Source organism: Quercus suber, unplaced genomic scaffold (assembly GCF_002906115.3).
Source record: "Quercus suber isolate HL8 unplaced genomic scaffold, Cork oak 2.0 scaffold_649, whole genome shotgun sequence".
Lineage (NCBI taxonomy): Eukaryota > Viridiplantae > Streptophyta > Magnoliopsida > Fagales > Fagaceae > Quercus > Quercus suber.
In genome coordinates, this window is record NW_027070090.1 from 276,961 (window position 1) to 349,049 (window position 72,089).

General features: G+C 33.3%; 7 protein-coding genes across 9 annotated transcripts in view; 2 read left to right on the plus strand and 5 right to left on the minus strand.

The window, feature by feature from the left end:
- Window positions 1-3,205, minus strand: part of LOC112033163 (receptor-like protein EIX1) — a 3,364-nt gene extending 159 nt beyond the window's left edge. The window contains exons 1-3 of the mRNA XM_065765719.1: window positions 1,392-3,205; window positions 554-797; window positions 1-303 (exon numbers count right to left, since the gene is read on the minus strand). The exon at window positions 1-303 is cut by the window's left edge and continues 159 nt beyond it. Coding sequence (XP_065621791.1) covers window positions 1-303; window positions 554-797; window positions 1,392-3,205 — 2,361 coding nt within the window. The remainder of the gene's footprint in view (window positions 304-553; window positions 798-1,391) is intronic.
- Window positions 3,206-12,428: 9,223 nt separating this feature from the next.
- Window positions 12,429-17,962, plus strand: LOC112033170 (18S rRNA (guanine-N(7))-methyltransferase RID2). The gene is made up of 9 exons (XM_065765740.1): window positions 12,429-12,613; window positions 12,712-12,788; window positions 12,873-12,955; window positions 13,128-13,183; window positions 13,985-14,041; window positions 15,809-15,858; window positions 16,038-16,190; window positions 17,021-17,156; window positions 17,493-17,962. The coding sequence occupies exons 1-9, from the start codon at window positions 12,515-12,517 to the stop codon at window positions 17,655-17,657; spliced, it is 876 nt and encodes a 291-aa protein (XP_065621812.1). The 5' UTR covers window positions 12,429-12,514; the 3' UTR covers window positions 17,658-17,962.
- A 1,330-nt stretch (window positions 17,963-19,292) lies between these two features.
- On the minus strand, window positions 19,293-34,719 carry LOC112033157 (pumilio homolog 6, chloroplastic). Of its 2 annotated transcripts, none has more exons than XM_024065938.2 (10): window positions 34,398-34,719; window positions 32,861-33,548; window positions 31,087-32,450; window positions 30,853-30,994; window positions 30,645-30,752; window positions 25,369-25,581; window positions 25,157-25,267; window positions 24,011-24,205; window positions 20,359-20,530; window positions 19,293-19,738 (listed from the first exon to the last, which is right to left on the minus strand). In XM_024065938.2, exons 2-10 carry the CDS (start codon window positions 33,482-33,484, stop codon window positions 19,716-19,718), a joined length of 2,952 nt encoding a protein of 983 aa, XP_023921706.1. In that variant the 5' UTR covers window positions 33,485-33,548; window positions 34,398-34,719; the 3' UTR covers window positions 19,293-19,715. The 2 variants fall into 2 exon arrangements, with proteins under 2 accessions (XP_023921706.1, XP_023921707.1); XM_024065939.2 differs by having other exon boundaries at window positions 32,861-33,588.
- A 4,453-nt stretch (window positions 34,720-39,172) lies between these two features.
- Window positions 39,173-46,648, minus strand: LOC112033171 (protein ALTERED PHOSPHATE STARVATION RESPONSE 1). The gene is given in 7 exon segments (XM_065765739.1): window positions 39,173-39,618; window positions 39,621-39,697; window positions 39,700-40,106; window positions 40,967-41,199; window positions 42,593-42,804; window positions 43,537-44,785; window positions 46,500-46,648. Coding segments are annotated over 6 exon segments (2,289 nt in total). The 5' UTR covers window positions 44,669-44,785; window positions 46,500-46,648; the 3' UTR covers window positions 39,173-39,390.
- Window positions 46,649-56,876: 10,228 nt separating this feature from the next.
- LOC136061142 (pentatricopeptide repeat-containing protein At2g34400-like) lies at window positions 56,877-58,128 on the minus strand. Its single transcript, XM_065765720.1, has 2 exons — window positions 57,079-58,128; window positions 56,877-56,937 (listed from the first exon to the last, which is right to left on the minus strand). The coding sequence occupies exons 1-2, from the start codon at window positions 57,993-57,995 to the stop codon at window positions 56,877-56,879; spliced, it is 978 nt and encodes a 325-aa protein (XP_065621792.1). The 5' UTR covers window positions 57,996-58,128.
- Window positions 58,129-67,573: 9,445 nt separating this feature from the next.
- On the minus strand, window positions 67,574-68,743 carry LOC136064231 (cadmium/zinc-transporting ATPase HMA2-like). The gene has a single exon (XM_065765744.1). The coding sequence runs from the start codon at window positions 68,485-68,487 to the stop codon at window positions 67,624-67,626; it is 864 nt and encodes a 287-aa protein (XP_065621816.1). The 5' UTR covers window positions 68,488-68,743; the 3' UTR covers window positions 67,574-67,623.
- Window positions 68,744-71,650: 2,907 nt separating this feature from the next.
- LOC112033168 (cadmium/zinc-transporting ATPase HMA2) overlaps window positions 71,651-72,089 on the plus strand; it is a 1,773-nt gene continuing 1,334 nt past the window's right edge. For both annotated transcript variants that reach the window (XM_065765742.1, XM_065765743.1), the window contains exons 1-2: window positions 71,651-71,916; window positions 72,023-72,089. The exon at window positions 72,023-72,089 is cut by the window's right edge and continues 71 nt beyond it. In XM_065765742.1, coding sequence (XP_065621814.1) covers window positions 71,664-71,916; window positions 72,023-72,089 — 320 coding nt within the window. In that variant the 5' untranslated portion in view covers window positions 71,651-71,663. The remainder of the gene's footprint in view (window positions 71,917-72,022) is intronic.

Below are 72,089 nucleotides of genomic sequence, written 5' to 3' on the forward strand. Positions count from 1 at the left end.
AAACGCCTTGGCCTCTACCTCCAGCGCACCCATTCGTACTGGGATTTTCTTACTTAGCGCAACTTCAAGCCTCCCTTCATCATCTCGAATTACCACCCGAATACCTACTGCCTTCTGCTTCGAAAATACAGCCCCATCCACGTCGATTTTGAAATGACCACCGGCTTGGAGGACACCACGTTGCATCAAGTCTAGCCAAGAACGAAGTTGGGGTACTTTGTGCAATCGCCACCCTGTACTCCATAAGGTAGTCCGATGCCCATCTGAACAATACTTGCCCCGACTTTCTTGCACCACCACATCCTATCTCATTTCGGTTATGCCAAAGGGCCCATGCAACAGTGGTTGTCTGCGCTACGTGGTCCTCCCCTATACCCTCATCCATCAACAACTTCCACATAATATCTTGGAATGACAGGATGGCCCCATCGACTTTCGGTAGCACCAGTTTAGAACACTCTCAAGCCTCCCTAGCTTTCGGACACCACAAAAGAACATGACCCACAGATTCTGGCGCCTCCTTGCAACTGTCACGTAAATCGTCCTGAATTACCTTCCGCCTCATCAAGTTGGTTTTCGTTGGCAAGGCATCACGGCACGCTCTCCATACAAAATGCTGTATTTTATGCGGTACCTGCATGCTCCAAACTCTACTCCAAAAACGCCTTAAGTTGCTTGCATCTGAGATGGATGCCCTATTGGATGAGAGTAACTGGTTCACAACCAGTTTATAAGCACTACGCACCGTAAAGAGCCCATTTCTTGTCTCAGTCCAAATAAGTTTATCAGGAGGCAGCCTACAGCTAATGGGTATACTTTTTAGGCGTAAATGTAATTTTAGTCTCTACATTTTTTTTTTTTTTTTATTTTAGTCCCTACATTTTAATTTTACCACTTTTAGTCCCTAAATCAATTAACGCGTTCCATTTTGGTCTTTTCCGTTAGCCCACTATTAAAAATTGCTTAAGTGGCAGGCGGAACTATTAAAATAATAAAAAAAAATTATTTTACTATTAAAAATGCCATGTCAGCTTATAAATTAAAAAAAATTATTTATTAATTTTAACTAAATAAAAAATGTAGGGACTGGGTTTGAGCACTTCTACTATTGAGTAAGTGGACTTAAGCCCAGCTAGTCCAATACAATGAATTTGTAGAGAGCGGTTTAAGAACTAGGCCCTAGCAAGCGGACAACGCCCATCGCAGTGTTTTCTACCGTCAAACGCCGGTGAACCAAAACCATTCTAAAAAATCTGTCCTTGGCCCGGTCTGAGGAGCTTGGTAGTCGTCCTTCTTCCTTGGGAATCCATCCCCCCCTTAGTAATCTGTTTCTTCCCCTTATATAGTCCTCTTTCAATGATCTCTTTCCTCCACTTGTTGATCATCCATGCCTTCTCCTGACAACCCGTCCTATCAACCACTTTACCAAACCTCCTGTGAGTTGCAGTAACTGAGGCAGTCCTTCCGGCATAGTTCCAGAAAACATATTATCACGGAGAAGCACAAATTCCATCTTTTTACTAGGAAAAAGTGGGACTTGACCATCAAAATTGTTGGAACTCAGATCTAAGTTATATAAAAGATGATAAGATTGAAAGTGTGGTACCTGTCCTCGAATTTTGTTTTTGGAAAGAGAAATATATTTAATCCTTGAGAAGGAATTCCAAAAGCCTTGCGGAATGGTATCAGAAATGCCAGCATTCCTAAGCTGAAGAAACAAAAGCTCAGTTTGAGTTTGAACCCACGCCGGAAAGTTTGGGCCTATCAACATGCTATCAAATTCGGCTATTGACAAGTTAAAAGGAGGAACCCAGTCATGTTTCACATCTAAAACCAACGACCATGTTGCAGAATCTACAGACAAGTATAAAGAACTTAATCGTGTGAGATTCTGAAAATGAGCTTCAGTTAAGACTCCTTTCCAATAATTATAGCCAAGATTCAAAACAGTAAGCATCGATAGTTTTCCCACACTTGTCGAAATAGTTCCATTGAACATATTTCCATTGAGAGAAAGTTTTTGTAGAGACGACAAGTTTCCTATAGAATCTGGAATTGAACCCCAAAAGGAATTATAATCAAGGGCTAAAGTTTTCAACATCTTGAGTGCTCCCAAAGAGTACGGCAATTTACCCCCAAGCAATCTATTAGAATTCAAAAGTAGCGATTCTAGTTTGCTGTTGGAACATTGCGACAATCCATCTACAAACTCAGTTATCTCCCCACTTATACCACTGTGCACCAGAACAAATTTTTGCAGGTTGCAAAGTTTGCCAAATGAGAATGGTATCTTACCAGTAATGATGTCTCCAAATAAATCCAAACTGCTCAAGTTGGTTAGATGTCCCAGACCAACTAGTAACTGACTTTCAATATAATTATATGAAAGATCAAGCTCTCGCAAAGAAACCAAATTAGCAAATACATAAGGAAAGGCACCTCGAAGGTAATTGGATCCAATATTAAGTGTTGAAAGGCCAGTCAAATTTGACAACCATAGAGGTATTGATGAGTTAAAAAAGTTGTCAGAGATATCAAGGAATGTAAGAGATGTGAAGTTGATGGAGGAAATAGACTGTGGAAGAGTAACAAGTCTACAACCACTTAGGTCTAACTCCAACAAAGAAGGAAGCATATTAGCTGCATATAGCCAATTTGGTTTAACTTCCCCAATATTTACAAAGCTCATATCAAGGTACTTTAGAGAAGGGAGACCAACAAGCCACTGTAGACTTTTGACTTCCAATCTTCTAACGAGAGAGTCCTCTAAAAAGGGGAATGAATTGGAATTAAGGACAAGATATTGCAACTTTGACAGATTCCCAAGATGGGGAGGAATAACACCAGTGAATAGTGAGTAAGAGAGATTAAGATAATTCAAACTTTCAAGAGAACCCAAGAAGTTTGGAATATTGATGCCTTCAAAATTGTTCTGGCTTAGGTCCAGATAACTCAGATACTTTAAATTGAGTAAAGAAGGACTTATCTTACCCCCCAAGCACGACTTGTTGTACTTTTGCATGCCCTCGTCACTATAGTCGCTAAACTGAAATCGGTTTCTGAGGTCAAGCTTGACTACATGTGATGTAGTGTTGTCACATCCAACGCCTATCCAGCTACAGCAATCTTCGCCAACCCAAGAAGAGAGGTGACCTGCTAGATCTGTGAGACCTTCTTTGAAGCGAAGAAGAGCATTCTTCTCCATCTGTGAGCAATTGCTCTTAGGATGTATTTAATGCTTCATTAAATAATGTTTTTATACATTTTCAAAAGAGTAATGCTACAAGCACAAACTATTTTACAACATTTTTACAAACTGCTAGTGTGGCAAATTCTTACTATTTCTAATATGGGTCCTTCACTAACATTTTGTTTTTACTTACAATAACTATTTGGAAAATACTAAAACCACATCAACAGTTTGTAAAATTGTTGTAAAATAGTTTGTGTCTGTAGCATTATTCTTTTCAAAATCCTTTGACCAGTTTAAGTTGGACTTGCATGACATATGAGTAATGCTATAACCACAAACTATTTTACAAACTGTGGCAAATTCTTATTAGTTCTAATATGGGTACACTACTAACATCATATTTATGTTTACCAATAATTATTTGAAAATTACTAAAGCCACATCAGTAGTTTGTAAAAATGTTATAAAATAGTTTGTGTCTGTAGCATTACTCCATGTTATATTGTTTTAACTTTTATGCCATTTATTACTATAGTTATTATTTCATTTCCATTTATGGAAAATTAAAAGGCAAATTTACTCTCCCATAAATTCTTGGTGTTGACTGTGGACTAGTAAATCATAAATGTGCCACCCTAATTTTGCCTTTATATATATATATATATGTGTGTGTGTGTGTGTATGTATCTATGTATATAAATGCATAGCAATCACCATGAACACATTGAAAAAACGTAAATTTGAAACCTTGTGAATATGGGCAAGCTCTCGCCAGCTTATTGCATTCTTACCCTTCTTGCCTTTGCAACAGGTACTGTTCTATTTTATACTCTCTGTCTTTGTTAGTCTTGCACATCAAGTATCATTTGGTTTTCACTTGGTTTTCCAAAGAAAAATAAAATGTACAAGAATTCATATAAAACAGAATGGACTTTGATTAGGTTTAACAATTGATTGTTTTCAAAAATAAAATCACTTCCCAAGCATAATTCAAACTTCAAAGCACTGTTTTTATATCTAGTTATAAAAAACATAATAAAGTGCCTTAGTTTCCATTTTATACTACTTAAATAAATTTACATGTTTATCAATGGCAACGATTAGTGGCTAATACTTCTTGATTTCTTGTCAATATCTAGTATGTGAACTTTTTCCAATGGCGGATTGCAAGCTATGCTTTGAAGATTTTTGGATTCACTTTTCAATTGAAAAGTGAATCCAAAAATCTTCAGAGCATAGCTTGCAATCTTGGTGGTCAAGGGTCTTTCGAAGCCCCCCCACCCCCCCCCCCCCCCCACAAGATAGTTCTAAAACATGCTTTAAGAACACAGGATATTGCAATGGCTTCTTTGATAAGATTTGATGTGATGACAAGTGTCAAAAATTATATAGTTCACTTCTAGGAGTTTGAGGAGATTGTGTCAATAATGGAAATGCAGGTCCTGTTAATAATTTTGTTTGTCGTTGCAGTTATAATTGCTAGGCATGTAAAATGGCATATATTATATGATGAAAAATAATAAAATTAGATCTAAAAAATTATGGTTTTCTCAAGTGATTATCCGCATTACCGCAAATTGATATACAAGTAGATCTCAAAAATTATGGTTGCCTCAAGTGGTTATCTTCATTTATTGTAAATATATAATCTTTTAGATTTAGTTGACCGTGATTCTCACCAAAAAAAAAAAAAAAAAGTTATGTAGACACCTCATTTTGTACCAGTTAATAACCTTTAGTCTCCGACTCTAATAATGAGCTTGACATACATCAACCAAGGGTAATTAAAGTGTTGTCAATAGTTTGGAGATAATCACAACTCAAAAGTGCTCAACTTATTTTGAAAACGATGTTGGAAAATGATATTTGCTCACTATTTTGACCATACCTTTTGATCTACAAAGAATTTTTGAGTGGGATTTTTTTCATTAGAAAGTGGACATCTTGGGCTTTAATTTGAAGACAAATCTTTTCTAATTTTTATTTTTTCATTAAAATTGGTTGAGAATTAAAAGCTCGAATTTGTGTGAAAACACAAGAGCTTGTTTAGACCCCCAATTAAAGATTACGACTCTCTTGATTTTACTCTTACTTACCTAAGTGCGAAAATAAAAGTAAATGAAGCGCAATTAACCGAAACTACTCTAGTGCATAAACATGAACAACAAACAGTAAAAGTAAAGTACAAGAATAAGGGAAGAAAGATGCAAACACAAGATAACATGGTGATGTGTTATCGAAGAGGAAACCGAAAAACTCGGCGAAAAACCTCTTCGCCGCCCTCTAAGCGGTAAATCAATCCACTAGACAATAAGTTGGGATATACGAATAGCAAGAGACCCTCCAAGCCTAATCTACCCAATGTACCTAAACCCTCCAAACTTCTACTCCAACAAGGCTTCTCTGAACCGTGTCTTGTCTAGCTTTCCGGATCCTGCAATACACCCGATTGCATCCACCAAACCTCACCGGCTTCTTTTAGCAAATCCACAAAGCTTCTCAAGCTCCAAAACACTCTCTACACTCTGAATAAGTGGGTTGTGTTTGGGTACAAATCTCCTCTCATGGTATGACAATGGGAGAGGGAAGGAGAAGAGGTTAGAATGATTTCTCACTAAGGATGAGTAGCGCTCTCTCTAAAAGATGGGTGTGTATTGTAAAAAACCTATCTAGGGTTTTTATCTCTGAATGGCCTCCTCCACATTTGTGGGTAATGAGGGTATATATAGTATGGGTGAAGAGTAATAAAGTCACACATAAAAATCCTCTAGGTAGAATGTTTCGCGACTACCTTGTGGGAAGGCCTTACCTGCGAGACACTCACGAAATTGACAACCTGGCACAACTCTTCAGCTTCCAGTCATGTGCTTCTCACGTGGCTACTTCGCGGGTTAGCTTCTCGCAAGCTTCTTGCGAAATCCACTTAATCTTCAATTAAGCTTGAGTCTTCACCAACTTAATACTAAACCCAATACAATAAAATCCCACAAAATACAATGAGCAAAATTAAAGCAATTACAACACTTTTTGTCATGGAATAAAGCCAACATAAAACATAGTTGTAAATCACAACTTTACAATAATGAAGTAATTGAAGGACATGGTTACTGAACAAACAACCTGAGTGATTGATAATAAATTAATTGAAGGACAAGGTTACCGAACAACCCTAGAAAGAATGGATTGATAGTGAATTAATTGAAGGACAGGGTTACTGAACAACCCTAGAAAGAATTGTTTATCCTGTATCTGTTTTGAATTTTTTGGAATTGTTTTTGTTGTCATGTTTTAAAAGTATTAAATTGAAGGAATATTAAAGATTATTCTAGAAAAAATGTTTTTCCAAGAGGTAGATGAAGATAGCAAAGGTGGGAAGTGTAGAAGACATCTATAGATGCATTACAAAAGAAGATCCTCAATTGACTATATCAAGTCGCTAAAAACAGTAAATATCAAACTATAATTAACTTGATAATATAAGGTAGTGAAAAATGATAAAGTATTCTTAATGGAATCTTTAGAGAATAAATGCTTGAACTAGCTAGAAAGGTTAAAATGAGAAAGTTTGATCTTTTCTAGAATGATAAAACAAAGGAAATTGAAGATGCAAATGTACTTTGTTCCTCTTTCAACATAGTGTTTACAAAGTTCTCGAGGAAATATCAATGCTCAATATTCATTAGCATCCGGTGTACTGATAGGTCCACGTACAATCATCATTCATGCTAAAAAAAATCATCATTTGTCTCAAAAATATCAATTGTGGCCTTTGGTATAAAATTGTATGTCTATATATATATATATATATGTGTGTGTGTGTGTATTTATATAAATAATTATGGTGTCCAATTGATATGATTATCTTTATAACCTTAGGGCTAGCCATATAAACCAAACCAACTTATAACCCGTGCTTACGCATAAAAACACTCAACAATAGTGATTATTGATTATTATCTTATCTAAGTGAGTGAGGTAATTTTTTTGGCTTTCACAGTCACACTGAGTAATATAAATTGATCATTATCGTAGTGGTCTTCTTGCCACAATGATATATATATATATATATATATATATTGTGCACTATTAAAAAACTTGGTATTAACATGTGTAATGACCAAAAAATGTTAAAACAACAGTTAAAAAATAGTAAAAAAGTTAAATATGAAATAGGTAATTTTTGTGAACAATATGGTCTACCGCCCATTGCCCCTTCTAGGCAAAAAGGGAATAAGAAACAAGATAAGGCCCACAAAGATTATAAATATAAAAGATGTTTTGCTAAAACTAGTAAATTTTATGATAAAAAGAAAAATGTCCATAAGAAACATGATAAGCAGAAATTTGGTAAAGGAATCTGTTTCAATTGCAGGAAATTTGGTCACTTTAGTAAAAACTGCAAACAAAAACCTAGTAATTGAAGAATAAGCTCAATATGTTAAAAATCAATGACAGTGATAAAGAAGATCTGTTTCGAATACTTGAATCAAGGTCTTCTACTTCATCTGATTCATCGGAAAATAATTTTCTCTCCTCAATTGATTCTGGCTATCACTCAACAGTTAGCCTTCTGATACCCCTAATATTAAAATTGGTTGTAGAGACTTGTTGCAATACTATTAATGTTCTCTCCAAATGGCACAAAACAATTAATGTTTTGACCAAATGAGAAGAAGAAGAAAATTTGCTCATAAATTTAATAAGCCAAATTGATAATCCTGAACTAAAAAAAGAGTATCTTAAAAAGCTCAAGAAAACCCTAATTAAAGATGAAAATGATAAGAAAATGAAAGCAAAAATAGGTCTTGATGAAACTTTGGAAAGATTTAATAAGAAGAAATCCAAGGAGATAACTATTAATGATTCACAACATGAAATTACTATTATTAAGAAAGAAATCATTGAGCTAAAAAATGATTTTAAAATGTTACAAATGATAACTTTGACCTAAAACAAGAAATGTTACTTTTAAAAATTGATAAACAACTTGATAATGAACAATCTGATAGCGAGCTTGATGAGCAGAAAGATGAAGACGACCCTAGCCATGAAGCTCCTCTTTCTAATACTGCCTCTACTAATAATAGAGTCAGTCTTATCAACAAATTGATCCCTCCAAAATGGTTTTCAAAAGTTAAAATTGTTGTCTGCCATGAATTTGAATTCAATGTTGTTGCTATGATTGACTCTGGTGTTGATATGAATTGCATTCGGGAAGGAATAGTTCCTTCCAAATATTATGAAAAATCCACTGAGAAACTGTTTTCTTCTAATGGCACCCAAATGAAGATTAAATATGAAATAAATACTGCTCATGTATGCCATGACAATGTTTGTTTTAAAATTCCTTTTTTTCTTGTTAAAAATATGACTGATAAAGTGATTCTCGGCATTCCCTTCGTAAATACTTTATATCCTTTTCTTATTGAACATGATGGTATAACCACTGACCCTTTTGGGCAAAAAGTCAAATTCAAATTTGCTTCAAAACCACTGACCCCTTTGAACTTGATTCATGCTAAAACCAAACACCTAAATTTTCTTAAGGAAGAGATTAGATATTTGAAGATTGCTGAACAACTTTCTGATAAAATATTACAATCCAAAATTAATAACTTTCATAAGACACTCGTCAATGATGTTTGTTCTGATATCCCTAATGCTTTATGGCATAAAAAAAGGCATATTGTTAATTTGCCTTATGTTAAAGATTTTAATGAAAAAAAAAAATCCTACTAAAAGGCTCAACCCATCCAAATGAATGCTGAAACTGTTGAATTTTTTAAAAAAGAAACTCAAGATTTACTTGAGAAAAAGCTGATTAGGAATAGTAAGTCCCCCTGGTCTTGTAATGCTTTCTATGTTCAAAAAAATGCTGAAATTGAAAGAGGGACTCCTCACTTAGTTATTAATTACAAGCCTCTAAACTAAGTATTAGAATGGATTAGGTATCCTATCCCTAACAAGAATGACCTAGTGCAGAGGCTAAGTGAGGCTGTCATATTTTCTAAATTCGATATGAAATCTGGGTTTTGGCAAGTCCAAATTAGCGACGCTGATAAGTACAAGACTGCTTTCACCACCCCTTTTGGACATTATGAGTGGAATGTTATGCCTTTTGGCCTTAAGAATGCCCTTAGTGAATTCCAAAACATTATGAATGATATCTTCAATTCCTTTAGTTATTTCACAATTGTTTACATTGATGATGTTCTTGTCTATTCCAAATCCCTTGATGAACATTGGAAACATCTGTATTCATTCCTTGATACCATCAAACGCAATGGTCTTGTTGTCTCTGCTAAGAAAAGCAAACTATTTCAAACAAAAGTCGGTTTCCTTGGCTATGACATTTCTGAAGGACAAATCCATCCCATCGACTGAGCCATTCAGTTTGCTGATAAGTTTCCTGATGTCATTATTGATAAAACTCACCTACAAAGATTCCTTGGGTCCCTAAACTACATTGCTGACTTCTATAAGGACTTGAGAAAGCAATGTAAGCCTCTATTTGATCATTTACAGAATAATCCTCTGATTGGATTGATATTCATACTTCTCTTGTCAAACAAATCAAGTCCCATGTTAAAACTCTACCTTGTCTTGGTATCCCTACTGTTAATACTTTCAAAATTGTTGAAACTGATGCCTCTGACATTATGGAGGTATTCTAAAACAACGTGTTTCACCAGACTCACCTAAACAAATTGTTCGTTTCCATTCAGGAGTCTGGAATAATGCACAAATAAATTATAGTACTATTAAAAAAGAAATTTTATCTGTAGTATTATGTATTTCCAAATTTCAAAGTGATTTGCTGAACCAAACATTTTTATTACGAATTGATTGCAAAAGTGCTAAATATGTTATAGAAAAGGATGTTTAAAATATTGCTTCAAAACATATTTTTGCCAGATGGCAAGCTATTTTAAGTGTTTTTTATTTTGATATTGAATTTTTTAAAGGCTCTCAAAATGCTATCCCTAATTTCCCTATCCATGAATTCCTGCAGTGCCACAATGGCAAGTAGAAAGTCGAAAGACAAACACCTTGCTACAGATTCTCCTAAACCACTTGCTAAACAAGAACATGCTTCCCTTGTTGACATTACTAACCATTTTACTGCCTTAGGTACCATCCCTAAACAAAACTACTCTACTGTGTTAGCATCCTTTTATGACCCATATGCTATAGTCCCTGTTAACCAACCTGTTAAAACCACCTTCTCCAAAAACACCAATGCTTCCCAATATGTTTCAAAACAATATCGCCAAAAAATGTTCTCTATTGAGCCCAATAGGGCCATGATCAAAGATCCCCTCAAACTTGCTACAAGTTATTTTCCTCGGAACTTCCACTGGATTCCTAAACACATTGGTAAAGATTTAAGATATTATTCTGCTATCTTGTTCCATGAAAAGTCAATATTTATCAAACCTATATCTGATAAAGTTGAAACATCCAAAATTATTTACCATAGTGTTATCCTACTTCATATTGTCACTAAAGAAAAATAGGGACTCAGTCCTACTTCTACAAAGCCTCTACTTGGCTCGACTACCCCTTATTCTTACCATGACTACATCCATGCTTGGTTCAAGTTCATGCTACACCAAGACGAAAATATGACTCATTCCTGGTTTGTTAATTTTGATAAAAGTTTCAGGCCCCACCTACCCCTTTGGTTCGCTTGCTGGTGGACACAATTTGGCCCCATTATTGATATATTTCCAGGACCTCTAACTGGCTCCTTCAAGTATTTTACAAGTGTTTACAAAACAGATTCACATGGTGCTAACTTTCCCGCGACACTTCACTTTGTTAAAAAATATAAGGTCCCCTGGATCTTGAAATGGATGTATGTAAAGGAATGTGATGTTCTTACTCGGCAATGGTTTGTTAAATAGTGGGATAAGTTTTTCCACACTCAAGATGTTATTGATAATGTAACCTGGGAATCCCCTACTGTTAACACCACTATTCATGATAAAGCCCAAGTCCCAGTTTATCCCCTTGTGCAAACAGTTGTGCCTCAACCCATGGCAAATACACATGCTACCACATCCACTGCTAAGTCTGCTAAGCCTTCTGCCAAGACCAAAAAGAAGAAGTCTGCTTTTGATGGTCTCAGAAAAACGGCCCTAATTACCCTATTAAAACAGCAGTGGAAGGATGAAGAAGAAGCTGATACAAATGCTAACTCGAAAGAGGAAGAAGAAGGTCAAAACTCAGAGGCATCCTCAAAAGCCTCTGTTGCTAATACTAATCCTTATTACCCCTACAATCAAGAGTTATTTGGCCATGATGAAGCCTCCACACCAGATTTAGGGGAGAATTAACACTGTTGGCACAAGTAGCCAAAATTACCAAAATAATGCTCCTGCTAAAACTGCACTAAGGTTTCAGATTCCCTGCTAAAGTTGCTAAAGCTGTGTTTGATTCCCTGTTGAAGGTATGGTTCTTGCTCTAGCTGTTCCCCATGGGGAATAAATTCCCTCCAAATAGCACATGATGACAATCTTGCTGACCTTCGATGAATAGTAAAAAAGTCAATTTTACTGTTTACTATTCACTATTCATTGATTAAATAGTATTTTATTTTGCCTATAAAATGGGAGATGTCCCTTTCAGTCTTTCACAAGGATCATCAGTAAATTTTTCTAGTTTTAAATCCCTTTTAGTTTCCAGATTGCTATCCAAGCTTATAACCTTTCCTTTTCTAGTTCCAAATGTTGTGACTATTATTATCCTTTTCAAGCATTGTAACTACTATTATCATGTAAGTGTTTTAATCTGTTATCAAAGCTATATTTTGTTAAAATCTCAATTGCTTTTACTTTTAAGTTTTTATCTTTAGTTTATATTTTTACACTTTACATTACGTATTATACTGTTTTAACTTAATATATATATATATATATATTAGTCAGATTTTATGTTTTTTAATAAATTTTAAAAAATAAATAAAAACAACCAAGAAAACTAGTTTTTTATTTTATTTTATTTTTTTTTTTTTAATGAATGAAAAATAGGCGGGGCCAACTTGAGTTGGAGTCAACTGCCAAAAAAAAAACTAGCTGGATTGTCAAAAGCCAAAAATTCTATAATAAATAATAATAGTAATAAATAAATAAAAATTTATCGACCGGTTCTGTGAGGGGTGCCGAACGCTGTAGTTTTGAAGTCGTATCCTCAGACAAAACGAGGTCGTTTTTGTAACTGCCAAGTCCCCCAAGACCCGGCCCATTTCATATCCAAACTCCTAAACCCTACTCGTTCGTCTCTTCCCTCTCTCTCTCTCTCTCTCTCTCTCTCTCTAAAATGTCGTCGAGACCTGAGCTTCAAGCACCACCGGAAATATTCTACGACGATGTCGAGGCTCGCAAATACACTTCCTCCTCTCGCATCATCGAAATTCAGGTCAGCTTCCACACACACCTTCAATGCTTTTCTTTGAATTTTGTTTAGGTTTCATACATATCTTTCTGACAATTTTTTTTATTGTTGGTTTTTTTAAGGCAAATCTGTCAGTGAGAGCTTTAGAGCTTCTTGCTCTACCTGATGATGGAGTGCCCAGATTGCTCCTTGACATTGGTTTGTGTCTGTGTTTGTGTTTTGTGTTTTTGTGTTTGTGAGGTCAGCTTTAATGGAAAAGGTTGTGCATTTTTTTGTTGTAGGTTTGTGGGTCAGGGCTTAGTGGTGAGACTCTATCAGAGAATGGACACCAGTGGGTTGGGTTAGACATTTCACAGTCAATGCTTGGTACGTTCCAATGATTTGATTGTTATTGTTATCCTAATTTTTTGAGAAGTGTCAATGTCGTGTCACCGTGTCTGGTGTCATGTTGTGTGTCTATGCTTTTATTTTTTTCTTAGTTCTTCATTTGTGTTTTCTTTTCTCAAATTTGAATTTTGATGTGTTTTGTTGAATTTAGATATTGCATTGGAGCGAGAGGTAGAGGGTGACCTTTTACTTGGTGACATGGGTCAGGTATTTTGAGCTTTGTACACTTGTCAATTCAACTCTAATGTAAACAAGTTAATTTATGTAAGGGTCCATTTGGGAGAAGTTTATTTAACTGAAATTAAAAACTTTTTGTTGAAAGTACTTTAGATAAAGGTAAAAGCTAGTTAAAGGTAAAAGTTAGTTGAAATAGTATAGTGAGACTCATAAATAGTCCCAAAAAGTGAATAATAGCAAAAATAAGCTGAATAGTAGTAAAAATAAACTTTATAAACTCTAATCCCAAACGCAACCTAAGTAAAAGAAGAGAAATGTGAATTAATTTTGTCTTGAATTTCACGTGTAATTCAATTTTGGCCAAAAAACCATTCTAGTTGTTGAAAGGCATTCTTCACATCAAGTTGAAATAAGGGCCACTTTTTTTATTGTATTTTTTGTGAAAAGACTTAGATGAAATATATATATATATATATATATATATATATATTTTTTTTTTATATTTTCTCTCATTTGCATTTTCTTTTGTGAAACCAATTATGGTGATATTCTTCAGACCATTACTGCAATTTTTTGATGCCCTGTATTGTTTTGTATGTGAAATTGCCACACTACCGTGGTTTGGGATTACCTTCTCTGTAATGCTAGTTCTGTTGGCTACTGGTTCTTGTTACCACACTATTTGCATAGGTGCTTGATTCTATGTCCTACTGATGATACAGGCTATTTAACTTAATTATCCAAAGAAGGTGTGTGCAAGTCAACTTGCACTATTGTTTTTCATTGCCTCAACTAAATTTATCATGGGGTATGTTTCTGGTTTTGTTACAGGGCTTAGGACTTCGTCCTGGGGTCATAGATGGGGCCATCAGTATCTCTGCTGTTCAGGTTTGACTTCTTGTTTCTATTAATATTTATTGAGGTGAATTTTTTTGCTTTCTATGTTCTTAAAGATGTGGTGTGTGTTAGCACTTGCTGTGTGTCATGAACTCTTTACTGTAACCTGCAGAATCATACATTTTAGCTTTGCTTCGTTTTTCTCATATTTCTTAACTTTGTGTTAATCATGTGCCTAAATTCTCTTTGGGAAGTTTTACTTGATTTATGTACTAGGGAGGATTCATTGATGAGGGACCACACAAAAAAAAAAAGGGTGAAAATATGAGCCAAAACAAAATTATGTGAAGTGATGAGTTTAAATGTTAACCTTTGTATTGGATGTTACCTGAGTGTGAAAATTGGTTGCACATGATTTTAGATGGCAGGAAAGATATGTAGACTCTTCTAAATGTGTCAAGTACCCATGACAAACACGCATGACATGGGTTTGGGAATTGAATATTTATCTATTGCACATGTTGTGACTGAAAAATATACTCTATGGGCCATTATGATGAGGGAAATGCTTCCTAGGGTTGCTTTGAGTCGAGAAGCGTTTGAAAAGAATATTGGGAAGGGAATAGAAGGCGTTTTCAAGTAAAGATGTCTCTTTGATGTGAGATTGTTTCTAAAACAGTTTGGACTTGATACATTTATTTAGTCCACTGAATGTTATGGTTGCATTGCTTTGGGATAAGAAACAGACGCAATGTAATTAATAAGAGAGTTCTAATTCAATAAAGATTTGATGTAAAACCCCATTATATACGTCCTCCAATGCCAGTGAGCCACTCCAAAATTTTACAAATAAGTGAATAGGAGCTACCACCCACAATCATATCTCATGAATACACAAAATTGAAAAACTCAAACTCATCGTTCAACCAAAGAGCTGCCGAGCTGGGAAGTCACTAGAGACACCACTGTGTGAGAAGTTGTCAAGACTGCCAGAGTTTGGAAAAAGATGCTGGAATTGCCGTGTTTCATTTATTCACTTGATTTGATGTGGGTTTTGTTAACCTCCACCTTTAGTCTCCAGTATTCTAGCCGCATCAAACAGATGTAGAAAAGTTAAATATTTTGGCATGGGTTTTTCTATTAATCTCCCGACTTGTTGGTATCTTTACAGACACATTGACCTGTAGACCATTTGATGTTAAAGCATTAGTTATGTTGAATTTTTTCAAATAACTTAGAATTTTTCAACTAACAAATTTAACATGTATAAACCATTATTATCCTGTAATGGATCAACACTTCATTGAGCTTTAACATTTGAAATCAGGGGTACCAAAATATTTCTCATCTACATCTGTTTGATGCGGCTAGTGTAGTGGAGATTTACAACAAAGGGTGGCTCTGGTATCTTTTCCAGATTCCAGCAGCTGGTCTCAGAGGCTCTTCAATAACAATGAGTTTGGGTTTTTCAATTGGTCAGATCATGAGGTGTAATTACGTGTGGTAGTCTGTATTCACTGATTTGTAAAATTCTGATGTGGCACACTAGTATTGGAGGGTGTATATGTGGGGTTTTACACCTGGTCCTTATTGAATTTAAACTCTTAATAAGATTATGCTTTGCTAGTCATACTTTTCTCATATTCTTAATTTGGCCTGGTCATTTTATAACCTTGTCCTTGATCTTTGCTGCTTACTTAATTGTTTTGAGATGTTTTCTCTATGGATTACTTATCCTCCATGAAATACAATTTGTTCTTGAAAACCACTGGATGTATGCCCTGCTAATTTTCCCTTTGTTTTGATTTGGCAATGCAGTGGTTATGCAATGCTGACAAGTCCTCTCATGTTCCAAAATTAAGATTGAAGTATGTTCCCTTTCTTATCTTTCACCCTTCCAGTAAAATAATAGTCAAGAATTGAACTTTTTTTGGTTTCATTTTATTTTTATTTTTTTAAATATCTCATCTTTACGAGACTAGCAAGCTTAATTCTATGTTGTTTCTTTTACTGCTATATTGACATGTTTGGCTCAATCCCTTTTTAGGGCTTTCTTTGGGTCATTATACAGATGCTTAGCCAGGGGAGGAAGGGCAGTGTTACAAGTGTATCCTGAAAATATACAACAGCGTGAATTGATTTTGCGTTCTGCAATGCACGTTGGATTTTCTGGTGGTGTGGTGGTGGATTACCCACACAGGTATGCAAAGGATCTATTAGGGCAATCTTGTGATAGAATATTCTTCTTGCATGTGAAAATGGTTGCTGTTAAGAATAATATTTTTTGTTTACTTGCAGACACTATTAAGGGCTGTTTTTCAAACCTTTATTATTCTTATCTATCTATGACAATGAATTTGAGATTTTCCCATGTTTAGTCTACATATACTTAGTTTAAGGTATATGCTTGGATGTTATAAATATATTTCTAATTGACTTGTTTTGTTAAATTTGTTAATAATATGTGCATGAGTGATGTTAAAATAAATTGGTAATCATATATATCTCAAGTTTGTTTAAAAAAAAATGCATATGTATATTTTTATAATTAATTTTATAATGTTGCATGTATCAATTCACAATATGACTGCATTTTAACAACTATGCTTCTCATGCTGAGACATGACATGCCCTGGTTGAGAAAATATTATGTAGCTAATCGGGTCTATTTTGCTTCTTCTTTTGGTCATCTTTACTCCATTTTTCATGTCTATTTGGCACTTGAACAAGTAGAGTGTACCAAATGATATTATAACCATCAAGCATATCCTATTTTATGGGACCAACTCAAATGCATAATAATTCAAAACATATCAACTACTGAACCAGTGGATTTGCCACTTATTGGTGACAGGATATGAAGAGCAAGCCATCTTTTTACTTTAATAGTGTTCTACAGGTCAAAATATTTTAGTCTGCTAAATTCAATTGAAATATGAAAAAAAATATATATCTCAAGTTAATCCTGTATCATTTTCCTACTGGATTCCTCTATGTTTCTCTAACTTCAGCTTGGTTGTCTTATTACAGTTCTAAGAAAAGAAAAGAATACCTTGTCCTTACATGTGGTCCTCCATCTGTAAGCACATCTGTTCCAACGGGAAAGGGTGAAGATGGGGAGAGTTCCTCTGACAATGAGAGTAGTGGTGATGAAGAAAATCAAACAGTGAGTTTTCAGGGCATGCTTTTTCTTATTTCCGAAATTTTCTGTTTCAGCGCTTTCCCTGGGTATTATAAATTTAGAGATAAATACAACTCACTTGCATGTATGGAAGGTGACCTATGACCTCATCCTTGGGCCTTATTTTAGGGGAGAGGAATTCCATTTAGTCCATAGACATATGGCTTCTTTGGGAATTTATAAATCTGAATCTCTCTCTTCTAGTATTCATTTGTTTTTTTCTTTTCCTTTATTACAAGGCTGAGATACTAATTTGTAGCGGTATTTTTTTTGGTTGTATTGAATTTTTATACTCATTATCTATTTATTTTTGTCATGTAGGTCTGCATCTCTGATAGACACAGACCCAAGAAAAAGCAGAAAATAACCAAGAAAGGAAGGGGAAGAGATTGGGTATTGAAGAAGAAGGAACAGAGGAGAAGAAGAGGAGATGATGTGCCTCCAGATACAAAATATACGGCTCGAAAAAGAAAGGCTCGCTTCTGATCTGTTACACCAAGCTAAAGTGTGTTTGTTATGGGGTGTATTGAGTGCTTGCATATGTAAGTCGATATATTGTGGTTACTGAGGCATTGTCTGTTCCTATCCATGCTCTTTTAAACCCTCATTAATTGTCAGTTGTATCTCGCGGTCTCTATTAGTGAAGAAATTTTTTGTTTGCATTAGAATGAAATCTGATGGTAAATGTGGCTCTTATAGTCATCAGGAGCTGTGTAGAACAGTGGAAAATTTTGGATTTTGAGACGAGTTTTCTTGTCGGATTTTGATATATTTTTCATTTTTGAGGATCATCAGGAGCTTTATAGAATAATGGGAAAAAAAAAATTTGGGGGGGTGTTATTCAATTTGTCATATTCTGTTAGTTAAAAAATTTATTTCAAGCCATGATTTTTTGAACAGACCACGCTCTCACTACATTTTTTTTAATGCAATAAATCTGTAGGGCAAATAAATAAATAGGAGTGACATCCTGATACGGTTTCGTTTCTAATGAATCTCTTGTTTATAGAGAGTCACAAACCAGCGTGGTTATGCATGGTTAACCATGCCAAGCATGTTCGCTTATTACATCACCTTGGTTTGGAAACCGTTCATGACTTTTGAGAAATGGTAGAAAAGAGCGAGAGAGAGAGGCAACTTAAGTTTTAGTTAGGACAAAGCTAGTTTGTAGTCTTTCACTCAATATCTATTTCACTCAATATCTATTTAATATGTGTGAATTTTGACAAATTCACATTTGAATTATATTTTCCTCATATTTTTTATGCATTTTCAGAAGATCAAAAATTTATAGTTATATAATTAATTAAATATTTAAATTTTAAGTTTTTGTAGTCTAAAATTTTGTATAAAAAATAAGTTTATGAATCGAATAGTAAATAATATTCGATTGGTAAGAAATTTGATATGAATGTTAAGACCATAAAATCTACCAGTTAAATTCTTAAAATATGTAATCATGTTAATTTTTTAAGTAGAAATTATAGTCATTAGCTACAATTAAGTTTGTAGTCAAATTTTGTCATTTTTTTTAGTAAATGAATTTAAAAAAAAAAAAAAAAACTTAATTCAAAATATATTGAAGGATACAATAACCTCACCACAGTTTGAAAGAGGGTCTAGCGTGTCTTCTTGCTTCGTGAGCCATCAAGCAGTTGCTGAGGCTCCATGGGAATTTGGCTTAGGGTTTTAGGATTAGAACCACAAAACATGGCACACCAAACATGAAATATGCCGACTTTACCATATACCCACATCGATAAAACCCCAGACATATTTTATTCATTGCAAGAAGAATTCCTAGTACCGAGCTGTTAGTAATGCTAACTTGTCACCAAGAAGTGGGACATTAAAGATATTGAATGTGTTACTTGCTTTTAATGCGAGTTAAAAATCCCCCTCTGCCATAATTAAGATTCAAATAAAGGCTCGGGCATAACATTTTCACATCGTTGTCTAGGCAACAAGTTAATGGTAGATAAATAAATAATTTCAGATGTGGGCTCATATGAAGACCGATAAAAACTTGCCATTTAGCATTGTACCATAGCATTATTCTTGAGATTCAGGATAGCATGCCACCTAGGCTGAATGGAAAGATGAAACTGGACACCATTCACAATAGAAAATCCTGAGTTACCATTTCTGTAGTTATTCTTGTAAAATGTGAAAAAACAAACTACATAGTAATTTACCTTGAAAACCACACACGCAAAGCAAATCCAGTAAATAATAAAATTACAACCAAGGAAGGGTTTCCTTCCAAATAATTACCCTTGGATTGCAATCTAAACCAATAATTACCCTACCATAATACAGGAACGTACTGTCTGAAAAATATACATATATTTAATCACTTTACAACCCCCCATTTTTACTAATTGGCTGAACTAGTTGAAGCTTCCTAAGGTGAAAGTTACCATATTGCATAAGAGCAACCACAGGACGGCTTTCTTGAGAAGCATAAACCTGTCTCAGGTCAGATTGACGTGCCATAGCAGCAGCACACCAACAAGAGACCTTGATGAATCCCTAGTTCCGGCATCACGATCCAGCTACTGGATTTTCTGTGTGAGAAGACGAACAATACGCAATGTGAGATAAAATTCGGATAAAAAGGTGATCTAGACCTGTGCCTCAAAGTGTTTCAGAAGCTTTGTCCTAACCAAAGTGGAAATGAGAGATTTTGACAAAATGAAAAACAATAAAGCTGACTTTTGAGGGGGGAAACAACTTGATAGAGCATAAATGACAACTAAGGTGTACTGATTAAAAAAAAAAAAAATTGACAATAAAGGTGATAAAACGAAAGAGGTCACAATCAAAGCTTTTTCCCAGTGGTTTTACACAAATATATGGGATTGTTTATTGAAGGACCTTCCCACCACCACAAAAAGATGAAGCCCATTGTAGTTTTCTTCTTTAAACAATATATAAATAAATCTCCAGAACTCAACCAGAGATGCCATTTTAGTTTATATTAAATGATGCTTCAATCAAAGAACTGTATGGAAAAGCAAGTCAATAAAATGGCACTACGTAATTTCAAGCTGGATAGAATAAAGAATGCCAACTAAATAACTCTTTTATGATCTAAAAAGCACTCTGGATGCCTAATATGAAAAAAAAAAATTGCACAGCATCATTTGGGTACATGCCATGTGAATAAAAATCTAAAATTATGTACCTTCTCCAAATAGCTGTTCAAATCGAGCAACAATGTGTTTCCCGTAAGTGTATTTCTTCAAAGCATGAGCATGAACTCTTACGCGAGCAAGCAATACAGCCCGCTGATTATCAGAACATATTTCAAGAATCTTCTGGACCACATAATTTGCAAATTGGTCCTTCATCATTGTCTACAAGAAAGAAGTCAAATATAGTAAATTGAGCAAGCAGAATACATTCTTCATATTGCACAGTATCATATTAAATGCAAAGTAGTCCAATAATACAGTATACATAACAAAATGTCAACCATTATGGATTATGCAACAAATAATTACAGCAATGACAAGGAGAGGCAACATTATCATGTAAGAAGCACAGAGATGACACGACACAGCACACAGTGACATGGGAATTCATGACAAACTAAGACATGACACAGCAGCGACACAACAATTAATTAATTAATTGATGTGTACAAATAAATAAATAAATATATAAGCATATTTTATATTTTTAAGCATATTTTATGTTTATTTTAGGTTGGTAATGATTTTAAAATTAGGGATTTTGAAGTTCCCTTTTCCCCTTCTTTTCCTCTATAATTGTGTAAAAACTACGCATCCATGTGGCACACACAATATGGCATTGCTTACAGCTTGCAACGGAGTGATCAACTTTACTTTTCCATTTAAACTTGTTCCCGCCCCCACCTTCTCTCTCTCTTCCCCCCTCAAACTTGTTGACTGCTACCATGGTGATTTTGTTTCATTCTCATCAAAAAGTTTGAAATGTAGGCTGAAGGGTTAAGGAGTTTTTGGTCTGAATGGCATTGCTCGCATACTTCAAATTCATAGGAAAAATGGAGAGAAAAAAACTCTTCCTTTCGCCTTAATTTAAAAACATGGTCCCCATTTCTTCTTCTTTTCCCATAAAACCTTATTCTCACCCGCAATGGATCCCAATGCCACTAATCCAATTCAANCATATTTCAAGAATCTTCTGGACCACATAATTTGCAAATTGGTCCTTCATCATTGTCTACAAGAAAGAAGTCAAATATAGTAAATTGAGCAAGCAGAATACATTCTTCATATTGCACAGTATCATATTAAATGCAAAGTAGTCCAATAATACAGTATACATAACAAAATGTCAACCATTATGGATTATGCAACAAATAATTACAGCAATGACAAGGAGAGGCAACATTATCATGTAAGAAGCACAGAGATGACACGACACAGCACACAGTGACATGGGAATTCATGACAAACTAAGACATGACACAGCAGCGACACAACAATTAATTAATTAATTGATGTGTACAAATAAATAAATAAATATATAAGCATATTTTATATTTTTAAGCATATTTTATGTTTATTTTAGGTTGGTAATGATTTTAAAATTAGGGATTTTGAAGTTCCCTTTTCCCCTTCTTTTCCTCTATAATTGTGTAAAAACTACGCATCCATGTGGCACACACAATATGGCATTGCTTACAGCTTGCAACGGAGTGATCAACTTTACTTTTCCATTTAAACTTGTTCCCGCCCCCACCTTCTCTCTCTCTTCCCCCCTCAAACTTGTTGACTGCTACCATGGTGATTTTGTTTCATTCTCATCAAAAAGTTTGAAATGTAGGCTGAAGGGTTAAGGAGTTTTTGGTCTGAATGGCATTGCTCGCATACTTCAAATTCATAGGAAAAATGGAGAGAAAAAAACTCTTCCTTTCGCCTTAATTTAAAAACATGGTCCCCATTTCTTCTTCTTTTCCCATAAAACCTTATTCTCACCCGCAATGGATCCCAATGCCACTAATCCAATTTCAAAATTGATCTCAGCATTGGCTGTTAGAAACCCATTGGTTCCTAGAGGAAATGAATGACAATTAAATGGAAATTGACCTAATGCGAGGTAGCCACCCTCCAAGAGAAAGACTAGAGAGGAAGATGCACAAAGGCAATAAGGTTTACATCTTAAATGCAATTATTTATACAACTCAAGCTCTAATGCCATTGGCCACTCTTATTGGCTTACTAATTTAGCATGTGCACTCATGAAATAACCATGTGATTAATGTGTTACATGTGCTTGAGCTCTAACTCACTCAATCCAATTCCATCCACTTGTAACTAACAAACTTAACTCTACTTAATTGCAAGGATTACTATGAGATTACAACAATTATACTCATATACCGCACATCTGTGTTCCTAACATCTACTCTAATGGCTCACTACAGCAGGAGACATCACAATACAAAGCCTTCTAATCATCATGCATATAACGGTGGTAGACTCTTTATTACTGTTAAAATAAATAAACAGACCATCAATGAGCTTAAATGAGCACCAAACTGACTGTTCTGAGCACCAGTGAATGCAGATTGAGTGAAAGAGAGGGATCGAGAGTTTTCAAAAGTGACTGTTGGGGGTGAAATAAGCCATCAAATTGTGTTGCAATCGCGTCTTCACCGTGTCCGAAATAAAATAATTAATTAATTAATTTTTTTCGCCAACACTCCACGAACACACATGCAGCCATGTCCCAGGCGCATCCGTGTCCAACATGCACACAGGTTTTTTCCATGTACATGTACGTGCTTCATTTACTACCATGCGTAGGACTTTATGTATTATTTAACATATATGGAGAGACATTAGTAAACTAAATTTTGGCACCAAAACATAATTGGTCTAAGAGGACTTACCTTCAGATCTGGGATCAATTAGGGTAAATTAATTCAACATAAGAAAACAAAAAATGAATAAAATATAAACAACATAATTACAAATTAACTTCAGGGATATAAGGGGGGAAGAATCAAGCAGTAAATTAATTACTGAAAAAAATAACAAAAATGTATACTTTCATGCAGTTAAATGAACGGTAACCATTGAATAATGAAAACTTCTTAACTTGAATTGAAATACTATTGAAGAGATAGACTAAAGATTTAGAGTTTCTGTCTCTATCAAGCTCAGCATACAAAATGTTTTATGAAGAGTACAAAACAGTATTTAAATGTCAATTGCACATTTGGAAACAAGTATCAGTTTGTTTCCTACCTCAATGTCTTTAAGGAGGAAAGCATCTCCGAAACCATGATTGTACCAAACTTGTTCCATTTCAATGCTAACTTATAAGTAGGTAAAAACCCTTTTTTCTGGGTCAGTTACATATGTTTTTGGGGGTAAAAACATAGTTGCAGAAGCAACGTAAGTATGCCTCACCACCATAGTACCCCATACATATTTCCTTTTTGAAACAAACACCAAAAACAAACAAACAAAAGAAAAAGCATTTTACCATATGGTTAACAAGAACTAAAAATGAGTAATCGTTGCCTTGAATCATTGGGATATAACTCAGAGTAGAATGTCACCCAGCCATCAACTCTAGATTTTCTAATATAGCCACAGCACATGGTCCCCACCCACCCCCACCCCCCAATATCCAATATATAAATATATATATATATATAATGCATAAGAATCATGCACCTTCAAATGACAATCAATAGCAACTACAAGTACATATTTTAATCTAATAAACTAAGAATTATTCCAAACATTTTTTTTTTGGGGGGGGTGGGGGGGGGGGGGGGTGAGGAAATGAGTATTCAAATTAATCATAACCAAATATAAACCTATGCTTTAACTTACCAATAAATTATCAGTTCCTTCATTATGCCCAAAAATCTCCCCAATTAATAGTTCTCGTTCAGTGGGGCCACCATACTCCAAACATTTCTCAATAACGTTTGATGCAAATTTATGCTGGCTCAGTTGTACAATATGTCCTGACAACTTTCTTATAATCTGGCTTCTTTCATGAGGCTTTCCCCTCTCCAGTACATGCTGATGTAAATCAATAAAACCATTGCATTACCATCCAACAAATGACACAGGAAATATACAAGATAAGGGATAAAAGTATTTCAGGCACACAATTTAATGAGTAAAGTACATCCCAGAAAGTCAAATGGCAAGAAGCATTTTTCATTACATACCTATAACATAAGGAATACCTGAACCAATACAAGCATCTCAACAATTGCACTAAAAAGGGTCCTTGCATAAGTAAAATAGCTACAGGAATATCTACTCAACTATTCCAATTCAAATTGCCAATATGTTTTATTTTCCAAATTCGTAGGAATCACCTATTTTCTACTTCACGAATATAATATTTTTGGCATCAATATCAAACATTACTCCTGTTTTGTAATTTTAAATTTCCTTGTTAGCCTCAATTAGCGAAGATGCTACTAAAGGTTCTAGCTCTCTCTATTAAGATGTGAGAACAAATGTGCTGCTTGATCATCATGCATGCAGGTAAACATTCATATATCCATCCATGAATTAACTAATAAAAATATAATTGTATTTCTGTTTTTAATTAAAAACATTATAATGGCACCACATCTGAAGTTTATTTGATTCTTTGAAAGTGTGACCATGACTAGAAATCTAACAAGTTCTTTTCCTCTTTGTTAGCTAAGGTTGAATGATCACATTATTTTTTCCTTTCTATTTTCATTCGAAGAGTTCCAAAACAAAAGGGATGATATAGACCTATAGAGTAAGTTCCAAAAGATCAAGAACTCATAATTTTTAAAAGCAACCTAGAAGTGAATATGAATTCGAATTATATATTTTCTTCTATTGCATGACTATAACAACTAAACACTATATTGTCTCCCTCAAGCATATATATCAAAAGTGGATTAATTGATGATAAGAGGAGAGAGAGAAAGAGAAACGAAGAGTGAGATTTATAAGTATCAGCCCAAACAACAAGAAACCAACCTGGGTGACATAATTGCCATACTGGTCTTGAGCAAGAGTACAAACAGACTCCAAAATCTCATCCACTATAAACTGACACTGCAGCTCATTTGTACAATGCTCTAAAACTCTCTACACAAAAAAACAAGAAGGAACAGCCTCTTAGTGTTACGCAGACAACCAAAGCAAGAAGGGCAAGAGGTAGTGATTCCACCACTCAAGATTAAAATTACCTGTATGACACGGCAACCATAAGGATGCATAGAAAGCATCGCAACTTGATCACGAAAAGCAGATATTATAAACCCAATTCTCTCTGTTGGAACACTCTCAATGCACTTCTGTATTACATGATTTCCGTTTTGATCACGAACACATCTCATAACATGTCCATCCAGCTCTCGGACAAGCTGTGCTTTCTGTTCAGGCTCAATAACCTCAAGTGCCTGCAATTGCATAGAATCGAAGTTGTTATCTTCCTTAGCATCGAAAGGAGAAAGAATTTTCAGACACTGGCAGGAAGCCAATTACATTATGCATGCTTGGTTCACTGCTTTCAAGTGGGACCTATACGTTTGATCTAAGCCTGAGGTTTCAAACTGGCACTTTTTCTTCGTTTTTTTCAATCTTTTTGTGGAAATTCATAGAAATAAACATGGCACTGCCACTAGTAGAGGGAATCATGCATGCCACAGATATTCAAGAATAAATTCCATTAATTGTATGTGCATGCATTCAAGCAAAATACATAGTACACACAAACAGGCGCTCTATGTAGATATTGCATTCCCCCTTGAACCTCCTAGGTCCTAACACCAAGCAAAGTGACTTTGTAACCTTTTCATAGCATCATAATATGAATGCTATTCACATAGTAGATTGATATGTATCACACCTAGAAGTGATCCCCATTGCTATGATATCAAAAGAGGACCATAAATAAATAAATAAATAAAATAAAATAAAATAAATAAATAAATAAAAACATAACATGAAAAGTTTAGCAAAAGAATCTATTGTTGATCTGAAGCTACAGGAAAGTCTCTTTGAAATACCATCTATTCTTTAACTCCTAACCATTTGGATGGTTGAAATGACAGCCTCCCCTTACTAAAATGTGAACGCCTTTGCATTTAATACATATATATCAAAAGAAGAAAAGGAAAAATCAGAGATGGTGATCATGAGAATGGCACACATCAACTAAATGACAAAAATATATGGAAATTACATGGAACATGTGACTATTAAAATACAATGTGAAAAAAGTGTATGGAAAGCTAAAAAGGTAGGAGGATATAACTCTTTCTGATGATGCGAAGCGCGATAAAGAGAGAATTCACTTGGAGATTGAGAGGACGGCATTGTTGGAGGAGATTAGTTGGAGACAAAAATCGAGGGTGCTATGGTTAAGGGAGGGGGACAACAATACGAAATTCTTTCACCAGATAGCTAATTCTAATAGGAGTAACAGTATTGGCAGTTTAACCTTTAGTGGAGTGTTGACATCAGATCAGGAAGTTATTGAAGAGGGTATTGTTCAGTTCTATAAAAGTCTTTACTCGGAAGATAAGCACATTCGTCCTCATCCAGATGTGCTGAATTTTTCGAAGATTTCTGAGGATAAGGCTGGCTGGTTGGAAAGACCTTTTGAGGAAGCTCAGATTTTTTGGAGTGGTCATGGATTTTGATGGCGATAAAGCTCCTGGACCTGATGGATTCCCTATGGCGTTTTTTTAGGCTTGTTGGGCCATTGTCAAAATTGATCTGTTGGAGGTTTTTCAGTATTTTTTTGATAATGCTTAGTTTGAGAAAAGCTTGAATGCTACTTTCATCTCTTTAATTCCTAAAAAAGCTGATGCAGTGGAGGTAAGGGATTTTCGGCCTATTAGTTTAATTGGAGGGGTGTACAAAATTATTGCTAAAGTTTTAGCTAACAAGTTGAAAATGGTGCTTGGGGATATTGTTCACGAATCTCAAAATGCTTTTGTCAAAGGAAGACAAATTTTAGATTCTGTTCTTATTGCCAATGAATGCTTGGATAGTAGGCTTAAGTCAGGAGTTCCTGGGATGTTGTGAAAGCTGGATGTAGAGAAGGCCTATGATCATGTGAATTGGGACTCTCTCATTTATATGTTGGATTGTTGTGGCTTTCATGAAAAATGGAGAAGAAGGGTTTTCTTTTGCATCTCTACTGTTAAATTCTCCATTCTCATTAATGGATCGCCATGTGGTTTTTTTGATAGCTCTAGAGGTATAAGGCAAGGTGATCCATTGTCCCTGTTGTTGTTTGTCATTGTTACGAATGCTTTTAGTAAAATGTTGGATAAGACAGTCAGGGATGGGCTCATGTCTGGTTTTAGGGTGGGTCCTACAAGGAACTCTTTGCAGGTGTCCCATCTTCTCTTCGCTAATGATACCCTGGTCTTATGTGATGCTGATCTTGGTCAGATTCTGTTTCTCCGGCTGGTGCTGTTTTGGTTTGAAGTAGTTTCTGGGCTGAATATTAATATGGGCAAGTCTGAATTGGTCCCCGTGGGTGTGGTTCCTAATATAGTAGATAGGGTGGATGTGCTAGGGTGCAAGCAAGGCTCCTTTCCAATGCAGTATCTAGGTCTTCCTTTGGGTGCTAATGTCAGAGATAGATCTGTTTGGACTCCAATTATTGAGAAGGTGGAGAGGAGGTTAGCAGGCTGGAAATGTCTATATCTCTCAAAAGGAGGTAAAGTTACTCTTATTAAGAGTACGCTGTCCAATCTTCCAACTTATTTTCTCTCTCTGTTTCCTATCCCAATGGAGGTTGCAAACCGTATTGAGTAACTTCAACGAAATATTCTCTAGAGTGGTATGGGGGATGTTAAAAAAACTCACCTAGTGAAATGGGCCACGGTTTGCACTCCTCTTCATTCTGGAGGTTTAGCTATTAGAAGTCTGAGAACTTTTAATAAAGTCTAGTTTGGTAAGTGGTTATGGAGATTTGGGAATGAGCGTTAGGCCTTGTGGAGGAGAGTGATTGGGGTAAAATATGATTGTGAAGGGGGAGGTTGGTGCTCTCTTCCCATTATTGGCCCTCATGGTGTAAGCTTGTAGAAGTCTATTAGTTGTGGTTGGCCATCTTTTGTTCGTCACATCCAATTTGAGGTTGGGGCCGGTTTTACTGTTAGATTTTGGCAGGATATTTGGTGTGGGGACACTTCTTTGTGCGTGCTCTACCCAAGACTTTTTTCATTAAGTCAAAATAAGGAGGCCTCTGTGGCTGAGTTGATGAATTCCCAAATGGTGTTCTTTTTTGGGATCTAACTTTTAGAAGGTACAGTGAAGATTGGGATTTGGAATCCTTCTACAGTTTAATGTCTAGGATTTATGGAGCTTCTTTGAAAGGATTTGGGGACAATAAGATGTGTTGGAAACCTGCTAGGGGTAAAGGTTTTACTATTCGTTCCTATTATCAGTCTTTCCCTTGGAAGACTATTTGGAAGTCTAAGGTCCCCTCTAGAGTTGCTTTTTTTGTGTGGACTGCAGCTTTAGGGAATATCTTGACTATCGATAATCTTAGGAAACGACAGATTTTGATTTTGGATTGGTGTTGTATGTGTAAGAGAAATGGGAAATCTGTTGACCACCTCCTCATCCATTGCTCTATTGCTTTTGATTTATGGTCTATGGTGTTTACTTTGTTTGGCATTCATTGGGTAATGCCGAAAACAATGGTGGATCTGTTGGCTTGTTGGCAAGGAAAGTTGGGGTGGCATCAGAATTCGGCTATTTGGATGGCTGTGCCTCATTGCTTGATGTGGTGCATTTGGAGGGAGAGGAATAACCAGCATTTTGAGGACTTAGAGCAATCAGTTGCAGATCTTAAACTCTTCTTCCTTAAAACTCTTCTGGATTGGGTTACAGTGTTTGGCTTTCGTTCTTTTTCTTCAGTCCACGGTTTCATGGACTTTTGTACTTTATGCACTTGATTTGTTTTTGTCCTTGATGTATACTTCCTGTATACTCAGGTGACACCCCTCTTCTTTTTAATATATTCTTATTACTTATCAAAAAAAAAGTTAATGAAGCATGCACATGTGCATCTAAAACATGCTCATTCATCTTGACCTCCTTTTGGTATTTCACCAGTATTCCAGCTTTCAGGATGTTGCCTATTGGCTATTACATAGCATCTTCTAGTTTGTCCACCTCCTCCATTACCATCTTCTTTTATTTCAACTTTGACCTATCCAGGATGAAACCATTTTTAAACTCAAACTAATCAAGCATTCTCAATTTTCACGTCATTTGCCACTATGACTAATATTGATGAAGACTGACCTCAGACATCTAAGGGTTTTTAATTGAAGTGACTGGTGACTGACTAGTTAAACTGCTTGAAGAGATTACCGGTGGACAAGCCCATAGTTGGCAAGAATTGGCCACTGGCTGTTGGCTATCAGATGTAAATCAGTTAGGAAATTGACCCATTACAAAATTACATGAAAATTACCGATGTTCTACCTATCTACACATGTTCAATATCCCACATTCTGCAAAGACTTTGGCAGAATATTAAGCTCTATTTTCTATTATCAAATTCAACAGAAACATAGTTACTGAGCACCAAACATCTTTTTTAATAATCTGATAGTTGGGGGAGGGGGGATTTGAACTTTGAATGTCTTCGTTGGAAACACCAGGAGGTGCCAACTAGTTGAGCTAAAAGGCTCTTAATAACTGAGCACCAAATGTTTTTGATAACCGATCTAAAGACACCCACAACACAACTTATAATTACGACAAAATTAGTACCAAAATAGAAACAATTCAACAAAGGGATATAGGCTGCTAGTCAATTCATTAATATACCTAGATGGTTCTCTTCCAATATTTTTATGTCCGCAATTCTCTCCATGATATTCTTACTCAGATTAGGTTGCAAAACGAAGTCACTAATTATGGAACTCTGACACCCAAAATTTTCTGTAGGCGAAAAACAAGTTGGGAAAAAGACTTAACATTAATGGAAGCAAAGACAGTTCAAGTTGGGTCTTATGGCAAAAAATAACTTCATAAAACACCTCCAACTTGACAATGCTAAAGTATGAATAATCCATATCCAGCTGCAATAAAAACCACTGATATCCAAAATATTTTCTAACATTCTGTGAAAAGAAAGAAAGTTTGTAAAAATAAAAAAAGATTTTTTTTTTCATTAAACTCAATTCAACTATGCATTAGTCCCAAATAAACTGAGATTAATTAGGAATGCTTGTTATTAAACAAACAGAAAATAAATGTGTACATAAAACAGAAGAAGTACCAAACAATAGTTAAGATATAATGTCTCCACTTAATAGACTTCTTCAAGTATCATTACTGCACAAGTACTAATGATTTGTGCAGAATGCAAGGGGTCACAGCACACATATACAGCATTAAGTTGATAAGACACAAAGATTCACTTAATGTATACACATATATTACTACAGTACATGGCTACATAAATGAATACAAAAACCAGGCATACCTTTTGGATTACACGACAGCCATACATCTGCAGACTTAAAGGCAACACCTGACCTGTGAGTTGATTAGCAAGTTCCTTTCTCTGCTCAGGGCTTCCATACTCAAAAAACTGGGGGAAAAAAACCAAGTAAAGAGGAAGTAGCAACACTAAAAGAACAAGTACATCACAAATGAACTAGGGGAAAATAATTTACTTATTAAAAATATACCTTCTGAATAACATAGTTACCAAATACATCAGTCATTAGCTTGGAAGCATGTGGGAGAACTTCTTTAAATACAGATGCCTTCTCTTCACCAGTACAACTTTCCAACTTCTGCTGAATAAATCGACTCCCATGTTGATCCGCGCTGGAATTGGAAATTCATGATGACTTACATTTCAACACCAAGAAATAAAACGCCATATATAAAATGAAAATTGAAAACAGAATATAACTTGCCTGAATTCAACAATATGACCTACAATATCAGATAGCTCAAATCTTCGGCCTTTGCCTGATTTTAACTCTTCCAGAAAATTATATATTTTGGGGTCGCCAAAACTCTCAAAGCCCCTTTGACCTTGCCATCCAGGATAAACACCAGCATTTCTACCAGAGCCCGGAGCAAATCTCATTTCATTTCTGCCCCCCGGAATACTGGTCCCACCTACAGGAGATCCTGGTAAAACTGGACTAGCAAGTGGTGAGTTCGGGTACTGCATCACAAAACCCATGTTTGAAGGGCTTCCATAATAGCTAGGACTCATCATCCCCCCTCTTCCTGGGTTAAAATGACTTGGGCCTCCATTTATCTGATGACCGAATTTGTGGTCCTCCAAATAACCAGCATTGTTGGATCCTCTCTGTGAATCAAGAACACTCGCCTGGTTCCCAATATTAACACCACCTCTAGATGCCAATGGATCAAGCTGACCAGCAATACCACTATATGCCTCTCCATAAGGATGTTGATGGTATTGCATGTATATAGGATCACCAAAAGAACCTTGTAGTGGAAAACCAAATTGTCCAAATAACTTGCTTAAATGTTGCACATCAGCTCCATGTGCAACGTTTCCCCCAGTTGAAACCCCAGATGTTTGAGCAGTATAGCTTGGACCAGCAGCTCCATCAACAACAACAGGGACAGCACCATTGGGAGGGTATCCAGCAATATATGGAGGAACAGCTGCGGGATTCACAGCATATCCACCTACAAACTGTGGGGAATATAAGCCCGGGGCCTGGAGATTAGGGTAAAAAGGGTTTGTTGAAGCCATGTAGGCTGCTGCGGAAGTATAGAGTGGAGGTGTGAACCCAGATGACTGTAGCACGGGCTGTACCTCCGCAAACTTGCTAGGATTATGGAGAACCTGATCCACACCAATGTATGCACAGTTTACACCTTGAGATATCACTCGAGACTTGGCAGATTGAGCTTGAGATAAATTGCTTTGTTGTTGGTGTACCTGGTGTTGCAACAAGTTATTCTGGCCGCTATACTGCCATTGTTCTTGACTTTTTTGATTTTCTGAATTTGGAAGGTTGGATATATTAAGAGACTTCATTTGAGATTCCATAGCGGTAACATCTGAATCATTAACATCCGCTCTTCCTGTACGATCATGAGATGATGAGCTTGAAGTAGGCGCAGCTAAAGGATCAGAATCTGATGATATCCTTCTATCATCTGAACCAAGAGTAGATGAAACACCATTTGATGTGCCAATAAGGGCATCATGGTCAACTGCTTCATCCACTACTCCTTGACTTAACAAGTTAGACTGACTATATACAGGTGATGGAGTGCGGGGAAAATCTTCCTGCAAATTTGAAGATAACAAATTCAAAATAAAGCAATTTTAATGGGGACAAGAAGCAAACCCTAATTACTTCAAAACAACTCCTGAGTTTTTCCATTGGTAATATTCACATGCACAGTCTTGAACACCTTACCCTCCACATTTCTCTTGCAATGGGAGTAGGTGTCATTTGAGCTAGAGCTTATAGGCATGACTCTAGAGTTTTACACCCACGGAAAAAAAATCAAAGTTTTTCAGTTTCAACATGTATATTTCATCACAAAAGAAGGGGGGGGGGGGGGGGGGGGGCGGATTTAGGGGGGGGGAGAGGCTGATTTTGACTTTCCATCAAAGACAATAAACTTAGAAAACAAATCCAAGAACATTAAGAATAGGTAAGAGAAAAAAAATGCTGAATTACACATATTTACCTGTATTAAATCAACCACATTCTTGTGTTGGCCCCCCAATGAAGCCACATCCTGCCCAGCCCAAAACCCACTTGTCCCATCTACCCGATCGTCATAAGGCTTTTGAGGTGACTGATCATCTTCAGACTCTTCCTTGTGAGTAGAAAGGGGTCCGTGAGACATACGCAAGGAGCCATTGCCACTATCATCCATAGAAGCCAACATCCAGTTATTTCCAAAACTACCAATATGGCGTACCAGACGGCGATTCTCTGATGAGGTAAGGGGCAAAGGAAGCCGGGGATTCTGGTTGATATTGGCACAGTAAAAAGCTACATAAGCTGGATCAGAACGCATTTGTTCCTCAGACTCAAAGTTCTTAAAAGCATTGTTCAGACTTTCCAAGCTTGCATTCAAGTTGTGGGTTTGCTGGGACAAAAATGAACCTTCCATGCTTGGGGGTGCACTTCCACTTCGATTAGGGACAGCATCCCTCCCACTGACTTGAAACCCACGGCCCTTGAGAAGCAATCCCAACTCCTCTGCTGCCATACTAGCAGATGATGCCACAAATGTCACAGCCTCCTTATGGGTGGGCCATTTTCCACTAGTTTCTGACATTCTAATAGGACTCTCTGTCGCCATTCTACTACAAGATTAATATGCCCCTTTTCTCTCCTATTAGTATCAAGAAATCTCACATGGTCGGCTGAAATGCACTCAAACAACCACCATTTGTTTAAATTAACCTAAGGGGGGAAATTGCACAAGTAAAAACAGAGTATATTGCAAGATACAATCAGCATAACATACTATAAGTACATGAAACATACTTTTTCTCCTTTACATTGAAATCAACAAAATAGTGATTTTAATAAACTCATTAAATACCAGAATATGTTATTTGAATGTTGGAGGGGGGTTGTGACCAATATAACACTAAAATATTGCCAATCCCAATATCAGCCAAACTTGGAGATATTTGTGTGCATGAAAACCGAAAAAGTCTAACCTGGTCAGTCTAAGGTATATTCACACCAGCTAAATACACAAGCTTTCCTCTTCTAACAGAACAAATAAGCTTCAACCCCCATATTTGGTAGCAAAAAACAAAAATTTAATAAAAGATTCCCTTTAAAAATAAACACTTTATTCAGTCTATTCAATAGAAGTTCTTCCATTTTATAATATAACATCAAATTCAAAACTTTCTTTTAATCTCCTCAGCTTTTCTCACCAACCAAACAAAATACTTAAGCAAAGCCCCACGCACGCACGCACCAAATCATCGAGAGAGAACCCCCCCCCTAAATACAAAAATTCCAACTTTCACACAAACTTGAAGAAACAAATTCAAGCACATAGAAACAGGGAAATCCCCATTAAAATTCAAGCACGAATAAGCACAAAAAGAGGGTCAAAACTCAAAAACTCAAAAACCAACCCCAGACATATATTATCAGAACAAACAGAAAAAGAAACATTAAAAAAGGTTTAAACTTTAAAACCCTAGCTTCTTTACAAACATGGGTAGAGCAAATGGTGAAGATTCTCTTACCAGAAAGCTGATGTGGAAGAAGATTCACTGTTGCAAACCCTAGATTCCTTTCAGTTCGAGAGAGAGAGACAGACAGAGACAGAGACAGAGACACACAGAGTATTTGGTAATTGGGTCTCTAATAAAAATGATATTTATTGGGGGTGAGAGTATATGAGTGAGTCTCAGGTAGTATTTGAATCAAAAATAAAGAGAACAAAGGCCATTAAGGTTGGGTTTGTTGTAAAGAGAAAAAAGTGCTAGTTCCAGATAAGGTTTTTGCTATGTTTCAGTTACATGTATGTTTGGGGTTTTGTCTTTGGGTTTGTTGGTTACTTTCGTTGGTCTTTTATGGGCAAAAAAAGAAAAGACAAAAACAAAAACAAAAACAGAGTGGGAAAAGAGATACGTATGAATAGGACTATAAAAATAGAGAAGCATTGACATGAATGACTATGATTAATCATAGAACAAGCTTGTGGTTTCAAACTACACGTGTCGTGTCTGAGAGTACTTACGTTGTATCATGCAATGTGTCCAAAAACTCCAGCAGCTCCACCCAACACCAGTCCCAATTAAAAAATATTTTAATTTTCAGCCTACCAAAAATGTTGTAAATTATAACTAAAATCCATTGTGCTCGATCCTATCTTCCAAAAAAGTCTCCAATTACTTTTTAATCATTTTTAACGCATTCTTTTGGAATATTATTATTACATGGCATATAGTTAATAAATTGTTTAAAAACAAAACTAAATATATCTATCTATACTATTATAAGAGTATTCTTTTCTTTAGACTGGATTTTTACGTGGTTCAAAAATACTCCTAAGTCTTAAGTTTAAGAGGAAAAAAATTCGAAGACAATCCAGTAAAAATATAGAGAGATGCTACGTCCACAACATTTTTATAACAAATCACAAGTAGTTAGTTGTTATTGGTTCAAATTTGAACCTAATACTAAGATTAATTTTTTACCTCAATAATAACAACCAATAACAATATTCCACATAAGATTTGTTATGAAAATGTTGTGGACATATCATTTCTTAAAAATATATTTTTTAACTCCACTTAAAATGCCTACACAATAGGACACTCTCTTACTAATATATATTTTCAAAGCAAACTTATCCAAAAATTAAAAAATAAAAGGAAATTTATGACATTAGACCCAAAAAAAAGTCTCATTTCTCACGCAAAGTGCGTATAAAAAGGCTAGTAATGCTATGACAAGTTTAGACAGCCACCACAATTTTTTTTTTTTTACATACATTTTCTAAAAATATAATAAACATATTATCAAATTGTTGAATTTTATTGCTTAATAGTAGAAGTTTATACCTATATTTAGTTTGAAATTTTTTTTAAAACTAAATTAAGTATGTGTTTTCGGTAGCTTACTTGTATAATGTTCATTAAAAAAAAAAAAAAATTTAGTAATTTTTATATTAAATGTAGGATGAAACGGATAAAATGTAGCTTATTTTCAACCCAAAAAAAAAAGGTAATTTTGTTAAATATTTTATTTAAACTTCTCCTTTTTGAGAAAAAAGTAGGTAGGTAGTAGAAAATGTGTTTTCCTTCCATAGTATTTTTAGGAATGCAAAACCAAATACTTTGAATTTTATTTTCTTGAGTATTTTCAATAATATAACCAAACATTTAGAAAAAAAAAATCTAGAAAATATTTTTCATCAAAACAAATGTAGCTTTTGGTGTTTTCTCTTTTTGTCAAGGCATGTGCACACTAATTTGTCTTTCTGAAACAATGCTTAATCCAAGTTTGGAGGATTATATATGCTCGACAATGTTTTGTAAGCAACCACAACCAAAAATTGCATTGTTATTTGTTAGTAGGATTGAAACAACCTAACGTATCCGAGAGGGAAAAAAAAGGATTGGAACAACCTAGCATCTCTACCACAATTTTTGAATAGATGCCCTCTGGTCAATCACAATCTTAAATGGTACTTTCCATTCAATGGTCATGTTACTAAACAAGAATACAAGTCAAGTTGTGTTAGATTGTTTCAAAGGAAGACTCATCAATCCATGTCTTTTAATTAATATTTAAATTTGATATTAACATGTAGTGTTTAATAAACACAACCAACACAGGTCTTAAAATAGTCGAATGTCAGTCTCAATCTTATTCAATACTTCTGTGCATAATGTAGAAGACTCACCCAATATTATATATGTTAATACAAATGTAATAAATTTCGTTATGTACATTTATAGTGTGTGTATATAGATATATAACTACTTTATGCCATATTTATGTGTAATAGTATACACGTTTACACCATATTGAAGTTACTAAATATTATATTCTAACACCATTTTGATTCTTGACAAATGCACTCTTTATTACGTTTATTAGATAATTAATGCAAGTTAGTTTATCAATTTTGGTTAAAATATTAATTTTTCTCTAATTACACAACGAATTTTATTTTGTTCCCTTGATTATTAATTTTGTCAATTTAGTTTCTTAATGTTTAATCAATTCACTATTATCAGTTGTTAAGTTGAGGCATCAAATTGAACTTTAGCCAATGATCAAAGAACTTAATTAATAATTCAACCAATATTTTTAAACATAGCATTTAACCAAATGTCTAAATTTAGAACCAACACAACCAATTTTGGTGAGGTAGGTTTTATTTATTATTATGTTTATATGGGAGGTAGGTTTAATTTTAAGTTTTAAAGTTCCTGAATTCACGTTGCACCCATATACCAAAAAGTATAATCTTGAAACCTTCAACATAGGTGGATGGTCATTTAACTTTAAAGTTTTTTGAAAAATGTTACTAAATTCTAAGAAATTGTTTGGCACCCCATTTTAAAAATAGTTTCCAATTTTGGGTTGCATTTTTGTAATCTCTCCCCTGCCCCGGGTCATGGTGGCTAGGAGAATTGGTTGTGGTGGGTCACAACAAAATCTTGATGGGCTTTATGTAGTGCTTTGTTGTAGGTCGTGATTGTGTGTGTTTTTTTATTTTTATTTTGTGTTATTGCAGTTATTTTTAAACAAAAATATAAATAGAAAATAAGTGTTAAAAAAAATTTAGGGTGAAAATACACTTAGAATTTTTTTTAAGAATAATTTCTCAAAACACCAAGAAAACATATACCAAATAGCCCTAAATGTTTTGTTTTCAATTATTATTGTTGGTGATTGAGACTTAATGCCTGCTAAATCTTATATTTTTTTATGAAAATAAATTTTGTTGGACATCAATCCCTCTATAAAGATGAAGGTTAAATCCCAAATTTTTGGCATAACAAGAGAATATCAATATAAGTTAATTTACTCTAAGTTTGGCTTAAGTCTAGTACTTGTATGCATTGGAGATTGTGAATTGGAGATTGCATTAAAACAACACGTGTCTTAAAAATTCTTGTTGGTCTCCTGTCATGTCCAATGCAACATTACCCACTTACACATTAACAACAGTAAAATTCTTTTCTTTTTTTTCTTTTTTTTCCTGAATGAACCAAACATATAGTTTATAAATAAAAAACTTTTGGCATAAAGATGAAGGTTAAATCCCAAACTTCTGCAATAAGAAGAAAATATCAATAAAGTTAATTTACTCAAAGTTTGGCTTAAGTTTAGTGCTCGTGTGCATTGGAGATTGTGAATTGGAGATTGCATGAACACAACACGTGTTTTAAAAATTTTGTTGGTCTCATGTAGTGTCCAATGCAACATTGCCCACTTACACATTAACAACAATAAATTTTTTTATTTTATTTTTTCCTGAATGAATCAAACAGACAGTTCATAAATAAAAAACCAGCCCAACCCAGACCATTGTTTCCTGCTCCAAACCGAGCCTAGAGAGAGAGACTGACCCAATTGTCATTTTGGGAAACCCATAAATCCACAGTCCATACCCAGGGAAAAAAAGGGAGCTTTTTTCTTGTACTACTCGACCTTTCATGACAGGTAAAACTCTTTTTCTTTTGCTCTGAATTGGGTTTCTCTGATATAACTTTTTTTTTTTTATCCTTTTTGTTTGGTTTTGTTTCCTCGAAAACAAGGTTTGAGGAATTGACTGCTTACCATGTATTTCACGAAATCAAATTTTAGTGGGCTATATCTCTAAAAAGTTCTTAACTTTTGTTGTTGCTATTCTTGTGTGTGATTATTGGTGTTTTGAAGTACGGATGAAGTGAATAATGATTAATGACAATAACTTGAGAGAAGACTGAAGAGTACAGTTTCACATTGGTGATGATAACTTTGTGTGTCTATGTTTGCCTTTGTCAATTTGGTTCGTGGATTCGGGATACTAAATTTAAAAAATCATTGGCTTTTGCCATTGATCAATGATCAATGTGAAGCCATCAATAAAATGGCATCCTTGCAGTGTATCAAAACCAATCAACCCAACCAGGCCATATAATATACATTGACATTTAGAGAAAGGTACTTTTGGATAGCACTTATTATTGCTGAAAGTTGCTAAAAACTGATTGTTGCTGAAAATACTGTAGCAAAATAATTTTTAAATGTGTGAATAGTATTGTGGGACTCACCTTTAATATTAAATATTGCATGAACAATATATGAACAGTGCACACACAGTATTTTTTTTCTCCCAAAAGTCAATAAATCCGGCTGCTAAAAAAAAAAAAAAAACTAAAAACGCAACTTTACTTTGAGTGAAAAATAGTGCTATCCAAACCGGGTCAAAGTATGATAATTGACAAGAAGGAGGATGATAATTATTAATCAGTCCCTTTTGATTAGTTGGAAAAAAAAAGGATGGTAAAAGAATAAAATTTTCTGGAATTTACATTTTACAACTCTTCCCAATCCTAAATACTGTCTTCTAGTTTTAGATTATCTATTTCCTCTTTACCTTGTTCGCCAAGAAACTACAAGGACTAAAATAAATTAGAGACATGGGGGATGCCAATTACTCTATACAAGTAAAAACTTGATTGATATTGGTCAGACCTAAAAGAACAGGGAAAAAAAAAAAAAAACCATAAATTACATTTCAACGCCGCTCGAACTGTGCGGCAACTTGTTTTTTTTCTCCCATTGCTGAACAAGTTCAGCATACTCTTCAGCAGAACAAGAAGCAAATTCTGTCAGTGAGCTCATAGCAACTGACATTCCAGCACAAAGTACCTTTATTGCAACTTCAGCCATTTTCTCTGCATTCATTACCTCATCTACTTGACCAACCTCCACCATTTCCATGTTCCCCCAGAATCCTCAGAAAACCCAGCTCCGAATCTCTTTGATCCAATTGGTGTACGATGAGAATCTTCTCTTAACTGTTGAGCATAGAGAGACCCATCCCTGCTGCAAAAAAATCTAGTCCATCTAGCACTTTTGTTTCATGGATGTTATCAAGGAGCTTTGACCATTGGATGCATGGTCCAAATATTGGAAGGCATACACTGGATCGACGAGGAGAGATTGGTGCTCTTGAGGTGTTAGGATCGGACCGGACACACCTGAGGAGCCAGCCAGTTAGTGCATGTACATAGGATCGTTGAGAAGTGATCCATTGTTCAAAACAGTCTCGCCAATTTCTGAGTTCTGACTCAAGATTGATAGCTGAACGGGCAAGGCGCTGTGGCTCTGCTGTTTCTGACATGGAAGAGTGTTTTTTTGAAGGTGTACCAGCTAGTAACAGCTTGGCTTCATCTAATGTCCGCTTCTGTGATTGATGACACTCTGCCATTACTTTCCACATACTCGCTAACCTGCAGTTCATCATTAGCTGCCTCAGTCAGCAAAAAATACAATTAAAAATGAAAAATTCCTCTCCAGTAATATTCCTAAATTTGAGCTAAATGGGACAATTTTTACGTTGGAAATGTCAATATGAAAATATAAACATGTTGGATTCATAGTTTATATTAAATACGTCCTAGTTGCAAACTGAAAGGACTGGAAGGAGTTTATTAAATGTCATTGTATCCAATTGCAAGCAAGGGGTTAAAATAGCACAATTGAGATTCAAGTATGAATTCAGCTGGGGGAAGCAAATAAAAAACAAATTTCAACATGGGTAAGAAAGAAGAATGTGTCAGAGAGCCAGCAAAATATTCATAAAAAATTGAAGAGTTGAAAATTTTGTAGCTCTTCACAGATAATCATGGCTATACATTGTATCATATGTGAGCAGAATACATGTTGCATTTCTAAATATACACAGGGTGTCACAAACAAGGATCGTATATTCAAAGTAAATGGCATGCAGAATGTGGAAGCCCAATGGATGTTGAAGGCATCACTTTATTTTTCTTGTCATTTGATTTCACACATTACCAAACGTGTAAGGGCATTCGATAGAAAATGGGAGCCATCACAGACTGATTATATATGAATTTAGGTTTAGAACTTCATAAAATGAAAGTAGTTTTATTTATCACCAATAGATGTAATAGTGGATGGCATTTTCTCTGATGGCTCCATTCATGATAAAAAAAAATTTCAGGAAAAGAAACACAAGGGAACAATTAGTGGAACTGCCAAAGATCCTTAACAGTTCTTAGCATAGGAGGAGTGATTTCATATGTTACACAAAAATTATAATGTGATGGTGAGTGACACTGACATACCCTTGTACCAATTCAAAAGTTGAGGCTGCAATTCTTCATCCCTCAAAGTTTCAATCCGCTTAGAAACAGCTTCAACTGAGTGTATCGAAACCTTTATCTGGGTATGCAGATCTCTAATGGCTACCCTTGTTTTATCAACTGCAGAGGGGTCATCTCCTTTCACATCTTGGTTCCTAAGTTGGTTACATTTCTTCTCATATGCAATTCGAACCTTTTCTCCAGACTGTTTGCAAAGGTAACAAACAAAAAGATCAGTTTCCCATTATTACTCGAAGTCAAAGAACATAATTATTAACCTGATGAGCTTATAGTTTTTACTTGCCAATGTTTCTTCAAAAAGATAAAAACAGAGAGAATATTTTAATGAAAATATTGCTATAAGTTCAACAGGTTTCACTAATGAATTAATTTTTAAAAAACAAGCAAGTGATATCTGCAATCTACAAAAAGTTAGAAAATATTCATAAATAGAAGAGGAATTTTGAATGTATTTCTACGGGTCAAGTTTGGCATCTGCTTTCTTCTTGTTGGCTTGTTGCACTTGCATGCTATTCAAGTAAAAATGACCCACTTATTCTTCTCATTAGTTAGAGTTTTCATCCCTTTTCCAAATTACCAAGAAGGTTACTTGATTTAATATTTTTTTTCTCAAGATGGAGAAAGATTAGTCTCATTTATGAATTACAAAACGACTACTTCTTTGGATTCCTGTTAACAATTTTTTTTTTTTTCAGGATAGAAAGATAGAGGGGGGAGGGGAGTTCAAACCATAGACATCAGGCACAACAAGGGGTGTCACTACCATTGGGATATCACTTGAATTTACTAAAAACCAATGAAAAGTAGTTTAATCATGCTTTCCATTCAATAATTTCAGGCATATTCATAGTTGTAGAAATTTCTAAAGGAGGCAATTATCATTTGTTTACTGAATGTATTATATATTTAAAGTAATCTTATACATTGAAATACAGTTTTGTTGAAGTTAGATTTTTATTATATTTTGTTGAACAATGAAAATGTGTTTAATCATGCTTTCCATTCAATAATTTCAGGCATATTCACAGTTGTAGAAATTTCTAAAGGAGGCAATTATCATTTGTTTACTGAATGTATCATATATTTAAAGTAATTTTATTTTTTGTTGAAGTTAGATTTTTATTATATTTTGATGTCTCTTCTTGCAAGTGCCTTCCACCAAAAGGGACAAGTCTCGGGTTCAAGTCTGAAAATCAACCTCTCCAAAAACAATTAGGGTTAAGGCTGCCTACCATCATCTCTCACAGGCCTCACAAAAGTGGGGAGCTTTGTAAACTAGGTCGAGAATCCATAGCTGACCCCAAATTTTGGAACTAAGGCTTTGTTGTTGTTGTTGTTTGACGTCTCTTTCGATAAATGGAGTCAGAAAAGCATACTGAAATTATGTTAGGAACTGTTAATTGTTAAATAGCCATTGCTCACTGGTTGCATATAAAAAGCAATTTTTACAAGTTGAAATTAAGTTTTGTTGAAGTTAGCTTTTTATTCCATTTTGATGTCTCTTCTGTTTAGTCAAAGAAGCATACTAAATTATTTTAGGAACTGTTAAAATATGTGGTGGAAGTTTAGATATATACCCGGACTTCATCATAGAGTTTCTTTTCCCATGCATATAATCTGTCCAATGTTGATTGGTGACTACCTGAAAACATGGAGTTTTCATCAGAGAAGTCACTATTGCTTTCATAACCTTCATCTTTAGAGCCCGAAGAATTAGCTAAAATTCTTGAGGAGGAAGAGCGAGATGAAGCTGATCGAAACAAAGCTACCGGATTCAACATTTTCATCGCTGCAAAACAAAAATACAATAAATTGATATCCTGGAAATTTAAACAGATATACAGGAGGACCAACATAAAGCATAGATTTAAAAGAATACACCTATCCCAAGTGAATTTTGACACGCACAAATGTCATTAGAATTAGTAGAATGAGATGACATTTACAAAAGGTCTAGAAGTTATTAACTGACACATGTAATTTTCTCTGTTTACCATTATAAGAGAATGCAATGCCACATTGTCTTGATTCCAATCAATTGAAGTTAACACCAGTGTGAGCCACCATACTATAAATCAATGGCATGATTATGCAAACATCCTAATTGCTTGACAATGGGGTCCTAGCTAGGAAGCACCTTCAAAGAAGAAATAATTTAATCCAAGTTTAAAATAATTACCTTTAAAATATTGCCTTAATCACATCCCTATCTAACGATCTTGAGCAAACTGTCAAATTTATATTTTTCAGAAACACTAGTGCCTCCTATCAAGGAAGAGCCATTTGAATTGGCCTAAATCAAAGATGTATTTTGTTAAAATTTCATTCTGGCAACCACATCTGAACTTTCATTTCCATTATAAAGAATCTGTAGGTAATCATTCTAGAGGGTGTGAAAAGCCATCGTTTTCTGGTTTCATAGATCCCTCAACTTAATACTGTAGACTTGTTCAAGCATTTGATTGAAAAAAGAAGAAGAAGAAGATATGCATAAACGGAAAGGCATGCAACAATATCAAACCTGAGTGTTCATTGGAAGTTGACGAATACTGAGCTCTGCTAGCCTCTAATATTGCTGAAACGGCAGTGGCTGAATCACAAATTATATTGAATTGAGTTTCAAGATCCTTAACAACTTCTGCCATACTTGTTGGCCTGCGGTTAACATAAACAGTAAAACCCGGCGTTTCTTCCTTGGCTTCTTGATTATCTACTGCCGTTTCTTGATTACTAGTTCTAACCTGTCTTGCCGCTCGAGCTTTTCCTACATCTATGCTTGTGCGATGTGATTGTAAGCCTTGCACATCATGGTCAGTTTCATCTTCACTATCTGTTGCTTCCTCCTCATCCTCATCATCATCATCATCCTCATCAATATCTTCAACAATAACCTCTTCTCTAGTGCAATTTAGATCAACTTTAGCTCTTTCTTCTGTCACATTTACCTTATTATAAGATTCTTCTTGCTCAGTTTCCTCTTCTAAATCTGGAATCCCTTCTTCTTCTCGGACCTGCCTTAGGCCTCTAATGTCATCATCCATGACTGTCTGGTCGAGACTATTACGTGTAGGGTAGCCATAGTAGTCCAATGATGAAAATGGATTCCAAAAAAAATCCCATTGGGATGTTTGAGGTGAAGCTGGAGGAATATTGGGTCTATTGTTAGGGGAATAAGAGAAGATTGAAGGATTCATTGGTGAGGATTGTGATGCAAAAAATCCATCAATCCCATAATGGTGCATTGGAGAATAAGTTTCAACTCTGACAGTCTCTGGTGATTGAGGTCTCTCCTCAACCAACACAGCTGGCTCCCCACCTGACCTTAAGTAATTTACTTTCAAACGTGAATTAGGCCGAGACTGAATTGGTGTTCCGGAGAAGGACTTGGATGAAATTGTGATGAAACCAGGACTAGTTTTCTTTATAGGTGTGAAAGGTGGGGTTATGAATGAATCTAATAAGAACTCACGAGGCTCATCTCCTTCGATATAATCACGAAGAGCAGCTGAAACTCTTTTTAAGGACTGGATATAGGCTAAGTGTCCAGAGGCAAATCGGCTTCTGTGCTCAACAGCCTGTTTGATGAATCTCTTTCGATCTTTACAAAGCTGAACTGCTTCTTCATCATCCAGCTTTGATGTGGAACATCCCATCTCTCACTTTTGCTTTCCCTTTCACTTTCACTCTAGGAATTCTTTAGGCCTGAATCAAAATGCAGATCACAGTGGTATCCTTCTGTATTTCTCACCAGATTCATAAGGATTTCCCAGCTGTTTTAATGCAAACAAAGTTTAATAACTTCAAAAATGTAGAGAGCAAGAAACAGAATCAGAACAGGGAAAAAATATCTTGAGAATGAAGCTCAAATAAGCTAAGAAATTAAATTTTTATATGCAAAAGAATTAAAACCTTGGGTGCTTTTCTTAATTATCAGGTCATAGAGATGGGGAGAGAACATTTTAAAGTTGCACAACTGAAGTAGGAAATGGAGATTCTTTTCAAACTTCTGTATAACTTCTCCACAAACCCAAAAACTCAAGCTTTAAGTCATTAATAAGTTATATCAATGATAACATTTGTTTATTAAAAAAAAAATTAAAGAAAGCACGCAACTTTTGACCCATAAGCCATTTGCAAAAGAGCCTTAATTTGCGAATACATTTGTTTAACAATGTATATGCTTTATGTTTATTAAATTTTGGTTTGATTTGAAAGAATAAAACTGATGGGAGAACAGAAAAATGCTTAAAAAGATTAAAATTACAGGCACATTATATATTAAACAGGATGAAAAGGCATATTGTAAAGAAAAAACCCAAACATTATTGTATAAAAAAGAAGTAAAATGATTGAGAAAAGAAGAATACTTCCAAAAGAAAGAAGAAATTGAGAAAAAGTAATACATGGTCAATATTGGTAGTATGATGACAACCAGTTGCAAATCATAAAAAGACACACAGCCGAAGAAGAAAAAAAAGGCTTAAAGTAGAGAGAAAAGAATTGGGAAAACAAAAGGAGAAAAGAAAACTGATTAGCAGAGTTCACATGGTGAACCTCCAACTACAACTTCCTAAACCAGAGCTGGAAAAAAAAAAAAATTAATTACAATAAAAGGCCACTAGGGAAAAATAAATAAATAAAACCCAATCAAATTTCTCAGTGAAAATTATCTTTGAAAATCAAGAAAAGTATGATGATGAAAGAAAAAAACCAATTTAAAAATGAGATATTTTTATGACTAGATACTACTTCAAGAGGTTTTTTTTTTTTTTTTAAATATTAATTTTATTATTATTATTTTTTTTTTTTTTTTAAGTTGTTTTGGGATGCTACTTCAAAAGCTAGCCAGTGATATTCAAACAACAATGACCAGAAAATGTAAATTAAAAAAAGAAAAAGAAAAAGAAACAGGGAATATGAGTAGTTTAAGTTAGATGAACAAAAAAAGTAGACACCCATTTAAAAAATTAGAAAAATATTCATCAAAATCTTGTGGTATCAAAATTTCAATCTTAACATGCAGACAACAGATTTTCGATGAAATTATGATTAGTCAATTTTTTTTAAAAAAAATATAGCTAGATAATTCCATTTTTAAAAAAATATTAATATTTTATATTTCTTAATTCCGAAAAGGTGAAAATTTGAGCCATTTAAATTATATATATATAAAAAAAAAAAAAAAAAAGAGTAAAAACCCATTTCAAAATTAAACATTCTCTAACAATAATAGCCTCTTAGAAAAATAAAAAAGTAAAAGAACTCACAAAAAGAAACCTTTCCAAGAAAACTTAAACACAGAATGTCCAGTTCAAGTATTAATGAACATTTGAGATTAATAAAAAGCTTCACTTCATGGTTCTTACAACAAAGAAATTTAAGAGGGAAAACAAAAAGTACATTTGCAAATTTTTCCAATTAATTTTTTTTTCAAGAAATGGGAAAAATAAAGCTTTTAGAATGGATGAGAATGGAGAAGCAAACCTGGGTATGGCAAGCGAGAATAAAACGGAGCTTGATCAGAGAGAGAGAGAGAGACGTTGAGAAAGAAAAGCAACGGTCAAAACTCTTTGAAAGTGGAAGACTTTAAAGACACATAGAGAAAACAAAATTCTAAAGTTTTTGAAGGTTGGAGAGCTAATAAAGGTGATAGTACACAGAATATGACGGGTTCGGTCTTTTTGCCCTTCATGCTTCTCTTAATTTCCACAGTGCCACTATTTGCTAACTACTGTATATGCACTACTCGAATGTGATTCTCATGAATGATTTGATTTGTGTTGATTTCACACGTGGGGTCTCCCAAATCTCTCTCATTACAGTCTCATTTCTCATGAACAATCAATATTGCATGATTGATTGATTGCCTTTTGTTTTGTGTTTTTTTTTTGGTTTGGTCTCATTATAATCATTTCTTTGTGAAAGAAAAAATAAGATCAATTTCTTTATCCATTTTGATAAAGACAAAATCTTTATTGCATTTTAATTGACATTTTTCCTAACTAACAACAATTCTCTTCATTTATTGCCATGTAATAATGGGGTAGATGCATTTATTATTTCATGTGTTAATTAGTTATAAATGATACATTAATTATTAGTGATGTCATAATTAACAAAACTTTTTTAAGATAATTGTTAATAAAACATTTTAGAAAAGTTTTGACATTACTTTCACTTTTATAGAAAATATAAAAAGTCATCAAAACAATTAATTGTTTTTTTCTTTTCTCATAAAATATTTATTAAAATAATTTATAAATTAATGCCCTTAAAAAATTCGTTAACATTTTCCATAAATTTAATTATAGGATTATTTTTATAAAATTTTTTGCCTCCTGTCTCACCAAAATTTTGCATTTGTGTCAAAAAAAATGATATATCTACAACATTTTTACAACAAATTCTAAGTGGCAGATTATTACTGGTTGTTATTGTTGGGGCAAAAAAGTAATTTTAGTGTTAGTTTCAAATTTGAACCAATAACAACTAACCATCTGTGATTTATTGTAAAATTGTTGTAGACGTAACATCTCTCTTTGTGTCAAAGTGTTAAGTAATTACCATGTATTAATGGGGTAGATGCATTTATTTCATGTATTAATTATCAATAGATGATATTAATTTTTTATTATATATAAAATGAAATAATTAGATTATTTTGTAAAAAATTTATATAAGAAATAATTTATTTTAATAATTCTTATAAACAAAATTAAATTGAAATATGTTATTCTTCTTAATATTTAGTTGCCTCAGCAACGATTAAAACAAAAACTATCAAAAGACATAAGAAAATTTAATAACACATACAATTAAAGATGTGAAAAGAATAATAAATTGTATGCTTAAATTAGTTAAAACAAAATTCACTAAAATAATATGTCCATATATATATATATATATTGTGTGTGTTTGTGTAAACTAACATTGTAATGGTGTAATTTGTGCCATGTAATTAAAAAGAGTATTAATAGGAAAAAAAAGGCTTTTATTTTCATCATGTATTGCTTATTAATATACCGCACAAAATTTATGTAAGATAAATTTTTATGGTTATTTTTCTAAAAGAACTTGGCACATGTTCCTTTTTTTTTACTTTTTCTTTTTTTGAAGTAAATAAAATTTAAAATGGGAAAAAAAATAGATATATGACATAGTGTGATTGTTGGAGTATAAATTAAATAACAAGAATGTGATCAAGATTTCTATTTGGGTTTTTTTTTTTTTTTAAAGAATTTCTATTTGGGTTTTTTTTTTTTTAAAGAATTTCTATTTGGGTTTTAAGAAGCTAAGGCTGAGTAGTTGTTTTTAAGTGTAAAAGACATTTTTATTCAGCTTTTACTTGGGTGGTGGGCTAATTGGTCTAAAGTGTGATATAAATTCAAAAGTTTTAAGTTCAATTCACCACATTATTGGTCTATGAGATTTTTGGGGTGTCTCGTGAATATAGAGTGCAACAATCGACCATGTATTGGAACACCACTTCCTTTGATTGAATATATACATATATATAATATATATGGATTTAACATTTTGTTATATCAATTCGTAAATAATAATAATAAACTTGGTAGTATGTCTAGCATTATTCATCCACAATTCTTGTATTGGTTATCATTGAAATTGAAAAATTAATCCCACACAAAGGTATGGATGTAGCTCTTTGGTTGCAGACATGAAATTTTTATCATATGATTAAATATTATCAAGAACAATGTAACTCAACTGGAAATTTTTGGTATTTTCAATAAATTAAATCAAAATCTTCAACTCATAATTATAGAATTATATAAAAAAAATTTAATTAAAAATTAGAATATTACATCAAAATTTGATTTTTTTTTTTCTAGTATCATGATTGTTATGGGATTTCCCACTAAGTTTTGACTTCTGAATTTTGATGCTGGATTTTAACTTTCAGCCAGGGTATATATTCCAAAAAACAGCTTTACATTCTAACATTGCTTATAGGTCCCTTTTTTTTTAATAAAGTTTTTAACTTTTTAAAAATATTTCTGTACATTATTTGTCTTCTTTTTATTTTTTATTTTATCCTAATTTTAGATCTCTAGATTATATAAATGAAGAAGATAGGGAGAGAGAGTAGAGAGAGGATAAAACAGCATATCATGCATTAAGCCAATAACAATAAGTTGCCTATGGAACCCACAGTGAACGCAGCAGAATGGTGATGAAGCGCTTGTACTTTCTAGTTATGGAAAACTTGTTGTACCAACCCTGCAACACAATTGGTTAAAACAAAAGTGGTTACAACCATCACTTGGAAATCTAACATTCCAGTGAAGTGGGAATACTTATATGAGTAATATATACAAAATACTTTGACTTTTTTTTTTTCAACCATGTTGAGTTAACAAGTTTTCACTAGTTCTTATTTGCACGTACTATTGACATCACATTTTTACTTATCATTAATAATCTATCACATTAGTAAGTGTTAAATTTCGTCTAAATTTTTGTGTCTCTAGACTTTCTCTTACTAATATACAATGATAGAAGGCTTTATACTTTATAGTTATTGAAAGAAGCATTTGAGTAATATAGGGATTTACAAAAATTTTCTAGTTCTCAATTAAAATTGAAGTAACTTCATTTTTACAAGTTCAACATTGATACCAAAATGACACCTCAGAAGATCGTGATGAAAAACCTAAAATATTGCACTACTAAATCTTTTGGTTAGTTTTAGAGTTATCATCACTAGTATGATCAAGTGAAAGTTATATGATATTTTATTAAAAAAGTACATAAAACCTCCTATCACTTATTCTTTAAACACATACCCCCCATGGTTTTAAATGTAACACTTTCTCCTTACCTATAAACTGTGTTTTGTTAAAAGTAATTGCTCATAGAGTTGTATAATCATATACAACAAATACCACATGGGAATTTATGTTGCACTCAAAAATCCCATAAATGTTAATTGTTATATAATTAATGTTTTGGAATAGAACAATTATATGTTTACATTCTTTATTCATATAAAGCATACACATTTGGATGAATAGTGTATAATACTGTACACTATCCATACAAACGTGTACAATATTATATACTTTTGTTTAGTTTATAGTGTAAAGTGTACATAAACAATGAATGTAAAAACATAATTGTCCTACAATATAAAACAATAACATATGAGTTAAGTATTATGCTCAAAATTTGAGAAGAATTATGTGCTTTTAGGGGAACCATAAAGGGTTTGTGTATTTCTTTCTTATTTCTATAATTCAATTCTTTTCTTTTCTTTTTTGTGGTGGGAAAGGAAAATAAAAAAAAAAATTGATTAATAAACATTGAAATTTAATTTTCTATGAGGATAAGGAGATGTTGGAAATCTATGATGATTTTGTTTTTAGTAGGGGTGGAAGATGGAGAAGAGACAATGGATTAGGAAAGAATTTTAAAAAGCAAAAGAGAGTCGGCTCTAAAGCAAAAGCAGGGGAACCTGCAGGTCCCACTAAAAGCGGCAGGTTCCTTAATAGATGCCTTGTTTTCTGCTTTTTTAGCAAATGCCCCTGCACTTTTTCATAAATTTCTAGTATACTCTTGTCACCATTTTTATCATTTTGTTTTAAAATTTTATGACTATTATTTATTTTTCAAAACCGTTTGATTTTTTTTTTCCTGCTATTAATTAATATAGTAAAAAAAAAAAGCATTATAATTCAATTGGCATTTTATGGTAAACGTTTAAAGTTTGAATTCTATCTTCACCAATTATCGAATTATCAAAAATAAAAATAAAAATATTATATTGAAAATACACTTTTCCAAGACTTAAAGGTATGTTTGTTATTCATAACATTTTCACAATACTTTTATAACCAAATCATAGGTGATTAGTTGTTATTAGTTCAAATTTGAACTTACCCTTGAAATTACTTTTTTACTCCACTAATAATAACTTGTAATAACTTGCCATTTAGAATTTGTTATGAAAATGTTGTGAAAATATTGTAAACATAGCATTTCTCTTATTATTAACACCACATTTACATTGAATAAGAGATATGAACTCAATTTATGATACTTTTCAGCTTTCCTACTAAATAAATAACATTAATTTCTCTCTTGTATTTTTAGATGAAATTGTAAAATAACTAAAATATAATTGGTGTATAATGGAGATGTTTAGAGTTGAAAATTCCATTCTTTTAACTATTGAAATTATACATAAAAAAGAAAAAGAAAAATAATTGGTGTCTTAAGTTAAGTTGCTTCTCAAAATTTAGTATGGCATTGACATTTAGCTCACCAAATAAATTTGCATTGATAAACAAAAAGAATATTCTCTCGGGTTATTTTTTTTATATAAAATTTTTAAATCAAAAGGATATATTCCATGAGAAAGGTAGTAACTTCCTCCTCACATTCATACTTCCAAGGGCCATTTCATAATGCTGTATGGATATATATAAGCTTAAAAAAAAAAAAAACAAAAAAAAAACAAAAAAATAAAAAAAACTAGTCTATGACTCTATGAGTCTGTTTGAGATCTACTTATTTTGCTAAAATTGAAAATTTTTTGTTGAAAATACTATAGATACAGGTAAAATTTAGTTGAAATAGTATAGTGAGACTCATGAATAGTACTAAAAAGTGCAGTGAAACCCATAAATAGTAGCAAAAATAAGCTGAATAGTAAAATAAGCTAACTTTTCAATTTAAAGCCAGACGCACACTATGGGTTCGTTTGGATACTGTTTATTTTGCTAAAAACTGAAAACAATGTAACAAAATAATTTTTAAATGTGTGAATAGTGCCGTGAGACTTATTTTTAATTAAAATTTTATTAAAAAAAGAAAGAAATTTGTGAGTTCCGTGAACAGTACTCAAGGCCCATTGAACAGTGTATAATCACGTGAAAACTGACTTCTCAAAAAAAACAAAAAAAAAAAATCAAAACGCCAAACGTTGGTACCAGGAACGCAATCCAAACGGGTAATATGAGTGATTTTGAAGATTGATTATTTTATTTTCCATCCCCATTGACATAATAATAATGTTATATAATCGTTAATTTTTACAACAAGAGTGGTACATAACATTAATTATATATTCAATTACATTCTCTCTTACCAGAAGTTAAAAATACAATATCTAGATCCTATATCGTCACCAACCTGATTTCACAGGTCCCACTCCATATGGATCTTAGTGTGCTTTTTTTTCTTATTTTAATAGGCAAGATTGTTCTAGTTTATACCTTTGATTTATTTAATTGATAACGCTTCTTACTTTACCCAATACAAGAGATCTAAGATTATTCTACCATTTATTTAAAAGGATTATTTACCAAAGCAAGTGTTTTCATATAAAATTATAAATTAAAGAAAACCACTACTTCCAAAGTTTTCTCTAACTGAGATTTTAGTGAAGAGTGATGTTTATTTCACGCACGCTATTACAAAACAAGGTATACACGCATTTTTTTGCACTGAACTACTTGAAGTTACTATTACCTGAAAACTTGATATCAGAACGTGTAAAGTGGAATCACTATAACATTGGGATCAAGGGAGAATGTTTGCTCTTTCTCATAAAAAAAAAAAAAAAAAAAAGTGAGAATGTTTGCTGTTAAAAGAAGTGAGAAAAGTTGACAAACTCCTCGGCTCTAAGCTCTTTGCCCGAGGTTCTTGACTTTTTGGTCATTCTTTGGTCATTCAAACAAATCAATTGAACGTATTTAAATATATGTATTTTTAAGTATTACTTGAATTTGGGAAGTAAGAGCATTCACATCAGCTCATTTATAAGTGTATATAATAAAAAAAATGCTCAAATTTACATATTTTGGTTCAAAAACAGCTCACATCAGTCCGGTTATACTCGTGTAAAATCTTCTAAAATTATCCCCGAGCTACAGTACCCGTGTAAATTTACACGGGTACTGTAGCTCATGTATTTAATTTTTTAATGATTTTTTCTCTCTCCTCTCTAACGGAATCTCATCTCCTTCCTCTCTTCCCCAACCCTTACAGAATCCAGCGCGCCAAATCAACTGAAAATTAACCCACACACAAGCACAGAAAGAAAACTCAAATATTTATACAAATCTAGACAGTAAAAGTCCCATAAATCTAACGCAAACACAACTTTTGAAGGCAACCCATTCGCGCTAAACCAAATCCAAAAAGACCCACAAAAACATTCCACTCAAATAACAAATACACTGAAACTAATACCAAATGCAACACAATAAGAACAAAGGTGCAGACACACACACACATGGGTCCTCGGATTGGTTGCTGGAGCTCGTGGGTCGGTCGGTGAAGCATGGAGCGTGGATCAGCCGGTAAAGAAAGAATCTGGGTCGCCGGAGCTCGTGGGTCTCGCTTGATCGGAGCTCGTGGGTAGGCCGGTGAAGCGTGGAGCACGGATCGGTGCTTGTGGAGGGTGGATCGGCCGGTGAACAAAGGTTTTGGGTCGCCGGAGCTCGTGGGTATCGCTTGATCGGAGCGTGGAGCATGGAGCGATCTGGATCGGCCGGTGAGAGAAGGAATGAGACGATCGCCGGTGAGAGAAGGAATGAGACGATCTCCGATGAGAGACGGAATGAGATGATCGCCGGTGAGAGACGAAATGAGACGATCGCCAGTGAGAGAAGGAATGAGACGATCGCCGGTGAGAGAAGGAATGAATCGTCTGGTGAGAAAAGGAAGAAAAGAGAGAAGAAATGAGAGAAAGAAGAAAAGAGAGAAAGAGAGAGAGAGAGTTGATCTGTACAGAAGAGAGAGAGAGAGGGCGCGTATATATGTGGATGGAGTTGGTTGACGAAAATAATAAAAAAATGGTGTAGAGTGAATATTTTATTGAAATATGTTGTAAAATAAATGATCTGATGTAGGTGTTTTGTAAAAGTGGTAGTGTAAAATAGAAAGATGAGGTTTTTTCGTGTAAAATAAACAAAAAATTTAGATGACCTGATGTGAATGCTCTAAATGATTTATATTTTTAACGTATATTTATATTTATATGCAGTAGCGATTTCAAGAATTTTTTTAAAGATAGTAATTAAGAAATTTAATAAAAATATAACTTAAATATATTGACAACACCAAAAATAAAAAATAAAGTTTTACAATTTTCTTTTACCAATAAATTTAAAAAAAAAAAAAACAAAAATGAACTAATAAAAGATTAAGTCAAAATTGAAAATACTAAGACGAGAGTAATAAAATAAGAGAGAATTTGAAATGATAATAGAGGAGAGAAAAATGGAGAGAAAGAGAGACATGATATGTGTTGCAATCGCGAGTTAAGCCTTCGAGAAGAGTTGTTGAGACGGCTTTTAGAGCAGTCAATGTTGCTAAGGAGAACTCACCGTCATAGCCATTTTTTAGGAAAAATGAAATTGTGAATTATTTTTATAGAATAGGTTGAACGAGATACAAAATTTAATAATTAAGGGTTTTATTTGTTGTTTTTGAATGGGATTTATGTTGAATATTTTGTTTATTTGTTATTGTTTGGCATAATTTTGTTATTGTTGAGTTAAGATAGTTTGATGCCGGTTAATTAATTAAAGGGTAAAATACTATTTTGGTCCTTAAAATTTATTAAAAGTTTGTTTTTTTTTCCTAAACTTTAAAAAATTATTTTTTCATCCCTAAATTTTGTAAAGAGTTTTTTCAATAGTATAGAGACAAAAATAAGGATGAAAAAATAACTTTTTCAATAGTTTAGGGATGAAAAACAAACTTTTAATAAAGTTTAAGGACATAAATAAAACATTTTCAGTAATTTAAGGATGAAATATGAATTTTTTAATAACTTAGGGACAAAAAATGAATTTCTTAAAGTTTAGGGATGAAAAACAAACTTTTGGTAAAGTTTAGGGACCAAAATAGTATCTTACCCTTAATTCAATTACCCAAGTTGATTAATTAGGTCAAATTATATTCAAATCATGGAGGCATCAACAATTTACCAAATAAACTAAATGCAGCAGAAATTAAATTGACACGGTGATTTGTTAATAAATGGGGAAAATCTTTCGCAAGGCAAAAATATCACCGGATGAATTTAAGGTCATCACTTTCAAGAATCCACTAATCAACAATCAAACGGTTACAAATATGAGGAATTTTACCACTACCCTGGCCTATCGTAAATACTAACATACAGTTGAACCTTCACTCTAATACCCAATTGAACTTGATTTTGTAGTAACTTTCTTTCCTTTGATGCACAAATCTCTAATTTGTGACCAATTCCTTTGCATAGATCCCAGTACAAGACTAACTCTAGCAATTTGAATGATTGTTGTTGACTGCAAAATTCTTTACTTCATAAATGATGAAGATTAGGAAGCACTTTGTTACAAAACCTTATGGCGTATAAATGTAGTAGCTTCTCACAGAGAAAATTAAACTCTTTGTTTCTATATCCGTGTGTGACAGCTCTTAAAATAAGTCTTATATATGTTTAGGGTTGTGAGAGAAGAAACCCTAAACAAATACATCAACATGAGTCGAAATTCAAATATGGAAATTCTGAATTCGTAAAGCTCAAGCTTGTGTTGAACTGCCCATTAAATCTCGATAGCAGCTTTCTGTCGAGTTATCTGTTGAGTTTAGTAAAACAACTTTTCTTCACTTGTGTTTTAGATTAATTTTTATGTCTTTAATACAACCACTTGATATGTATCAAACCAACTTAGGGGTTTGTTTGGATACCATTTAATTATTTGCTGAAAACTAAAAACTTATTACTGAAAATATTGTAGCAATTTTTTTTAAAAGCCAAAACACTGTTCATGAACATTATTCACGCGTTTTTGGCTTTAGCTAGTCCATAAACAATGCCATAGGACCAGCCAAAAAAACGCAAACGCAGCTTCAGTGCTAGGCAAATGCACACTAATCTACCCAATTTACAAGTAAAATGTATTTTGTCAAAAGATTAGCCAATTACATAGAAAATATGACCCTAACAGTTATTATTTTGGGCTAATTTTTAGAGTTATGTTAGGAACATAACAAATTGTCATAATATTATCACAGCAGCTAATGTGTAAGTTCCTCCTAAATCAAAATAAAATAATAAAATATTAGACTAAGACCCATCACACTTAAAAACAAGGGTGTTGTAAAAATATTTTGAGATTTTGTTGTGCCTTAAAAATTCTCTAATTCTTATTATTATTATTTGGGCTTTTCTTTTTTCTTCTTTATTTAAAGGGGTTAAGGATTATAGTTGGAGGGGAAATATTGTTTTTGTTAAACCAAAATTCTTGAAATTCTCTAGTTAGAGTATTTAATATATTTTTTTTTAGGTAGACAAAACATAAATATATACTATTTTGCAAGTCAAGGTGTTCACGTGAACATACCACTACAATGATTGTATATATATATATATATATATATTTGGCTATAGGCTAAGATTTTAATTGATTTGAGGTCCTGAATTTAAAATCTTTAGTAACATCTTAAGACACTAGAAGTACTACTCCTAAGAGATATGAGACTAAATATATCATATTTGAAGAGGTTTGAACACCATTATTAGCATAAAAAGAAAAAAAATAAAACAAATTAGTTGGTTCGGTGTATGTACTATTTAAATCTAAAGGCTTTTTTTTAAAAAAACATATAGTTACAAATAGTTCTTAATGCATTTCCTTAGGTAGGACTAGGAGACAAAGAGAAGTCTAAAGATTGTTTACGCGGCAGGGGGGGGGGGGGGGGGGTTTGTTGGGTGTGGGGGAATGACACCAAGACTCCTCAATGCAAAAAATGAGATAAGTTAACAATTCAACACAGAAAGGTGAAATACTTCTAGGTATGAAAGCTTAGTTTTCAGTAACTTTAATAAGACCAATCTCCTCATATTTGTCCATCAAGGGCATAGCTTCCCCCTCCAATAACAATGAAGCCACAAATGAGACTATTACAATGCAAACCCAAATGATTGAAAAAGAACAACAGAATAAAGTAACTCTTTTTGAAAGATGATATTTAAAACATAAATCATAATATCATGTCTAAAAGGAACAATAATATTAAGTTTAAAGAAAGAACTACTTGCCCCGTAATCATGGCATTCCATGTGACGACATCTTTCTTTGCCATACTATCAAATACCCTCCTTGCTGCAACCAAATCGCCACACTTCCCATACATATCAATCAATGCAGAACCCAAATAAGAGTTCAGCTCCATCTTATTCTCCACCACAAACCCCTCCACCCACCTTCCCAAACTCAAATCTCCTAAGTCCCCACACGCCCCAAGACCACTCACTAAAGTCATTTCATCTGGCTCAAACCCCAAGCCCCTCATTTCTTGAAACAATCCCACCGCATCCCCAGCATACCCCATCTTTGAGTACCCCGAAATCATTGAATTCCAAGAAACCAAATCCCTCTCAGTAATTTCATCAAACACTTTCCGTGCACAACTCAACTCGCCACACCGAGCATACATAGTGATCAAAGAATGATACGTGTGATCATCACTGTCCAACCCAACTTTAAATACAGACGAGTGAGCCACCCGGCCATGATTTAACGCGTAAAGGTTGCCGCAAGCAATGAACAAAAAAGGGTACGTAAAGTTACTCGGTTTAAGACCCAAAAACTTCATGCGGTAATAAAAATCAAGAGCAAGAGAGTATTTAAGCCATGTGGTGGTTAGGCCACGTATCATGACATTGAAAGCGTAGTCATTGGGCTGAGGGATGTGGGAGAAAAGAAGGGAAGCATAGGAGAAGTGTTTGAGGCCAATGATTTTGGAGAGAAGGAAATTGGGTTTGTGAATGGAGTTGATGAGCATTTGGGTGTGTACTTGTTGTAACTGTTTGATGGATACACATTTTTTCGACAGGGACAAGAGTGTTTCACTTAGAGGTTGTTGTTGGTGTTGTTGCTTTGTTGCATATACGTAGGTTTTTCGAAAAATGAGGTGGCGGGAAATGGTGTTTGAAGGAGCATTTTTCCTAAGCATTATCGTGTGGGTTGGTTTGGGGCGAGCGTAGCTATGTTATGTTATGTTATAGGAATTGCATTTGCATGCCTTCTTCCATTTTCACAGACCAATTTTTATGTTGGCAAAAATATTTTTTGAGTGGGTTGTGTTGGGTGCCAGATAGTATAACCACAAATTCGCAAGTATAAATACTTGTGAGGTGAGAGAGGTAAGGGTCAGGTTTAAGTCTCCAGGAGAGAGCTTTACACATATATATATATATATATTTTAGATTAGGTTGGAGTAGAAATTCTATCTTGTATAAAAAAAAAAATATATATATATATATATATATAATAGAGCAAATGGAAGTACAGTATATGTTTTAGTTAAGTAGCTACATAACTAAATTTTAAGAGAGAAATTTAAAGAATAGCACCTAAAGTACCATACTTAAATTTTGTCCTAAAAAATATATTTTATAATTTTATTATCTACCCTTTTGTTTATCAATTGAGTTTGAATGAAACTATATGATATTCTACTAACTATCAAATAATAAAACTAATTCATGTTTATTTTGTTTCTCAACTGAGTTGAGATATCTTCTCAAAAAAAGAAAAAAACTGAGTTGAGATAGAACAAAGGCAGCAAATAAAACTATTTGGTTTGTTTATTTGTGTTGGTTTGATGCTCTATCAACAAAATTTATAAATTCGCTCTTATTTGTGTTGGTATTGTTCTAATGCTCAATTAAAAAAAAAAAATTGTCCAACCCTAGATTGAGTTAGACCGCTGTGATTAGTGAGGTTGGATTGGATTTTTTTTTCATCCTAACTCATGCACACCCTTACTTGTTGAATAAGACTTAGATTTAAATCATGCATACACCAACCAATTGATTTGTTTTTTTCTTGTTATGCTAACAATATTGTTCAAACCTTTTCAAAATACGATATAGGTAGACGCATGTCTCTTAGGAGTAAAACTTCTAGTGTCTTAAGATGTTAGTAAAGGTTTTAAACTCAGGACCTCAATTCAATTAATATCTTAGCATATAGTAAAATATATATATATATATATATAAAATATATTAAATACTCTAACTTGGAGAATCCCACAAATTTTGGTTTAACAAAAATATTATTGGTCCCCCAACCATAATCCTTTAACCCCTTAAAAAAAAAAAAAAAAAAAAAAAAAAAAAAAAAAAANGGGGGGGGGGGGGGTGCGTGATTGAGTAGTTTGTGCGGCTTTCAAAGTTTTTGAAGAGCTTCATAACTGTAGGGACCCAATCACTCAAAGTTACTCCCACATAAGTTTCTACTATTTTTACATTGTTGTTCTTGTTTTTTTTTTTTTTTTTTTTTTTGGGCTCTTTTCCTTTTTTCTTTGATTATGGATTATTACGAAATTACTAGAGTTGATTTGTGTTTGATCTAATCTGTTACTATTGAGTGTCAATAGTTAATATGAGGTTAATGGTTATTATCAAATGGGTATTTTTGTTTTTCATATGAATCTGTCCAGCAGCGCTGTAGATAACCTCATGCCATTAAATTGTACACACAGGATAGGAATTAATATCCTAACGTGTCTCTACCCAAATAACACATTTTTTCTCATAAAATTAGAATATTATTTATATACATTATTGTGGAATATATTTTGCTCATAATATGTTTATACATTTTAATGTTTATATGATTCTTTTATGTTATGTTTATAACGTATAGCTTATATAAACATAAAAGAGAGGTATACATTTTCATACATAAAAAGTTAGTTATTTTGGCATTATTTTATTTCCATGTTTTTTTAATTACTTTCAACAATAATATTTATATTTTATAATATAATCTTATGTGATAAATACTATATATATATATATATATAAATAAAAAAATAAATAAAATAAAATAAAAAAACAGCATTTTTTCTATAAATTTCTAGGCACTAAAAGAATTAAGAAATCAATATTATGATATAACATCTTTTAATATAAGGATTTTCTACATTCCCTCTAATATTTTAACTTTTTTTTTAATGTTATTATTTCTTAAGTCTCCTAAGAGGCTGGGGAGATGAGTGAGCATGTAGTAGTTTAGAAAACAATCTTTATTAATTGCATACATATATACATATATAAATATATATATATATATATATTGAAAAGCACATGAGTGTTAGGAAGTTGCCATTGTATACTCTCGTGAGTCAGAAGACGGCAGAAGAAGGAGGAGGACACAGGACGGGATTTATCAGTAGCAAAATCCCATATAGATAGAGCACCTATCAAAAAGATAATCCAAAGACTTCAGGATCAAGGTATCATTAGCCGATTTGAGATTCATCACCTAGATTAAATGAAACGATGTAGTTTTTAGTAAGTTCACATCATATTATTTTATTGATGTAAGATAATTTAGGAAATTTGGTTACGTGTGTTTGTGGTGGTTTAAAGGTTAGGAAAGAAGAAGAATTAGAGAGAAATTTGTACTGTTCAAGGGCTGTATGAATGGTAACCTTAGAAAGAAAAGAAGAAAAGAAAGAGAAGAGTTTATATATATATATATATATATACACACACATAAATATACATATAAACTCTTTCTTGTACTAGTAGAAATAGGATTCCTACTAGTATTAGGACTACTAGTTTGACTAGTAAAATAAAACTTAATAAATACTTAACTTGGACCCTAAGATAATAGGCCTAAGATACTTAGAATACCTAGAAAATCCTAGACTCAACTAAATTACCTTTAAAAAAAATCCTTAATTTGCAAGAATTGTTGAAATTACTGATTTGCCCCTAAGTATAAAATTGACCATGACTATTGAAATAAAAACATGAATTAAAAACCGTTTAAACCCTAAAAGATTCGTAGTTAGACCATCAAAATTCCATGACCTTCACTTCAATTGGACTTCACACGTGGACCCCATAAAATAACTCTTGAATAGGTGAACGTGCAAAGTAATAACACATTAATCTTCCATGGCTTCATCACTTATTAGAAGATAGATAAATAAAAATTTGTCACTATCATGTCTCCAAATTCTTAAGAAAATATAGAAATTTATTAACGAAAAATACATTTTTCTACCCTAAATTTTGATCTTGATTACACTTAATCATTAAATTATCGAAAACACAATCAACCTAGAGTTTTAAAATTACTTTGTGATTAACTAGACTTGAAAAAATTGGACTCAAGCCCAATAACCTAACCCAAACCCAAAAAAAATACCCAACCTGACCTAGAGTATAGGGGGAAGAAAAAGGGTGAGTTGTACATGACATGCTTAACTATGGGTCAGGTTGGTTTTTTAAGTGATTTTTTCCACCTTTTAGATTTCAAGTGGAAAATATAGTACATTCATATACCATACCTAAAAAAAATTATGGAACATTATATTTAGTATTTTTTTTCTTCTGTTATTTATTGTGATGGAGAACTATGGATTGTGTAAGCTTAAGAATGTATGTATTATTTCGCTTTTATTTTTGAGTAATTTGTTATTTGTTCTCTTTGGGTATTCAATCGTGTGTTTCAATAGTTCAAAAGGTTTAATATAATTAGGATCATAGTTTAGGGTGAAAAAGTATATTTCCCAATTTAATAACATCCTTGAAGCTTAGTGTTCTAAAAATGCAATTTTGACTTTAGATAATTTATTTTCCTACAAAAATTTTAAATCATAACCCACTCTAAGAGTTTTGTAGCTCAATAGACACCTCTTGGTGTTTCTAATGGTTCTATATAGGATTCAAATCCCCCGTCTCCCAACAATAGAATAATAAAATAAATAAATAAAAATAGTCCCTCTCTCTATAAACTTTCTTCAATTGCATTCTATATAGATTTCTGCTAGTTGGTAACTCATGCAATGCACATAGTATTCTAATTTGGGTTTGCATTTTCCTATGATCTTGTATCGTATTTGAATTCTCATTTTTGTTTTCATATTATGGATCTTGGTTACTATGTCAATTAGACTACTAAAAAAAAAGAATCAATAAGGAAATATTGCATATAAGAAACAAAATGCTCAACCATCAAAGAAAAAAACCAAGGCTTACTCACTCCTTAAATGGATTAAGACTTATTCCTACTTAGGAGAGAAGGAAAATAATATATTTTAGTAATATTTTATAACTAGTCACTAACCCGTGCAATGCACGAGATAGTTATACAAATATTAAAACTATTTAGTTTACTTGAAGGTACAATGACTTGAAAATGATAACAAAAAAGGCTACATGAATGCAATTCATATATAGTTAAATCCATTACTAAAAGGTGCTCTTACATTTTCTTTGATAAGTACTACCAATTTTAGAAGAAAATATAATTACTGCACAATATAAACATATAAATACTCTTAATATAGTGACCTCTTAAAATTAAGCCTGACATCTACCTAATCAATTGTGACTCCAAAAGTTCTTACATTTAGGAACTTTGAACAATCTTTTTCATATGAAATTAGTAAAAAAGGTTCAAATCATCGTCATTATGTGCAAAGATATAGTGGTAATGATACGAAAGATGGACAAAAAAAATTCTTTAAATTAGTTAATGAATATAGGCCCAACAAAGTAAATCTAGAAGACATTATGTCCGCATACTGCAATAAGCAAACTAAGATTATGATAATTGATGAATGGAAAAATGAATGTGGCGGCAATCATGAAACTAATTTATAGGTTGAAAGTTTCAACTCTCATCTTCAAATAAGATATGGGATTCAATCCTCGCCTAGACGAAAAACTGATTGGTGTCTTGGTCTAATGATTAAGAACTATCATCAAGAGCAAATGTCATAGGTTAAAATTCTCTCAAAAAAAAATTATAGGCCATATTAAATTTGAAATTTGCGTAAGAAATTTTAGAGCAAACCTTATTCTGGGTTCTTGCATCTATTGAACTTGATTCTCAAAACTTTTATTTCCTACCCAACACTACTAGTTTGATTCCAGAGAAGAAAACTTGTACCCCATTTAAGATAGAAAATTTTAAGTTTAAAAAAGGTAAAGGGAAATCACCAACCCAAGTTGAAGCTTAGTCCTATTTATAGGGAAGATGCTATAATAACCACTACTTATTGGGTTTCCCCCATAGCCCAACACTATCATTACATCCCACAACCTATTAATCATCTACTATTACAATAATCCATCCTAGGAGAACTTCCTCCTCACCTACTAAATGGGATTTCAAGAGGAGAAATACCTCATATTTCCATCATTCAAATGGTTATTTGCAAATATAAGCTACACCCAATGCAAGATCTTTATCCAACCTATTTAAATTATCCATAAAATTCAACTAAGACATTTTTTTAAGCATGTGCAGTTCACGTTAAAGAACAGATAAATAATACAAAGAAAATAAATCATCTTACCTGCAAATGAGGGAGATCTTAGTATGAAAAACAAAAGAGAGGCAAACCCCAAGATATGATATAATATATATATATATAAACAAAACCTACAAAGTAATCCACAATTGCAAACCAAAAAGATGTTTAAACCTAAAAAGCTTTGTCCTTTCATGTAATACCTAAGCAACAAAACAAAGGTAATATACCCTTTTGTCAAATGTTGATTGCAAAATTTCTAACCGCCTAAATTTTCTCATTCTTTTAATGCAACATTCATTATCAGCAACTTGACTTGACTACGAAAAGAGAGAAATAAAATCATATGAAACCAACATCTTCTTCAGAACCAAATAGTATTAGAAAAACGTACTAAGCTTTAAAGGCCAAGACTTGGGCTAATAGCAGAGGCTACAAACAGAGAGAGCAAGACTAAGAGAAACGGTGAAAGGTTTGGCCAAGATGCTTTGTGTTTAAGCCATAGAGAAAGGGATTAGGGGCAGCATGAAGAAAGAAGAGTAAACCTGGAGAAGTGGTGGGATGGTTAGCTTATAAATATTCAAGATTCAACAACTAAACATTTGGAGATAATAAGAGGCAAGGAAAAAAGAAGAGAAAGTGAAAGACGATAGGTTATTAGAGTTAAAGTTTGGTTAAAGAGTCGGGATGTTTCTTTTTCAAAAAAATAAAACATCTATAATATATATAAGATGATTCCCCTCTTTGAATTGAACTTTTATATGGTTCAAAAATACTCTCATTAATGAAGGGTAACTTCTTTTAGAAATTAGGTCATAAATATCAAATAATAGATTTTATTCTGAATACAAAAAGAGAACTCTAAAAAATTAGGATTTTTTTTTTCCTTCACGTTTATCTTTTTATTCCCTAAAATTTAGTTTTTATTTATTTCTTTTTATAATAAATGCAAATTATTAACCTTTATCCAAAAAAATAGAAAAGCCTCTAGGCACACACACTAGTAAATAAATAAATAATATGAGTGATGATGTGAAAAAATGTGAAGCGGATCAACAAATGTTAAAAAATTTCGTTTCTATGATATATATAGACTATAGGAGTTATCAATAGCCATTTATAATTATATATGGAACTATTCATTAGTCTACTTGCTGCAAATAACCTTTGAATATCTCAGTCTAAGGACTGTAGAGTAGAGATTGCGTGTCAGCAGATTGTAATTGAAGATGATGGGGAGATATGCTTCTTTCTTTCTCGTATCTTCTGTTACCCCCCCCCCCCCCCCCCCCCCCACCCAAAAAAAAAAGAAAAAAGAAAAATTAGAAAAGGAGAGTGAGAAAATAATGGGATAAAGAATGGTATAATCCAATGAAGAACAAAAAGAAATCATGAAGGAGAGTCTAGTGAAGACCAATCACTTACCTTACAAGTGGTTCCCTCAATCAAGATTTTTTTTTTTTTTTTTAGAGAGACCCAATCAAGGTTTTCAATTGTGCCTTTGTGAGGAAGTGGAGGTAACAGAGGAAGTAGATATACGTGGGATTGGAGAGGAAGGCGCTAAAAATTGAGAGATAAAATTGGAAGTGCGGGAAAGAGTGAAAAATATATTAGAAAGAAAAATATTTTGTTATTCACGTGGTTCGAATTAATGTGCTGGCTCATTAAAGCGTGTAATGCATAGGAATAGTTCCGTCTTTTCTAAAGCTTCTAAAAACTGAAAAACAAAAACAGCTAAAGACCTATTTCCAATTTCCTTCATAATATGGAAATTGGAAACCAATTTTGATTTTTTGCCTAAAATAGGTTACCAATCAAGTTTTTTGTCTTAGGAAACAGAAAATTGAGGAAAAAAAAACGGTTACCAAACATAGCCTAAGTATCTTAGTCTTATTATCTTTGGGTCCAAGTTAAGTATTTATTAAGTTTTATTTTACTAATTAAACTAGTAGTCCTAATACTAGTAGGAATCCTATTACAACTAATACAAGAAAGAGTTTATATATATATATATATATATACAAGGGTGTCAATTCGGGTTAGTGTGTTGGATTCGTGTCATGTCGAGGTAGGAGTATTCGACTAAATGACTCAACCCTAACTTGACTCATTTAATAATCGTGTCATGATCTTTCAACCCTAACCCGACCTGTTCATAAGGCGGGTTGACCTAGCCCAACCCATTTGACACACTTAATAAACGAGTCGTGTTGGGTTGACACGAATGTAACACAACTCATTTCAACCTGCATAATATTAAATATAACATCCATCTATAAATAATTTTTTTTATATCTCAAAAAACAGTGCATACACTTCAAGTTTTCAACTCACATTTAAAATAATATAGTTCAATAAAATCATCTAAAAATAAATTCTTTATACTCCAAAAGAAGTGCATACACTTCAACTCAAATTCAAAATAACAAAGTTTAACAAAAATAAAATAACATAGTTCAACAAAAATATAATATTCTTGGAACTTGCCAAATGCTAAGTATCAATATTGAAAGAATTTGAACAAACAATAGATTAATCCTAACTATGATCACGATTATCATCCATAGATTCTTTGTTGATGTCCAAATTCATAACATTTTTCACAAGCTCATCCAATTTTATTTGTGTAAGTTTTATGCCAAAAAAAAAGTATTAGTAGTTCTAGGGTCTGTAAAGTTTCAATTTCCAATTATATACATTGTAAATTTTTATAATTACTCACTTTTCTTTTTAAATTTAAAATATATGTTGGATATAAAAGGTATTTGACAAATCTAAAATAAAATAAATATTTATTTGTTATACAAGTTAAACAGATTGTGTTAAGTGAGTTATTTTAGGTTGACACAAATAAATTGGCGTGTCAAATGTGTTTATTGCGGGTTACACAAGTTGATCTGCTTATGACACGTTTCTTATCGTGTCATTTTTGGGTCGACCCGTTTATGACCCAAACCCATCAAGAACCAACCCTAACCCAAAAAAACCCGTGTTGGGTTCGTGTCGTGTTCGTGGGTTGGGTTGAACATTGACACCCCTATATAGATATATATATATATATATATATATATATAAAATCTTCTCATTCTTTTCTTCTTTAGGCTAATGATACCTCGATCCTGAAGTCTTTGGAGTATCTTTTTGATAGGTGCTCTATTTGTATGGGAATTAGTTGTTGATAAATCTTGAACAGCGCCCTCCTCCTTCACCTGCTATCTTCCGACTCACGGGAGTATACAATTGCAAATTCCTAACACTCATGTGCTTTTTCAATATATATATATATATATAAAATAAAGATTGTTTTCTAAACAACCACATACTCACTTATCTCCCCAGCTTCTTAGGATACTTAGGAAATAATAACATTAAAAAAAGTTAAAATATTAGAGGGAATGCAAAAAATACTTATATTAAAAGATGTTATATCATAAGATTGATTTCTTAATTCTTTTAGTGCCTAGAAATTTATAGAAGAAAATGTTGTCTTTCTATATTTTTTATATATAGTATTTATCTCAAAAGATTATATTAAAAAATATAAATTTTATTGTTGAAAGTAATTAAAAAAGCATGGAAATAAAATAATGCGAAAATAACTAACTTTTTATTTATGAAAATGTATACCTCTTTTTATGTTTATATAAGCTATACGTTATAAACATAACATAAAAGAATCATATAAACATTAAAAATGTATAAACATATTATAAGCAAACTATATTCCAAAAAGATGTATATAAATAATATTCTAATTTTATGAGAAAAAATGTGTTATATTCTAATTAAAATGTTTAACTTTATTAATTATGTTATGTTAACATATGCCCTTGAGATAATATATTTTTAAAACCTTTTCCAGAAGCACATTTGAGTGATATTCTACTTTGACACATTTGCACAACTTTCTTACACCAAAGGGGAGAATGGTTAATTTTATTTAGGTGTGGGATCCACATGTCATTGAGACATAAGTCCTATGAGAGCGTCTTATACAAGAATTTTCCGTTATTCCCTCGTTACTCTTCTTTTAATTTTATTCTTTTAAAGTTTTTTTCTATCCTAATTTAATAAGCTCAAGAGCATCTCTCCAAAGCAAACGCAAAATTTTCTTTATTTTAGAGAGTTTAACCATAATATGGTACTCCGACAGCCTTTTCTAAAATTCAAAATTTTTTTAATGAAAAGTTACTCTCTTCTATGTGCTACGGTTCATTAGGGAAAAAAAAAAAAAAAAAAAGCACAACCAATTAAAATATTCAACTATTATTTCAACGGATACAAGAAACTGAAGTAGCATCTACTCGATCACAATTTCTGATAACCTATTAGTTGTGTATTGCTCAGGCTTACCACAACATTGCCCCGCAAATTGCTTGCAACACCCTCTTATCTCTCTCTTGTCTGAACCCTTAGAAGCATTATTTACTAAAGATTCCAGAAGGCCAGCAGTGCTACTGCCACAGGCATTATTGATAGTTGCAGCCTGTGTTGTACCACATTTTTTGCTTTGAGATTGAGCTTCACATTTTTGTAGACAGCAAACGCTGCTGCTGCTACTGCTACTACTTTGTGCTATGTTAGCAAACTTCTTGTCCTTGCAACTAGCTTCTGAACAATTAGAACAACCTTTACCACTTGGGGATTCCACTTCAAGAATGAGTTTCTCACAGCATCCATCATTGCATTTTATTGCCTCATAGTCCCCATAATCTCCATTATAACCACCTTGCCCATCAACAGGATTTATGCTTTTGCCTTTCGGCCCTTTCCCATATAAAAAAGGCATGGAGAAAGTGCCATATCTTGATCTGGAATGTCCTCCTTGAAGTTTTGGTGTCTCTTGCAACAGTAACATGCTGTTAAAAATTACGACCAAGCATGTCCCAACATCTGCGACAACTGATGCCCAAATAAGCGGATAACCTGCGAAGGCCAATGCTAAGATGGCACCCTTAGTTGTGATGGATATAATGACATTCTCAATGAGTTTCCTTAGCGTTCTTCTTGCAAGTTTGATGGCTAGTGGTATCTTCTGAATGTTATTTGACATGAGAATCATATGCCCTGTCTCCATTGCAAGTGCTGATCCTGAAATTCCCATTGAGATGCCAATATCAGCTGTGGCTAATGCAGGAGCATCGTTAATGCCATCCCCGATCATCGCTGTTGGTCCTTCTTTCTTATATTCCTCAATTATTCGTGCCTTGTCTTCAGGTAGAAGCTCTGCGTGGACAACATCTAGAGCATGGCCTAGCTGCAAAGAGAATTTTACACATCTTAAAACAGTGTGTTCAATTTATTTGTGGACTCGTACTGCAAAGAACATGGCATGAATGGTAATAATAATGAAGTGACAAACATGGCTATGCCGAAGATTGTTGAGGACTAAATAATTAAGCAATTAGGTGGAATTGGAAACTTTTGGTTAACGGTTAAACCACATTTATATGGCTGCAAACCCATCAAGATCACATTTATGCCAAAAACATATGCAGAAGAAAAATATAGGGGAAAATACACAAATCTCATGTGGTTTCCCTATAAAACATGAAATTGCTTTGAGGTTTTGAGTGTAACACTTAACTCTTTGTAGTATTGTTTTATACCAAGACTGTTAATTATGTAACACTTAACCTCTAGAATCTTTTTAGTGTAGCTCAAAACTCCCATGTAATATTTTATTTATTTATTTGATAAATACAATAAATTTGAACATACGATGTTTTTTCCATGATGAATTTTCTTTATCTTTAAGCCAAGAGTAATTGGTGTTTGGTATAAGCAAGATTTAAACTCCAGTCCTTAACTTAAGGACGAGAGACTTTACCAGTTTAGTTGATTGTAACCTACAAAAGGCGACCATGTGATATTGCTTTATGTGAAAATGCAGCTCTAAATATGAACACTTGTCATCACATGACTAATTCACTGTTGATTTTCACAGATATTTAACAACTTACACATAAAACTGACACTGCATGGGTTCAAAACTTTCAGTAAGTTCCATTTTTTTGGAAGAGAATCACATGGGGGGGGGGGGGGGGGGGGGGGGGAAAAACTCTAGTTTGATGTTCTAATTACATAGTAGTCCAGTCAATTTGAATAATTTGATTATACCATTACTAAACTGAAAAGTCCCGAAATTTACATAATAAATATAATACATAAAGACGCAATTTTGTTATATTTCCCTAACTTAACCATAATCTAACCTAGTTGGGAGTTCTAAATTTTAATTAAAATCCTTAATTTCATGGTTTAATATCTAGAAGAATAGAACACAAAAACCAAATCAAGCATAAGACCAAGCCCTAAAATTGAAATCTCACAATTCCTATTAAAACACTTTTTTTTATCTGAGATAAAATTCAAAACACTTAGAATTAAATAAGACTGACATCTTGAAATAATGGGTTGGATTACATACCAAAACAGCGTTTAATCCAGTCAAAAAATCTATATAATTATAATAAAAAATATAAATAAACTAAAATGAAAAACCCATGATAAGAGGAAATAAGATCCCTTAAGCCCTTATTGCCTTTGAAATAACCCACTTAAAGGTTAAAGCTATACAATACTTAGTTGCTATGATACAACATACTTCTTATTGGGAATTTAATTTGAAGATTCTTACTGTAATTCAATCACGTGGCCAAAAGGTTTAGCATCAATGATTTTGACTGTCCATATAATATCTCTAACAGAACAATTCAACATTTATTTTTCATCTATTTATTAGGGAACAACTTATCCAAAAACTTTGAAGCAAAGCTATAGCTCAAAGAATTTACAACTTTGGTTATGTGTACAGATTTAAGCCTTTGTTACTGTATTAGTAGTATTTAGTGAAAAGCAAAGAATTTTCTAAACAAAGAAGAAAAATAATCACTATAATCAAACAAACAAGCATCTTTAAGATTTAAACCAATTAAACTGATGGCTGGAAGTTTGAAACAAGGCATGTTTTGTCACTTTCAGACTTCTAGGGAGGCTTACTGTCATAGTTTATCAGCAGATTAGCTACTGTTTGATTCCGGAATGACTGTTTGGTCCTGACAGTTAGGATAATGATTAAATGATTAAGTTCACCTTTTTCGAAATGCTTCAATTTTATTAGAGACAAGTGGTTATTTATCATGGTAACAATTTCAGCGTTGGTTTTGACAAGTTTCTGTCCTTTATTTGCAATGTTTACTTTCANAATTACATAGTAGTCCAGTCAATTTGAATAATTTGATTATACCATTACTAAACTGAAAAGTCCCGAAATTTACATAATAAATATAATACATAAAGACGCATTTTGTTATATTTCCCTAACTTAACCATAATCTAACCTAGTTGGGAGTTCTAAATTTTAATTAAAATCCTTAATTTCATGGTTTAATATCTAGAAGAATAGAACACAAAAACCAAATCAAGCATAAGACCAAGCCCTAAAATTGAAATCTCACAATTCCTATTAAAACACTTTTTTTTATCTGAGATAAAATTCAAAACACTTAGAATTAAATAAGACTGACATCTTGAAATAATGGGTTGGATTACATACCAAAACAGCGTTTAATCCAGTCAAAAAATCTATATAATTATAATAAAAAATATAAATAAACTAAAATGAAAAACCCATGATAAGAGGAAATAAGATCCCTTAAGCCCTTATTGCCTTTGAAATAACCCACTTAAAGGTTAAAGCTATACAATACTTAGTTGCTATGATACAACATACTTCTTATTGGGAATTTAATTTGAAGATTCTTACTGTAATTCAATCACGTGGCCAAAAGGTTTAGCATCAATGATTTTGACTGTCCATATAATATCTCTAACAGAACAATTCAACATTTATTTTTCATCTATTTATTAGGGAACAACTTATCCAAAAACTTTGAAGCAAAGCTATAGCTCAAAGAATTTACAACTTTGGTTATGTGTACAGATTTAAGCCTTTGTTACTGTATTAGTAGTATTTAGTGAAAAGCAAAGAATTTTCTAAACAAAGAAGAAAAATAATCACTATAATCAAACAAACAAGCATCTTTAAGATTTAAACCAATTAAACTGATGGCTGGAAGTTTGAAACAAGGCATGTTTTGTCACTTTCAGACTTCTAGGGAGGCTTACTGTCATAGTTTATCAGCAGATTAGCTACTGTTTGATTCCGGAATGACTGTTTGGTCCTGACAGTTAGGATAATGATTAAATGATTAAGTTCACCTTTTTCGAAATGCTTCAATTTTATTAGAGACAAGTGGTTATTTATCATGGTAACAATTTCAGCGTTGGTTTTGACAAGTTTCTGTCCTTTATTTGCAATGTTTTACTTCACAGGCTATGGCTACGATGTCATCTTTAACGAGCATGGCTCCTCAAAAAGCCATAATAGCTGAAACTGGAGAACTTGTTGATGTCAATGCTGTTGAGATGAACACAGTCCTTGCAGTCAAAGCCGGCGATGTTATTCCAATTGATGGTATTGTTGTTGAAGGGAAATGTGAAGCTGATGAAAAAATGCTGACTGGAGAATCCTTTCCTGTCACCAAAGAACTGGACTCAACTGTTTGGGCAGGCACTATTAACCTAAATGGTTGATTATCCTAACTTTTCTTTTTTATAATTTCAGTTAATGGTGAAGTTGAAATACTTTTCTTATAGTTCTCAAGTTTCCTCTTCTTTCCTTCTTTCCCTATCAGGTTATATTAGTGTAAAAACTACAGCTTTAGCAAAAGACTCTGTTGTCTCAAGAATGGCAAAGCTAGT

What these genes read in the sequence shown, in the direction of transcription:
- LOC136064231 (XM_065765744.1), bottom strand. Translation starts at nt 68,487, where the DNA reads ATGATCGGGGATGGCATTAACGATGCTCCTGCATTAGCCACAGCTGAT.
- LOC112033157 (XM_024065938.2), bottom strand. Translation starts at nt 33,484, where the DNA reads ATGGCGACAGAGAGTCCTATTAGAATGTCAGAAACTAGTGGAAAATGG. An exon ending in GTAACTATGTTATTCAGAAG is followed by an intron (nt 30,753 to 30,852) that starts GTATATTTTTAA and finishes TTTTTCCCCCAG; the next exon opens with TTTTTTGAGTATGGAAGCCC. An exon ending in GCTGTCGTGTAATCCAAAAG is followed by an intron (nt 25,582 to 30,644) that starts GTATGCCTGGTT and finishes ATGCAATTGCAG; the next exon opens with GCACTTGAGGTTATTGAGCC.
- LOC112033170 (XM_065765740.1), top strand. Translation starts at nt 12,515, where the DNA reads ATGTCGTCGAGACCTGAGCTTCAAGCACCACCGGAAATATTCTACGAC. An exon ending in CTCGCATCATCGAAATTCAG is followed by an intron (nt 12,614 to 12,711) that starts GTCAGCTTCCAC and finishes GGTTTTTTTAAG; the next exon opens with GCAAATCTGTCAGTGAGAGC. An exon ending in GTGATGAAGAAAATCAAACA is followed by an intron (nt 17,157 to 17,492) that starts GTGAGTTTTCAG and finishes TTTGTCATGTAG; the next exon opens with GTCTGCATCTCTGATAGACA.
- LOC136061142 (XM_065765720.1), bottom strand. Translation starts at nt 57,995, where the DNA reads ATGCTTAGGAAAAATGCTCCTTCAAACACCATTTCCCGCCACCTCATT. An exon ending in TGGAATGCCATGATTACGGG is followed by an intron (nt 56,938 to 57,078) that starts GCAAGTAGTTCT and finishes GCATTGTAATAG; the next exon opens with TCTCATTTGTGGCTTCATTG.